Source organism: Rutidosis leptorrhynchoides, chromosome 2 (assembly GCF_046630445.1).
Source record: "Rutidosis leptorrhynchoides isolate AG116_Rl617_1_P2 chromosome 2, CSIRO_AGI_Rlap_v1, whole genome shotgun sequence".
In the NCBI taxonomy this organism is placed as follows: Eukaryota; Viridiplantae; Streptophyta; class Magnoliopsida; order Asterales; family Asteraceae; genus Rutidosis; species Rutidosis leptorrhynchoides.
The window spans coordinates 411,627,735-411,699,823 of NC_092334.1; the positions used below are offsets into that span (position 1 = coordinate 411,627,735).

The 72,089-nt window shown below is 34.5% G+C and overlaps 3 protein-coding genes across 4 annotated transcripts; all 3 read left to right on the forward strand.

Moving 5' to 3' along the window:
• Positions 1-34,282: 34,282 nt before the first annotated feature.
• LOC139889147 (uncharacterized) lies at positions 34,283-38,166 on the forward strand. The gene is made up of 7 exons (XM_071872113.1): positions 34,283-34,661; positions 34,722-35,110; positions 35,181-36,125; positions 36,529-36,822; positions 36,904-37,059; positions 37,162-37,237; positions 37,328-38,166. The coding sequence occupies exons 1-7, from the start codon at positions 34,283-34,285 to the stop codon at positions 38,164-38,166; spliced, it is 3,078 nt and encodes a 1,025-aa protein (XP_071728214.1).
• A 6-nt stretch (positions 38,167-38,172) lies between these two features.
• LOC139889148 (uncharacterized) lies at positions 38,173-38,682 on the forward strand. The gene has a single exon (XM_071872114.1). It carries the CDS (start codon positions 38,173-38,175, stop codon positions 38,680-38,682), a length of 510 nt encoding a protein of 169 aa, XP_071728215.1.
• A 21,492-nt stretch (positions 38,683-60,174) lies between these two features.
• Positions 60,175-64,526, forward strand: LOC139892296 (protein CHLORORESPIRATORY REDUCTION 42, chloroplastic). 2 transcript variants are annotated; one of them, XM_071875353.1, is made up of 3 exons: positions 60,175-60,377; positions 61,976-62,193; positions 64,252-64,526. In XM_071875353.1, exons 1-3 carry the CDS (start codon positions 60,261-60,263, stop codon positions 64,358-64,360), a joined length of 444 nt encoding a protein of 147 aa, XP_071731454.1. In that variant the 5' UTR covers positions 60,175-60,260; the 3' UTR covers positions 64,361-64,526. The 2 variants fall into 2 exon arrangements, with proteins under 2 accessions (XP_071731454.1, XP_071731455.1); XM_071875354.1 differs by having other exon boundaries at positions 60,176-60,377; positions 61,979-62,193.
• The last annotated feature ends 7,563 nt before the right edge of the window (positions 64,527-72,089 follow it).

Below are 72,089 nucleotides of genomic sequence, written 5' to 3' on the forward strand. Positions count from 1 at the left end.
TTGATGGACTTTTTTATGAGTCCAATTAGCACGGTTGTACGTTTTGGTTGACCTCCTTTTGGCGAGGTGTACACTTGTGTGTACGTTATCACATGTATTGTGATGTGGTTTTGGATAACCCCGATGTGGTGGACTTTATAATCCCGTGACCGTGGGTTTTGTTATTGAAGAAGTGAATCGCGTGTAGTTCGGATTCACGATGACTCGTGTAGTTCGGTCATCTTATTGAGGTAGTAATCTCGTGTGGTTTCGGATTACTAAGGCTCGTGTAGTTCGGCCAACCTCAATGTCGTGAAGGTAGTAATCTCGTGTGGTTTAGGATTACTAAGGCTCGTGTAGTTCGGCCCATCTTCGTTGTGGTGTTTGGTATTCGGTAATGGGTTAATGGGTTAACCTTATTTGTTTATATTGTTTTATATGTATTGTTGTACTGTCGTGATGTAGCTAACCCTCCGGGTGTAGCTTCTTGGCATTGTTCACATCGTCGTTGGTGAACTTATATTTGTTGATACATATTTAGCTTGTTGCTTAGTGATCGTACGGTATGCTTTGCTTAGCTTGCCTTTATGCTTGGATGCTCCGGTATGCGGTATTTGATTATTGTGCGGCGTGTCCATTTTATGCATATATATGTATGTAGTATATTTTCACTCACTAAGCGTTAGCTTACCCTCTCGTTGTTTACATTTTTATAGATTGCTTGGAGACGGTGGCTCGGGTAAGCGTGAGAACTAGTGACTCGCGTAGTTGCTTTAGAAGGCTTGCTTTTGGATTGATTAGGATTGGGTAGCGTATCCCCAATCGCCATGCTTGGCTTTATTTGTATTAAAAGTCTTGTGGTTGAAAACTTGTATTTTCGTACGAAAGTCGTAAAACGGCCGATGTGGGCTCAGTCTTCGTAAAACTAATTTTATTAATGGAACGTGTTAGTTTTACAAATATGAATGTGTGGTTAAAAGCGTTTTGTCTAATTAGGTCGGGAAGTGGCCAATCTTTTTCGCATTTCAAACTTTTTGGGACAGACCAGTTTGGCGCGCCGCGCCAGTTGCTGAACGAATTTTTTTTTTTTATTTTGGTATTTTAAGTGGATTGTTCGTGGTTTGGTTTGGGTTGTTACAAGTGGTATCAGAGCATGGTCTAAGGGATTTAGGTGACTTGAGATAGGTGCCTATACTTAGACTTTTGTGTGTGCTTAATTTGTTGCGGGACTTGTAGGATTACGGGTCGAAATGGGTTTAGTTAGTGCCTTGTATATAGGTCGACTAACGTTTATATTAGTAATGTGGATATTATTAATATATGATTGTGTTGTGATTATAATTCTCGCGTGTGTTTATATCGTGTAGGATTTTGTTTGTGTTTGTTTATATCATCGAGCGAGGCGGTTATTGTACTAACGAGTTGATACGGCGTGTATGCGTAATAAGGACTTGCAAACCTTATTACGGGTGCAAATCGGGTCTAGCAAGTGATGTACGATGAGTGTTTAGCAAGATGGGGGCGGTATTGTGTGTGTGCTTTATACGTTCGTGATCTAATCGCTTTGCATTCCTTAGAATGGCGATGAGAAATGGGATCGAGACAAACGACGTGGAGTTTAACGCTAGAGTTGCGGCCGCCGTTACGGAGCAAATGAGTGCGTTTCGAGAAGAAATGGATAGGAAGTATTCCGAACTTCAATGTAGTAGTGGAATGGAGCATTGTCTTAAGAGCTTCATGAGGACTAAACCCCCGATGTACGACGGAAAACCGGATCCTTTGATAAGCACAACTTGGATCTCGGATGTCGAAGGGTGTTTTCGTACTATTGAATGCCCTCCTGAGAAGAGGACAAGACTCGCTACGAGCTTGTTGCGGGGTAGGGCAAAGGATTGGTTGGATGGTAAGATTGATCTTGTCGGTGGTGAACCATTTATGGCGTTATCATGGGACGAGTTTAAGAAGGAATTCTTCGAGGAGTTCCGAACTTCAGCCGATTTGTCGGAGATGCGTAATGAGTTGCGAATTTTGCAACAGGGTTCTATGGATTTGAATACTCTCAAGACGACCTTTATGGCGAAGGCTCGTTTTTGCCCGGAGTATTTGGGGAATGATCATTTGTTGATGCAAGATTTCTATCGGACCTTGAATGATGACTTGAAGAGTAAAATTATCCGGGGTCAAGCGAAATCGTTTGCGGAATTATTTGACTTGGCTAGAGGTTTTGAGTCGTATTCACGATCGAAGAGGTGTGAACCTTTAAGTGAGAGAATAGTTGTTTCGTATGGTGCTCCAAGTAAGAGGACTAAGGGTCCGAGCGTGAGCACGGGTGGTACGCGGATGAGTATATTGGATTCTAGTGCTCCTAGATGTTACAATTGTGGCATGAGGGGTCACAAGTCTTGGGAATGTTTGGTACCAAAGAGTGATGGCATGGTGTGCTTCAATTGCCAAGAAGAAGGACATCGTAAGTCGGAATGTCCCAAGTTAGCGGGGACGGGTGTGGCAAGGAGACGTTTAGGTACGTTTCATTTTAATAAATATGTCCTTTGATTATTTATTATGCGCCGTTGAATTTGAGTTTGTAAAATGCCTTGTGTTGTGCATATTGTTGTTACGGGTGACGTTCCTAATAGAAGTACCCTATGGTGATGTTTTGATTAATGGGCGAAGGGCGTAAGACTTGGTGCAACCAAGCATTCCTTAGTATTTGGAAATGTTTCTACCAAGCCATGGAAATGGGTTTTGGTGTTCGATTGTTAAGCGCGTGTTCGCTTGTGTGTTGAAGTTGATGAACCATGAGGTTCGGCGGGTGGGATGAAGCCCGAGAAATCGAGTGTTTGATCTCGATGTATGATTGGTAAAGGAGTTTATATGACGCGACATTAAGTGCCTCTTTTATACCTACTAGCATGGTGTTCGACTCCGATTATGTTGTGGTTACATTGTACTTAGGGTACCGAAGTGAAACCCTTAGGTACATGAGTGACAAGGTGGAAGTTGACAAACTAAATCAATTGGATGATTGCGAGGGATTTGGGTTGTGTAATTGGTGGTACACTTTTTGTTCGAAGTGTTTAAGGATAGGTTAAGATCCTTGGTATGCTCAAGGTTGGAGTAAGAGATGGTGATGGGTCGTGTGAACCCAATTGTTGGTAAAGTTTACCTTTGGTAGCATGGTACGGTTGTACGAGATGCGGTTATGAGACGTAGTTCCAAGTGGGGGAGTTACACTCCCGCCCGAGGAAGTTATAGTGTGAGATTTCGGATGATGCTTTTGGTAGATCCTGAAAATGTTGTCGAGACCTAGTTTTGGTCGATTTGGGGTAGAGTACAATTTCGAATAAATTGTACTTATGGTTTGGATTGAATTATCACCGAGGTGGTAATGCGGAAAATCTCGAGTGAGGGATAATGGACGTGTTTGGCGAGCAAGGTGAAATCCTTCGGTTAAGGGAGGTGTGTGTCAGATTCTCTTCTAGAGAATTATTGTTTTGTGCCTATGTTTGATATAGGTGGTTCTTGCTCGATTGTGGGAATGGTTAGTGGTATCCGTTATGATTCACTATAGTGTAGCAGAGCGCAATGTTACGCTAGTCATTGTTCGAGGCCAAAAGGGCGTTGATTGGTGAAGCATGACCTTTAGGGTCCGCTGACTTCATCATGGTTGTTGATTGGTGGAGCATGACCTTTAGGGTCCGCTGACTTCATCATGGTTGTTGATTGGTGGAGCATGACCTTTAGGGTCCGCTGACTTCATCATGGGAATATGCGATTGGTGGAGTATGACCTTTGGGGTCCGCTGACTTCATAATGGGCGTAGTGTTATATCGGTGAAGCATGACTTTCGGGGTCCGCTGACTTCATCCGGTGTTGAGATTGGTGAAGCATGACCTTCAGGGTCCGCTGACTTCATCATGGTAGTGGATCGCGTGTTGAAAAGACCCGTTCATATACATTATAAACGATTCACAATAGTTGATTACATCGCTAGGTATTTGACCTCTATATGATACATTTTACAAACATTGCATTCGTTTTTAAAAGACAAACTTTCTTTACAACAAAAGTTGACGGCATGCACACCATTTCATAATACATCCAACTATAATTGGCTTAATAATAATCTTGATGAACTCAATGACTCGAATGCAACGTCTTTCAAAATATGCCATGAATGACTCCAAGTAATATCCTTAAAATGAGCTAATGCACAGCGGAAGATTTCTTTAATACCTGAGAATAAACATGCTTTAAAGTGTCAACCAAAAGGTTGGTGAGTTCATAGGTTTATCATAACAATCATTTTAATATATTAATAGACCACAAGATTTCCGTTTATAAATATATGTACACTCGCAAGTGTATAAAAGTATTCTATAAGTTGTAGGCACCCGGTAACAAGCCTTAACGTTCATGTTTTACCCTCTAAAGTACACCAGATCAGGTGTGTTTAAAATAACCTCGAAGTACTAAAGCATCCCATAGTCAGGATGGGGTTTGTCAGGCCCAATAGATCTATCTTTAGGATTCGCCCCTACCGTACATAGACAAGTAGTTTAATGTTACCAAGCTAAGGGTATATTTCTGGTTTAAACCCACGTAGAATTAGTTTTAGTACTTGTGCCTATTTCGTAAAGCATTTATAAAAACAGCGCATGTATTCTCAGTCCCAAAAATATATATATAAGGGAGCAAATGAAACTCACAATACTATATTTCGTAGTAAAAATACATATAACGTCATTTAATAAGTGCAAGGTTGGCCTCGGATTCACGAACGTATCAATATTGAGATTCAATATTGCAGGAAAGTACGTAGACGCAACGGAGATGATAAACACTAGATTGACCTCACGAGCATACCCATGAACCATACCCATCACCTCCATAGCTATAACCCATAATTTCCTTAGCTTCGACTCATTCAAAAAAAACTATTTTGAAATCACTCGGACAGCACTCCGTCGTAATATTTTATGTATACTAATAATATCTTGAAATAATACAGAGCAAATATATATATTTATATATATAAATCGAGTGAGAGAGTTTAGAGAAATATATTTTCAAGTTTCTATGAAATAATGTAACCTACTTAATTCTATTTATAATAGATTTTTGAATTATTAAAGTGAATTATTAAAGTATGAATTATTAAAGTGAATTATTAAAGTATGAATTATTAAAGTGAATTATTAAAGTATGAATTATTAAAGTGAATTATTAAAGTTAAAGTAAAGTAAAAGTAAAGTAAAGGTAAAGTTAAAGTATAGTAAAAGTATAAAAACTATGCATGTATAATACGCGTATAAATATATATAATATTAATTTAAATTGTTATATATATTTAATGAAATAAAATATAAATATCGTTATATTTATTATACTGGTTAAGTAATGAGTTGTCAAAAGTGATTCTAGATATTTATAAAAGTTATATACGTTTTAATAATAAAGTTCTTTTTAAACTGAAAACGTTTTTGTACGTTAGAAAATAGATTAATAGAATATTATGGAAACCAATTCTTCACTAGATTTTGTCTAACTTTCGTAAATGACACTTTTTATTTTTATTTATAAATAGCTTTACAAATTATTCCGAATATCGTTAAGAGGAATAGATTTCTCAAATCATAGTGGACCTCTCAACAGAGACTTGTAATCATAATTCAATGTTTCTGATAATTCAATCATTTAATATATTTTTTTTTAATTTCATCGATAATCATATTGAAACAAATACGTTCATATAAAGCATTATACTTTTAAATACTTTGTTGACATTTTCAATTTATAACATATACACATATACATACATATTCATATATGTTCATTTAATGGTTCGTGAATCATTGGAATTTGGTCGAGGTTTAAATGAATGTATAAACATATTTTAAAATCCTTGAGATTTAACTTAACAAACATTGCTTATCGTGTCAGAATAATATAAAGATAAAGTTTAAATTTAGTCGGAAATTTCCGGGTCGTCACAGTACCTACCCGTTAAAGAAATTTCGTCCCCGAAATTTGATAGAGGTCGTTATGGCTAACAATGAGAATGTTATTATGATGATTATGAAGTTTTATCATGTCTAAGAAGTATGGATAAAATAAGTCGATTACTCAAAGCGTATGAGGGAAGTTATCGTAAATGAAGGAAATAAGATTATAGTGATTCGTCATATCTTTTGACGTCATCACAATTGATCTCCGAATTTAAAGAAAATCTTTGTAATCTATGTTGGATTTGATGATTCGGTGATTAAGGAGATTATGATTCTCTTCGAATTAATACGATAATCCATCTTGATTTCTCTGTCGGGTATTTTAATATAAATCCACCTCCTTCGTTTCCTTACAACTCACACCTTCTATTCTTTCTCCCTCAACTCATATTTTAAAGTATTTGTCAATATGCTTCATCCAGTACTGATTCTCGATATACTCCTCACTTTCATATCTGTCGTTCTTCTTTTTCATCTGCCTCCGAAAGAATCTATTTACTTCTACTATACTCTCGGTTTTATAGTGTTTTTAGTTCTTCCGTGTCTTTATATTGCTATATGCATCGATATATACGGTTTATAATTTTTGGGTGGTTGTTGGGTTTTATATCTTCCCTTATATTTCAAAGCCCCTGCTTTTGTCTTCTATAATCATTGACATCCACAGTTAATGCTCCCTTCTATTTGCTGCGATTTATACTCCAATTTCTATTTTGGAGTTTTGTCCTTTCGTTTCTTCTTCTTGCGATTAAGCAACGTTTGTAATGGTCCAGTATTTGCAGATATGAATTTCAGAATGAACATAGTTAATGTTCTAAGAAGGAAATGGTAATGGCACGATCTTGATTTGTTAATTTACCAGAATACCCTGAAAAAACCGAATCATCAAGAAAATATATTCTTGATATTTTTAGGGATTAAATAGAATACAAGAGTCGTGTAACATGGAACATGATGACGTTATGATCTGTGAATCATCATGTTCCATTTAGAAACTCAGCATGAATTACTGTAATATAATCACGTTGATCAAGTGTCATTATATTATACTAACTCATGCTTCAGCTCCCAACACTTCTTCAAGAATATTCCTATTTGAAACTCGAATGTTTCAGAATTTAGAAACTAAAATAGTTTCTTTTATGATATAATACAGATAGCGCGAAGAGTAAATGATTTCAGATAAGAATAATTATAAAAATATCTTCAGAAGTATGGATGATATTTATAATGAAAGATACGATGATATCTTAGAATGTCTAATATCAGAGGATGATGAAGGATATTGTCCGCAGGGGTTTAGAGTCAGGAGCAAGGTATTCGTTAATGACTTCAACAAGTACTGAATCATTTGGATTCTTTGAAGGCAGGTTCAGCCTTTGTGATTTGTCCACAGCCTCCTTCATACTTTGCTCAATCCGTTTTCCAGTTCCAAAGCTTCTCTTTTTCTGAGCTTTGCCAATATACTATCCTTTATCATCCAACTTTTTACTGTTAAGGTCGTTTACAGTTTTTGCTGCTTCATCAGCATTTTTCAAAATTTCGAGAACTGGTTCGCAGTTTAGGGTGTTTTTTAGAAATTTCTCATTCAAAGAATGTAAGTCTTGGAGGTAGACGTTGTGTGTATATGTAATTGTTGATGTAGACATGCTGCGAGGTTTCAAAATACTGATTGCTGATTCTCAATAATTGGTATGGCAATTCTTGTTATAAGGTACGAATGAGTATATGATAGGGTTTCGATAAATATAATGATTTTTTTTTGGAAAGTCAAAGATCAATGAAGTTGTTGGTAAGTTTATTGCTAATGTGGTGAATATAAACGATTCCCCGGTAACGTTGGCGAAAGGGCAACGTATCTATCGAGGTTATAATAAGACTGTTTTGATTGAGAAGTCGAAGATGACTTGCTGGAGCTGTGACAAAACTGTCTATTTTGAAACGGAATTGAAAAGTTATTTTAGCTAGTAAATGCCAAAGGGTCTAACACGGATACGTGTCGAACTATGACTTGGGTTTTGAGAGTTTTTCAGGTGTATAACTGTGGGTAACATGTGGTTGGATCATCATCTCGATTGTTCCTTAGTTGAAGTGTCTTCAGGAATTTCGAAGGGTTTGAGCACATATTGTAATCGTTAATACACATGATGTTCTAACACAGTTTTGAAGTCAAAGTATAGCTTTGAAAGATATAGGAATCTAAGAGTGATGATACTGGTTATATTTCGAATTGAATTATGCGATTTCAAAATCAGAATATGTAATTGAATTTGAATGAGTATGATTGTTTTGATTTATATGAAAGAATGGATATTGTTGTGAAAGTAGGGAGTATAGTTGATGATTGCTGAATCAGTTTCGAAAAATGTAATATATTAATTGTGAATTTATATATCTCTCGGGTATTACCTACCCGTTAAAAAAAATTTCACAATTAATATTTTGTACAAAAGAAGTTTATTACAGTCTTTATGAAAATATATGTGTATATTTTCTTTAGATGTAACATAGATTTAATGAGTTAATATTAAATTAAACTCATTTGTTTTATGGTTTGAACTAGAATTGAGTAATCCCTAAAGGCTTTAGAAATTACATAACTTTTACGGAGTATTTATTCAATAAAATTGAAATTATGAATTAATACTTCGTTATTTGTTGGTGTTTGTAACCCTTGCACCATATTCTCTAAAGCCACTACTCGAGCGCGAAGCTCGTTAACTTCTTCTATTACACCGAGGTGATTGTCAGTTCGGACGAACGGATAAATAAAATCTAGAATTTGATGTAGTATATAATCGTGACGAGATACTCTGAAAATGAGAGAGAAAATGGTGTTTCGGACCGGTTCGCCGGTAAGTGCTTCAGGTTCATCGCCAAGAGGGCAATGTGGTGGATGGAAGGGATCACCTTCTTCTTGTCTCCAATTATTGAGGAGGCTACGAACCTATCCCCAATTCATCCAGAATAGATGATGGCTAATTGGTTGATCCATTCCGGTCACACTGCTTTCGGAGCTTGAGTGGGATTCCATATCGGAATTCGAGGGACTTGAACTAATGACGAATTCCATTTCGTTCGATTGAATAAAGAATTTTTCGATATGAAATGATTTTTCGGCTATCGAGTGGTATTCTAATTACATATAATATCTATATATATAGTGCAAAAGATTTCGTAGATTACGGAGGAAATTACGGGATATGTCAGGCAAAGTTTACAGTAACAGATACGCTAAGATATGAATTAGCAGATACGCTAAGATATGAATTTTGTCTATACACTATTCATGCAATCAATGCAATAAGATGTGTCTAGACTAAGAATGATAAGCAGGTAATTTCCGACAAAAATGATGAGTAAAACTTTTGACATGCAGACACGGTCGAAGTCCAGACTCACTAATGCATCCTAACGACTATCAGTTAGACACACTAATGCAGACCTGGTTCGCTAAGACCACCGCTCTGATACCAACTGAAAAGACACGTTCATATACATTATAAACGATTCACAATAGTTGATTACATCGCGAGGTATTTGACCTCTATATGATACATTTTACAAACATTGCATTCGTTTTTAAAAGACAAACTTTCTTTACAACAAAAGTTGACGGCATGCACACCATTTCATAATACATCCAACTATAATTGGCTTAATAATAATCTTGATGAACTCAATGACTCGAATGCAACGTCTTTCAAAATATGCCATGAATGACTCCAAGTAATATCCTTAAAATGAGCTAATGCACAGCGGAAGATTTCTTTAATACCTGAGAATAAACATGCTTTAAAGTGTCAACCAAAAGGTTGGTGAGTTCATAGGTTTATCATAACAATCATTTCAATATATTAATAGACCACAAGATTTCCGTTTATAAATATATGTACACTCGCAAGTGTATAAAAGTATTCTATAAGTTGTAGGCACCCGGTAACAAGCCTTAACGTTCATGTTTTACCCTCTAAAGTACACCAGATCAGGTGTGTTTAAAATAACCTCGAAGTACTAAAGCATCCCATAGTCAGGATGGGGTTTGTCAGGCCCAATAGATCTATCTTTAGGATTCGCGCCTACCGTACATAGACAAGTAGTTTAATGTTACCAAGCTAAGGGTATATTTCTGGTTTAAACCCACGTAGAATTAGTTTTAGTACTTGTGCCTATTTCGTAAAGCATTTATAAAAACAGCGCATGTATTCTCAGTCCCAAAAATATATATAAAAGGGAGCAAATGAAACTCACAATACTGTATTTCGTAGTAAAAATACATATAACGTCATTTAATAAGTGCAAGGTTGGCCTCGGATTCACGAACGTATCAATATTGAGATTCAATATTGCAGGAAAGTACGTAGACGCAACGGAGATGATAAACACTAGATTGACCTCACGAGCATACCCATGAACCATACCCATCACCTCCATAGCTATAACCCATAATTTCCTTAGCTTCGACTCATTCAAAAAAAAACTATTTTGAAATCACTCGGACAGCACTCCGTCGTAATATTTTATGTATACTAATAATATCTTGAAATAATACAGAGCAAATATATATATTTATATATATAAATCGAGTGAGAGAGTTTAGAGAAATATATTTTCAAGTTTCTATGAAATAATGAAACCTACTTAATTCTATTTATAATAGATTTTTGAATTATTAAAGTGAATTATTAAAGTATGAATTATTAAAGTGAATTATTAAAGTATGAATTATTAAAGTGAATTATTAAAGTATGAATTATTAAAGTGAATTATTAAAGTTAAAGTAAAGTAAAAGTAAAGTAAAGGTAAAGTTAAAGTATAGTAAAAGTATAAAAACTATGTATGTATAATACCCGTATAAATATATATAATATTAATTTAAATTGTTATATATATTTAATGAAATAAAATATAAATATCGTTATATTTATTATACTGGTTAAGTAATGAGTTGTCAAAAGTGATTCTAGATATTTATAAAAGTTATATACGTTTTAATAATAAAGTTCTTTTTAAACTGAAAACGTTTTTGTACGTTAGAAAATAGATTAATAGAATATTATGGAAACCAATTCTCCACTAGCTTTTGCCTAACTTTCGTAAATGACACTTTTTATTTTTATTTATAAATAGCTTTACAAATTATTCCGAATATCGTTAAGAGGAATAGATTTCTCAAATCATAGTGGACCTCTCAACAGAGACTTGTAATCATAATTCAATGTTTCTGATAATTCAATCATTTAATATATTTTTTTTTAATTTCATCGATAATCATATTGAAACAAATACGTTCATATAAAGCATTATACTTTTAAATACTTTGTTGACATTTTCAATTTATAACATATACACATATACATACATATTCATATATGTTCATTTAATGGTTCGTGAATCATTGGAATTTGGTCGAGGTTTAAATGAATGTATAAACATAGTTTAAAATCCTTGAGATTTAACTTAACAAACATTGCTTATCGTGTCAGAATAATATAAAGATAAAGTTTAAATTTAGTCGGAAATTTCCGGGTCGTCACACGTGTGGTTTCGGATTCACGATGACACATGTGGTTTCGGTCATCTTATTGAGGAGTGAGTCTCGTGTAGTTCGGATTCACAAATGACTCGTGTAGTTCGGTCATTCCTCTGGGATAGTGACTCTCGTGTAGTTCGGATTCACTATGGCGCGTGTAGTTCGGCCAATCCCGTTTGTTATTGTGGTGAAGGTAGTGAGTCACGTGTAGTTCGGATTCACTAAGGCGCGTGTGTTTTCGGCTAGCCTTCGTGTTGTGTGATCGATCGGTTGTTTTATACACCAATGGTGGGGTCGTAAGGACCATGACGTTTGATCTATTGGTTATTTTATACGTCAATGGTGGGGTCGTGAGGACCATGTTGTATGATTAGTGATCCGATAGCCGTGTTTCGCTCACATGATGTTACGGGTGTGACGATAGTCGATTTTGTACACCTTGAGATTCGCGTTTCCATAGTCGTTTTGGGCGATATCGGTTCTAGCCGTTAGATTATGATATTACGGTAGTTGCGTATGGGTCGTATTGCGCACTACAAGGGATGTTTAGTGGTAAGTGTTATCCGTAAGGATTTACTTCTTTTCAGTCTTCGGCGGTTTAGATGGTTGACCTCAAGTTGGTATGTGGTTACTTTAGCATTGTACTTGGTAATGGTACGCTAGAGGGTTGATATCTCGGTTTGAGATTGGATGAGTTTTCCCGATGTTAGGGAATGACCATGGTTTTAGTGCTCGGATTGTAGATTTGATAAATCGCAGGTGACGATTTAGTTGTTAAAGGTGATTCACTGGGAAGAATTGTCTAGGAAAGTTCGGATTGGGACTTATTATTGAGGACCGTTTAGTGGGTCCGGAGTGGTTAAGTGGTGAAGATCACGAGGACGTGATCGATTTTAAGTGGGGGAGAGTTGTAAGACCTGGATCCTGATTCTGGCAAGCCGCGCGCCGCGCCACCTGGTCGCGCGCCGCACCATATGTCGCTGGCAGACTCCTTTTGTTATTTTAGAGCTTTTAAAAGGGCATTTTGTTCTTTTCGCGTTTGAGCCAGATTTAAGGACTTAACCTCATCCACCCATTTCATTTCCTTATTTCTTTTTCCTTTTCTTTCCATTTTCTCTCAAAAACTCAAACACCCCATTTGATTCAAAGGGATTTTTGGAAAGGAAGAAGCGGGTTTTGATCTTTGGCGTAGTAGACAAGTTTGTTCCCCTCGCTCTTAGCTACGCGGTGATACTAGTGGTAAGCTCTAACTCCGAATTTCGTTTTCGTGTTCATCATTCAATTTTGGGGCTTTTGATTGTATGATTCATAGATGGAACCCATTTAGTTGTTAATTGGAGATTAACACCAAGATTCGGGTTTATAAGTGTTAAAGGCGGGTTTTGGGTTGGTTAATGATTTAACCATGTTTAAGACTTGAGAATGGTGTATAATCACTAGTATTAGTGATTATTGATGTATTGGAGACCTTTAGGGTTCTTGTGGTTGACTAATTTTGACTAGAGTCAAAGTTAGGGTTTGTTGATGATTATGACCCGAATGTCGATTCGATGAGGTTTATAAACTTAAGATGGATTAAGTTGAAGTATAAAACTGAGTTAAATACGTTTTGGTGTCAAAACTTGTAAATGGTGAGATTTTGACTTTATGGGTCAAAATTAAGGTTTATGGGCGATTTTGAGAACGATAAGTGTTTAACACTTGTGTTCGGGTTTAATTGGCATATTAGGACCATTATCACTTGTGTTAGTGATTGTTGGTTAGTTTGGGCACGGTTTGTGCTTGGAAGTGCAATTGGGTCGAAATTGCACTAAGTGTCGAATTGGGTTGGTTTGTAAATCCATCCTAATTGTGTTGTGGTATTTATGATAATGGAATAGGTACTTTCCATAAACGAGTTGCGGATTATTCGGAAGCGTTCATCAAGGCGACAAGGTGAGTGTTAATATCCTATGTACATATGTATGTGTAGGATGGGTGCGGGTCGGGTGAAGTGGTTCTCGGTTATAGAGCTCACTTCACATATAGGTGGATTTGATGGACTTTTGTATGAGTCCAATTGGCACGGTTGTGCGTTTTGGTTGACCTCCTTTTGGCAAGGTGTACACTTGTATGTACGTTATCACATGTATTGTGATGTGGTTTTGGATAACCCTGATGTGGTGGACTTTATAATCCCGTGACCGTGGGTTTTGTTATTGAAGAAGTGAATCGCGTGTAGTTCGGATTCACGATGACTCGTGTAGTTCGGTCATCTTATTGAGGTAGTAATCTCGTGTGGTTTCGGATTACTAAGGCTCGTGTAGTTCGGCCAACCTCGATGTCGTGAAGGTAGTAATCTCGTGTGGTTTCGGATTACTAAGGCTCGTGTAGTTCGGCCAATCTTCGTTGTGGTGTTTGGTATTCGGTAATGGGTTAATGGGTTAACCTTATTTGTTTATATTGTTATATATGTATTGTTGTACTGTCGTGATGTAGCTAACCCTCCGGGTGTAGCTTCTTGGCGTTGTTCACATCGTCGTTGGTGAACTTATGTTTGTTGATACATATTTAGCTTGTTGCTTAGTGATCGTACGGTATGCTTAGCTTAGCTTGCCTTTATGCTTGGATGCTCCGGTATGCGGTATTTGATTATTGTGGGGCGTGTCCATTTTATGCATATATATGTATGTAGTATATTTTCACTCACTAAGCGTTAGCTTACCCTCTCGTTGTTTACATTTTTATAGATTGCTTGGAGACGGTGGCTCGGGTAAGCGTGGGAACTAGTGACTCGCGTAGTTTCTTTAGAAGGCTTGCTTTTGGATTGATTAGGATTGGGTAGCGTATCCCCAATCACCATGCTTGGCTTTATTTGTATTAAAAGTCTTGTGGTTGAAAACTTGTATTTTCGTACGAAAGTCGTAAAACGGCCGATGTGGGCCCGGTCTTCGTAAAACTAATTTTATTAATGGAACGTGTTAGTTTTACAAATATGAATGTGTGGTTAAAAGCATTTTGTCTAATTAGGTCGGGAAGTGGCCAATCTTTTTCGCATTTCAAACTTTTTGGGACAGACCAGTTTGGCGCGCCGCGCCAGTTGCTGAACGAATAATTTTTTTTTATTTTGGTATTTTAAGTGGATTGTTCGTGGTTTGGTTTGGATTGTTACATCTCTATAACCGAGAACCATTTCACCCGACCCGCATCCATCCTACACATACATATGCACATAGGATATTAATACTCATTTTGTCGTCTTGAAGAGTGCTACCGAATAATCCGCAACTCGTCAATGGAAAGTACCTATTCCATTATCACAATACAAACAACACGCTTAGAGTGGATTTACAAACCAACTCAAAATGACACTTAGTGCAATTTTAACCAATTGCACTTCCAAGCACAAAACGCCCCCAAACTAACCAATAATCACTAACACTAGTGACAATGGTCCTAATATGCCAATTTAACCCAATTATAAGTGTTAAACACTTATCATTCTCAAAATCACCCATAAACCCTAATTTTGACTCATTTTAAATTTAGTCTCTCAAATACACTAAAATGGGTTCCAACACTTCCATAATCACCAAATCTAGTGATTAAACCAAATTTCAAGTCCTAAATCATGGCCAAGTCGGTTTTCAACCCAAAACCAACCAACAACAACAATAAACCCGATTACTAGCATCAAAGAACTCACTTCAAGAGTTTAAATGGGTTTCTCTACAAATCAAGTTCAAACCCTAACATGGAATACCAAATCAAACAATGAAATTCGGAGTAAGAACTTACCACAATAACCAAAACGTAGCTAGGAATGAGGTGAACAACTTTAACACTCGAGCTTTTGATCAATTCGAGCTTCTTCTTCTCCAAAACCCCAATTCTCTCTCTAGAACTCTCTCTCTCTCTCTCTCTCTCTCTCTCTAAAAGATAGTTGAGAGTGTTTGTGGATGTGAAAGTGATCCAAAGTTGGATCCAAACCAGCTGATATGGCTTCAGATCCGGCCTCAACTGAAATGACCAAAATGCCTTTCATTTAACTCAAATTAGGAAAAAGCAGAATTATGTCCCTAACAAGGTGCGCGGCGCGCTCCCCTAAGTGTGCGCAGCGCGCACAAGTGTCTGAGCAGATTCTGAGCTTTTTAATTTACGCCAGGCTTCATACACTTTATGTGCGCCATTTATACTCTATGTACAATAAATATTAGGGTCTTGCAAGAAGGTCACGATGAGTTGAATTCCGTGATGCAATATGTGATGGTGGCTTTGATTCTGAACTTGCCATTTAATTTTTCTGGAGTTATATTCGACTACATGATCGAGAACAACAAGTTTAAGTCCGATCTTTATCTACTATATCCACGTTTTCTTCAGCGCGTTATCAATTCTTAACATTCTGAGCTTGTCAAGGAGGATTCTGACCTTATTAAGCTGAATGTCATGACCAATGAGGTTGTGAGACATATGATCTTTTACAAGGGTAAGCCTGCTCCACCGAATCTTCCGTTGTTTGGTCATCTATTAAAGGCTGATTATGTGGCTCGGAACCCTAAAATGTGGAGAAATGACGATAGTGATTTTGGAAAGGAAGATATTGCTCCGGTTCTTACTGAGTCGGATGATGAAGAGGAAGTTCAAGAAGTTGGTTCATAGTCTGGTCGGATTGGTGATGACTTGGAGAATTACAGTTTGGAGGAAGAGGTTGATGTGATAGAAGGTGGTGATATTTTGATGTCTTTGAAAAGGAGGGAGGTTCCAGAGAATGAACCATTGAGAAGGCCGAATAGGAAGAGGGCTCATGTGAGAAGGGTTGTGGATTCTTCAAGTGGTGCTACTGCTTCTCAAATTGCAACTCCTCAAACTGAGGTTCCTAGAACTCAACAATCTCAAGCACCTCCAGTGCCACCAACTCAAGCTACCCAACAAGTTCCACCACCACCGGTTGTTTCAACATAGGCAGGTAGTTCGTTGGCTCTTGCGACTACTGATCCTGTCTTTGTAAATCTTCAAGCCACTGTGCTTGGCCTGGTTAATAAGGTTGATGATATTACTGCTAAAAACAAGGAGAAGAAAAAGGAGGTTAATGAATTGAAAGCTAAAGTTAACTCCTTGACCTCTGAACTTGAGAAATCGAAGAAGGAGGTGGCTGATCTTAAAAAGCTAACGGAGAAATAGGCTAAGAGGATCAGACATTTGGATCGTCGTGATCGAAGGTTTAAAGGAAAGTTGGAGGCTGATGCCCAAGATGGGACCATTCGTTTAAAAATGTAGCATATTGATGATGATCTCCTGTCTACCAAAAGCGAATTTTCTTCGGACTCTTCATCTGAGGGGACAGAGAACGTAAGTCAGATCCAGGAGGTACATTTTCCTAAACCCCTATCCGTTGATATTCATAAGTTAACATATTTCTTGGATAATCAAGGTATAGCAATTAGCTCGCTGAACTACGATGTGGAGGAGGGGAAAATTGTACATACAATGACAGATGAGGAGGTATCTAGGATGTTTGGTATTGAGGTTGATCAGTTAATTATTGCAGAGAAAACACCGAATACAGCTGGTACATGTGGAAACAAACATACCGATGATGATAGTGCTGATAGTGTTGAGGAAGACTTACCAGAGTTTGCGGATCTGTTTAGGCAACAAAATGATGAGGTTTTGAATCCAAAAGTGGATGAAAAGCGAACTGCTGAGGAGGGTGAGTCTTTCGGGGTGAATAAATATGGTGAGAATATCGAAACTGTTAACAAACAGAAGAATCAGGAATGGAGGGAATATCAGAATTCCTATACAAACACGTGGTTCAAGAAGATACCGTTGGAGCCGAAATACAAGTTATATTATGATCGAACAGGAAAGGTTACCGGTGGAAAGATTCTGAGTTGGGCATATTTGAAAGATTTAAATTGCTTTGTTGTGTGAAGAGAGAATGGAGTGGATTATTTCAAACATGTCGTCGATCTCTAAACGCTACTGTACTTCGAGATGATGGAACTTGCCCGCTTACCGTTATTGTACTGGGAGACAGATGGTTGGGGTGAGTGGATGCAGTTCAAGATCAAGAAAGAGTTCAAGTATGGTTGGTCTGTGTTAGAACCTCAGTTTTCGAAAACATCATATCGTGTTGATCAAGCTACGGGAAACAGGGTTCGGGTTGTTAAGTACAAGCGTGCAAGGACAATGAGGTATGCACCGGTTCACAAAATGCCTTAGAACTTTGGTAAGAGGTTCAGATGGTGGTATTATGATGGGCGAACTGAGGAAGCGGTTATATTGTTGGAATCTGGTGGAAGCTTGGACCAGATTAGGATTATCGATCCAAGGTGGATTCAAAATCTGTGCAAGGAAGATATCAAGGTGTTGCGGAGACACCCGATCTTTCATGAACTGCAAAACATGGAACATGCCATTCAGTTCAACAGGGCTGTTCACACATGTTATGCGTTTGATATTCATGTTTAATGTTTATTTGTAGAATCAAAAAACTATCGAACTGTGGACTTGAACGTTTATTTTCATATGGTTGTAATAACGTGACGTGAATGTTTTATCTTTTCGTTATTAGATTTGTTTGATTACGTGGTTATTTGTCTATTTGCAGGTGAAAGTAATTTTATTGATTTATTTTAATGAACTGGGTCCTAGGGGGAATTTGTTGGTGCATTATAGTCCCTGAGTTCATTGCGATCAAGTTAAAATGCTTTAACGTTTAACTTTCACTGTTGGAATGCAATCGCAGGGTTGCAGGTATTCAACCGCACAGGTACACAGGGCAACCGCACGGTTGCAGGATGCAACCGCACGGTTGCACATGTTGTGTGTATATAATGGGAATTACGGGTTCATTGTTAGGGTTACGTATCCTAATAATCCCTAAGTGTCCAATCCGATTCCCTGGTGCTCTAGCATTCGTTTTGGTCGATCTTTATCACCTAAAAGTCGATTATCATACTAAGATCAAAGTAATATAGTGTGTTTTGAGTATAAAGCCCAATATCGAGTTTTTCCGCACTCGATATTAAAGATTAGATCGTTTAATCATGTTTACACGATCCTACAAAATTAATTAAAACATGAAAAAAAAAAGAATAAGATGATAAAACTACATTTTGCGACCAAATAATAACAATCACAGTGTTGATTTTCTTATTAGTGGTCTCACATCCGAAGTTGTCAGATAAAGATTTGGATAATTGCCAATTGTCAAAATAATCAGGAATACTCTGGTTAACAAATACACATTAAGTCATCTGAATGAATAATGTTGGGTAGTTATCCCATATAAGCCATAAAACTAAGTATTATAGTCAGGGCTGTTCTGGTGTAATCATGGCCCTGGGCGAGTATGGAAAAATGCTCTCTCATAAACAAATTACACATTATAATTAGGGTTTGGAGCCTAGCCAAGCTAGACGGAATCCTCACGCCAATGTTATTATCGATTTAAAGTTTTACAATATGTGGAGAACAACTACGAGTTACAAGTTAATACATCATCTAAAACGATGTCTTTGTGTTTTTTTAAAGAAAAATCAACCATTAATTTGTCACAGTCAAAGATTTGCTAAAAACTTGTTTCTATTTTGCCCCTTAATTTGAGCACTTGATGTCGTGAACACAGCAAGATAATAGTTTTATACTAACTCAAAAATGTTTAAACTGTTATAATTCAGTAGGCTTATAACTACCTTTAATGGTTATAAGAACAAAGAGAGAAAAAGAGAGAAGAAGGAGAGAAGAAATATTGATATTGATATTTCAAGAAAAAATGGTGCACCTTAAATGGTTACCATACATGTCTATTTATAGTATAAAATATTACTATGCAAGAAATATAATAATAATAAAATTAACATCCAATCTAGATATTTTATAACACAATCTAGATATTTTATAACACTCCCCCTTGGATGACAATTTTATTAGAGAATAACTAGTACTGCCTCGTTAAAAACCTTGCTAAAGAAAACCCATTGGGATAAAACTTTAGCTAAGGGAAAAAGAGTGCAGCATAGAGTTGACTCCCCCTCAAGTAGGCAACGTCTGAGTTGTTACATCTTCTGAACATGTCTCATGCCAATATTATGAACGTGTGTTCTGAAAATAGCAGTTGGCAGTGCTTTGGTATAAAGATCAGCAGAGTTGTTGATTGAACGTATCTCATTTTAATCTGGTTGTCTTTTACGAGATCTTGAGTATATGAGAAGAATCTGAGGTTTTCATCTGAAACTGTATCATCTAAATCTTTTATGTACAAGTTTAGCCCCTGTGATTTGTCTACAATCTCCTTCATGGTTTGCTCAAACCCTTGTTTCAATTCCTATTCCCTTGTAGTCTTTTCTGAGCCTTACCAACATACCATTCTTTTTCATCAAACTTATGACCGTTAAGACCGTCTATGGCTTTGGCGCCTCATCAGTATTTATATTTTGTTCAGTCACTTTTGATACTCTTCTTTCATTTGTATTATGCAAGCTGCATTATCTTCATATATAGTTATTGGTGAAGATAGTTGTTGGTCTTTTATAGCGTTCTAGTCCACAAGAATCATTAATGATTTGTGTCATTGATCTCAACCAAAACACATTTTCGAGTAATTTCATATAATGCAATCACTTCGTCATGATTTGATGATGTTGCAACAAGTGTTTGTTTTAAGAATGCCATGATTTTGTGGTACCTCCATTTAGGAATACATATCAAGTTTGAGATTTATCTTTATGAGGATTTGATGAATGACCTGCATATACATAATCAACCAAATCTTGTTTTGAAACGTTAGAATAAAATAATTTTAAATCAGCGGTTTCTCAAGGGTATCAAAATATGTGTTTGATCCCGCTCCATTGTCATTTGAGCTGAATCTTGCCAACAAATTAACTGCAAGAGAAATGTCAGGTCTTGTACAATCTATAAGATACATAAGAATCTCAATTGCACTAAAATATGGAACTTTCGATCTGTTAAGATTTTCATGATCTTCGCAGGGATGAAATAGATCAGTGTCAATATTGAGTGATCTAACAACAATGAGTTTGTCTTTACAAAAAATGTTTTGAAATCTTTTCGGTATAAGTTGTTTGATGTACAAGTAAACCATTAGGCATATGCTCAATTTGCAATCCAAGGTAATACTTGGTTTTTTCAAGATCTTTCATTTCAAAATAATTCTTTAGAAGTTGAATGATTTCATAGATCTCTTTATTTGTTCATATGATGTTAAGAACATTGACATAAACAACTACGATCTCATATCCGAACATTGTTTTTATAAAACATACGTGCAAAATAAGTTTATATTTATACCCTTTTTTTTATCAAGTAGTCATTTAATCGGTTATACCACATACGTCCCGTTTGTATAAACCCATTTAGAAATCTTTCTGATTTAATGGAATATATTCTCTTGGGTTTTACATTAGATGCTTATGATACCTTAACCCTTTAGGTATATTCATATATATCACTATTAAGTGATCCATACAGATAAGTAGTAACAACATTCATGAGATGCATTTAAATAACTACCAGGTTGATTAAGTATCTAATAAGTAATTGTATTCATTACAGGAGGATAAGTTTTCCTCCTAATTCATTTTTGGTCTTTGTGGGAAATATTGAGTTACAAGTCTAGTTTTGCCTCGTAACTTCATTTGCACATTTCTTTTCGGATAAAAATTCATTTGTATCCCATACGTTTCACATTTTTAAAAGTGATAACGATTGATCCGAAAACTTTTCTTTTATCGAGCGATTCTAATTCAGCTCGTATTGCTCCTTTCCATTGAGCTCAATCATGTCCATTTTGTATATTCAATGACATATTTTAGTTCCAGATCATCATCTTTATTCATGATGTCATTGTAACATTATATGAAAATATCTCATAGAGATTTTAATTTCATTTCGGTTCCATAATATTGCATAATTTATCGCAATTTTAGTATTTACATTTATCAATATCCTCTGCAGAAGGAATATTGATTTGTGGTTCTTCTTGAACACTTTCTTTTATCTCATTATCAGCTGATTTTCTTTTTCGAGGATTTTTATCTTCGGAAACAATTGATCTTCCACGTTTGATGCGTGGCAAAGACTCAACAGTGACATTATTGCCAGCTTTTGGAATTTCAGTTCGAGCTGGAGCATTTATCGCTGGTATATATGATTTAGTCACTTTTTTTATATCTGTAAATGCATAAAGTAATTAATTTGCAAGTTCTTGCATATGCATTATTTTTTAATTTTCGTTTCACATTCTTTTGTGCGAGTTCAATATACCTTAATTGATGTTCACATCATGAAGCATCATTTTATTTTTTTTATTTTTATTTCTCCCCCTAATCTAGGGAACAATGTTTTATTAAAATGACAATCAGCAAAACGTGCTGTAAAAATATCACCCATCATGGGTTTAATCTATCTTATGATTGAAGATGTTTTATATTCAAAATATATTATCGTCTTTCTTTGAAGAACCATTTTATTGTGTTGTGGTGATACAATTGGAACATACACTGTACAACCAATGTTCTAACGTGGAAAATATTTGGCTCTTGGCCAAAATCAAGTATTAAGTGAAAATATTTATGACTTCCACATGGTATAATGCGAATTAATGTCGCGGCATGTAAATTTATATGTCCACATATAAATATTGAGAGATTTGTACTCATTATCAATTGTCTAGTTATTAGCTGCAAGCGTTTATCTATTGATTCAGCTAAACCAATTTTGTGTATGCACATGAGCAACTGGATGTTCAACAACAATCCCTGTAGATATATAATGATCATTAAATACTTGAGATGTTAACTCACCAGCATTATCAAGTCTCATCCTTTTAATGGTGTAATCAGAATAATGTGTTCTCAATTTAATAATTTGCGCAAGAAACTTTGCAAATGCCATATTACGGCTTGATAACATACAAATATGAGACCATCCGCTAGATGTGTCTATTAGAACCATGAAATATCAAAATGGTTCAAATGATGGATGAATTGGTCTATATATATAACCTTGAATTCTTTCAAGAAACATTGGTGATTCTTTCTCAATATTCTTTTCATTAATCACCATATGTGTTTTTCATTAATCACCATATGTGCTTTTTCATTAATCACCATATGAGATTTTCATCATATATCCTTTTTACCATATGCGCTTTTAATCATATGTGTTGTACTTTTCATTATATGCACTTTTCATTATATGCACTTTTTATCATATGCGCTGCGCTTTTCATCATATGCGTTTTTTAAATGTATTTGTTGTAATTTATACTTGTAATTGTATAAATAAATAAAATTGAAAACGGAGTGCAAAAATGAAGAATTAATCAAGAAAATGTCAAAACACGAAAAAGTACAAAACAACCATAGCATAGAGTACAAATTCATGAAGCATGAGTTCAGTGTCGGTATGCCAGAATTATTATTATTATTATTATTATTTTATTTTTTTCAAACCAACTCCAGCCACCTTACATTAAACTATATTATAAAAGTTGATCTTTGACATATGAACATGGGATTGCTTCTTTTGCTTATTTTAAATCTCACTTTTGACACAGATAAAATGTAAACAATTAAAAAAAATAGCCGAAAGAAGTGTTAGATGAGCGTATGCTCTAATTTTTAACACACATGGATTCACATATTTAAATCAGAGATTTATCCACATTCTTACTAGTATAATGATGATGTTCTAATATTTTAAAGCAAAGGGGGTTCACCACTACACTACAATGATGGTGTTTCTAGATCACGGGTTCACCAAAGAAGAATATTATAATCAATAATATTTTAATCTCAATTATTTTGGTGTGTGTGTGAGTAGTAGTCATTTTATTGTCTATATAATGAATAATTGTCAAAGATGAAGAGATATATAATTGGGTAGTCAGAACCTAGGGGATGGATACCAAGTCACTTTCACCAATTCTTATTTCAATAAAAAGTCATAGTTAAAATTTTTCCATCCATGTGTTCATATTTTAGTTTGTATTAGTTTCAAGTGTATATTACTATAACTAATATTATAAGGGTGTAATACCCGTAATCTTATAAAAAAAAATAATAAAAGCAGGTTTCAGATTTCCATTTAGAAAACAAATAGGTGGTGTAGTTTTGTTGACACAAGTCTTTATTTTATGATATGGGAGTAAGTTGACAGCTCATAACTCCATTAATATCGTTAAACAAATTATTTGTTAACCTTTTATATATACACTTTATTTATCCTTATATATAAATAAATGTACTCCGTAAACCATAAATCATGACAAATAACTAAGACACAATATATCACTAATAATTAGTTAAAAAAATGAGAGGATGATTAGGATTCCATAAAAAAAAAAAAAAAAAACTAGTGGGTTAGTTTCAACTACCAAAAGTAATTAATTATTAAAAAAATGTCATGATCATTTGGTTGAAAGCAAGTCGGTGGATTTTAAATAATCAAAGGAAAAGAAATTATTCTATTTTAAAGTGTATATATATATGTGTGTGGATAGACATGCATTATAAGTTATAGCTCACCATTGTAATTCTTAGCCTTAATTTTCATCAATTATAATTACTCCGTGAACTTTTAGACTTATCTCAAACCATGGCAATTGATTAAAACCCTACGAGAATTATATATACGATAGCTTTTCGTTCGTTCCTTTGTTTCCTGAGTTCGTCTCGTCAAGGTTCAAGAAAGATAAAATTATTTTCTTATACTATGTTCGTTATTTTATATCCGTTCACTAGGCAATTGGCTCAGCCGTAGTTTTTCCTTTCTTCTACGGCAGGTAATCAGGATTGATTCGGGGACTGAGAGTGTGACTTAGAAGACCTTGAAGATTGTGCTTTAGATTATTTTTGTAATGACAAATTATAGTTGTTTTTCGACTCATTCAATTATTTGTATTTTTAGACTAATTAGTATTAGTGTTGAATTATTAAGAAATAACACCGTTCAATTCCATGCCGAGTTGGGGTGTTTCAAAGGGTGTTTTAATTCAAGTTTCAACTCTAAAGATAATAAGTGAAGGAGTGAAAAGTACAAGACTTTAAAGCTACCAAGAATACCAAGCAAAAAGGTACAAGCAACAGAGCTTGGAGTACAAGTCTACAAAGCATAAGAAAGTTGTCGGCAGAAAACAACACCAGGACATACTCATTCAAAGTCTCAGTTTCGTTTTAAGCAAGCAGACATATATTAATTAATATTTATAAGGAAAAAAGAGGATAGTTTTGAGGTAAAGATTCCTTGTTAATTCACATGATATTAATGTGTATTCAAGTTTTGTTTACTAAAACTATTTATTATTTTTGTACGGATTTCCCTTTTATCTTACAAAAATTATTTTTCTTCATGTTCATTGTAGTATTGATATTTGATTCTATGTTCGTAAAATGTCTTGATTTTCTTGTTAACTAATTAAGTGAAAGGAATGTAAATTAAATAACATCAACAACGTTTTGGAATACCTTGATGAGTATAACTCAGTGGTGGAAGAACCCAAGCTGATAAATTCTTGATCAGAAGACACATCAGAGGTTTCAAGATCTTTCGAAGATCGTCCGGCGATTTCAGCGTGGAGGATGGTGGCCGGCGGGAATCTTGAGAGGTGGAAATGGTGGTTGGGCAACTGGAAGAATCATCTTAAATATATGGAGCTATTCGTGCTGATAACGTGTTATAATTCAGTAGGCTTATAACTACCTTTAATGGTTATAAGAACAAAGAGAGAAAAAGAGAGAAGAATGAGAGAAGAAATATTGATATTGATATTTCAAGAAAAAATGGTGCACCTTAAATGGTTACCATACATGTCTATTTATAGTATAAAATATTACTATGCAAGAAATATAATAATAATAAAATTAACATCCAATCTAGATATTTTATAACATAATCTAGATATTTTATAACATAAACAAAAATATAATTAAACTATAGAAAAATAGAACATGAATAAATAGACAAAAAGACCATCTATTAAAAAGGTTAGCGGTGTTGGTTGCTAGCGGCTCGGCTAATATATTTGTTGATTATAAAACAATAGTAGTTTAACATTGTAGTTGGGCTAATATTCTAGATTGTACAAGATAATTTTGTAAAAGGCCAATTTTTCTATCCTGAAATAATATTGCGTTTGAACTAAAATGAAGCTAGTGTTATAATTTAAGAGTTTATAACTACCTTTAGTGATCTGACTCTTGGTTATGAACTACTGATATTAAAGAGAAAGGAGAGAGTAATAAATCATATTGAAGTGAATGGTGCAAAAACTCATTACATTCGATCCTATATTTGTACTATAAATTTTACTGTGCCGTTAGGTAAAATAATAATACACCCGTGATCATGAACATAATTTGTCATCCACTTTATGTCTTTATCATAACACTCCCCCTTGGATGACAAATTATTAAAGAGCAACTTAGTACTGCCTCGTTAAAAACCTTGCTAAAGAAAAACCCAGTGGGATAAAAACTTTAGCCAAGGGAAAAAGAGTGCAGCATAGAGTTGAATCCCCCTCAAGTAGATATCGTTGAGTCGTCACATGTTTTGAACATGCCTCATGCCAATATTGTGAACATGTGTTCTGAAAATAGCAGTTGGAAGTGCTTTGGTGAAAAGATGAGCAGAGTTTTTGCTAGATTGAACATGTCTCATTTCAATCTGGTTGTCTTTGATGAGATCTTGAGTGTAAGAGAAGAATCTAGGAGGTATGTGTTTCGTTCGGTCACTTTTGATATACCCTTCTTTCATCTGTGCTATGGAAGCTGCATTATCTTCATAGATAGTTGTTGGACTTTTATCGCGTTCTAGTCCACAAGAATCAGTAATGAGTTGTGTCATTGATCTCAACCAAAAACATTCCCGAGTAGCTTCATGTAATGCAATCACTTCAGCATGATTTGATGATGTTGCAACAAGTGTTTGTTTTTGAGAACGCCATGATATTGCGGTACCGCCATTTAGGAATACATATCCAGTTTGAGATTTGGCTTTATGTGGATCAGATAAATAACCTGCATCTGCATAACCAACTAAATTTTGTTTTGAATTGTTAGAATAAAATAATCCTAAATCAGTAGTTCCTCGAAGGTATCGAAATATGTGTTTGATCCCATTTCAGTGTCTTTTGGTAGGAGCTGAGCTGAATCTTGCCAGTAAATTAACTGCAAAAGAGATGTCAGGTCTTGTACAATTTGTAAGATACATAAGAGCTTCAATTGCACTATGATATGGTACTTCTAGTCCCAGGATATCTTCATGATCTTCACAGGGACGAAATGGATCAGTGTCAACATTAAGTGATCTAACAACCATAGGAGTACTTAATGGTTTTGCCTTGTCCATATTAAAACGTTTTAAAATCTTTTCAGTATATGTTGTTTGATGTACAAGTAAACCATTAGGCATATGTTCAATTTGTAAACCAAGGCAATACTTGGTTTTTCCGAGATCTTTCATTTCAAATTCTTTCTTTAGAAGTTGAATGGCTTCATGGATCTCTTTATTTGTACCTATGATATTAAGATCATCAACATAAATAGCTATGATCACATATCCGGATGTTGTTTTCTTAATGAAAACACATGGGCAAATAAGATTATTAGTATACCCTTTGCTTATCAAGTAATCACTTAATCGTTTATACCACATGCGACTCGATTGTTTCAACCCATATAAAGACCTTTGTAACTTGATTGAGTACATTTCTTTGGGTTTTGCATTGGTTGCTTCTGATACCTTAAATCCTTCAGGTATCTTCATATATATATCACTATCAAGTGATCCATAAAGATAAGCAGTCACAACATCCATGAGATGCATTTCTAAATTTTTAGAAACTGTCAGGCTGATTAAGTATCTAAAAGTAATTGCATCCATAACAGGAGAATAAGTTTCCTCATAATCAATTCCTGGTCTTTGAGAAAAACCTTGAGCTACAAGTCTAGCTTTATACCTTGTAACTTCATTTTTCTCATTTCTTTTTCGCACAAAAACCCATCTATATCCCACAGGTTTCACATCTTTAGGTGTGAGAATGATAGATCCGAAAACTTTTCTTTTATTTAGCGATTCAAATTCAGCTCGTATTTCTCCTTTCCAATGATCCCAATCATGTCTATTTTGACATTCCATGACAGATTTTGGTTCTGGATCATCATCATCATTCATGATGTCATATGCAACATTATATGAAAATATCTCATCAAGATTTTTCATTTCATTTCGGTTCCATAATATTTTTGAATGTGCATAATTGATTGAAAATTCCGTATTGACATCATCAATCTCCTCTACAGAAGGAGTATTGATTTGTAGTTCTTCTTGAACACTTTCTTTTACCTCATTATCAGCTGATTTTCTTTTTCGAGGATTTTTGTCTTTGGAACCAATTGGTCTCCCACGTTTCTGGCGTGACAAAGACTCAAGAATGACATTATTGCCAGTTTTTGGAATTTCAATTCGAGCTGGAGCATTTGCTGCTGGTATATATGATTTAGTCACCCATTTTGTATCTGTAAATGCATCGGGCAATTTATTCGCAAGTTCTTGCATATGCATTATTTTTTGAACTTCGGTCTCACATTCTTTTGTGCGAGGATCAAGATACATTAATTGAGGTTCACACCATGAAACATCATTTTCTTTATTTTTTATTTCTCCCCCTAATCTAGGGAATAATGTTTCATTAAAGTGACAATCAGCAAAACGTGCTGTAAAAACATCACCCGTCATGGGTTCAATATATCTTATTATTGAAGATGTTTCATATCCAACATATATTCCCATCCTTCTTTGAGGACCCATTTTAGTACGTTGTGGTGGTGTGATAGGAACATAAACCGCACAACCAAATGTTCTAAGGTGAGAAATATTTGGCTGATGGCCAAAAGCAAGTTGCAAGGGAGAATATGTATGACTTGTACTTGGTCTAATGCGAATCAATGATGCAGCATGCAAAATTGCATGGCCCCATACAGATATTGGGAGTTTTGTTCGCATTATCAATGGTCTAGCTATTAGCTGCAATCGTTTAATTAATGATTCAGCTAAACCATTTTGTGTATGCACATGGGCAACGGGATGTTCAACAATAATCCCAATAGACATGCAAAAATTATTAAATGCTTGAGACGTAAACTCACCGGCATTATCTAGTCTCACCCTTTTAATAGTATAATCAGGGAAATGTGCTCTCAATTTAATAATTTGAGCAAGAAATTTTGCAAATGCCATATTTCGACTTGATAATAGACAAATATGAGACCATCTACTAGATGCGTCTATTAGAACCATAAAATATCTAAATGGTCCACATGGTGGATGAATTGGTCCACATATATCACCTTGAATTCTTTCAAGAAACATTGGTGATTCTTTTTCAACCTTAAGAGGTGATGGTCTTATTATCAACTTTCCAAGTGAGCATGATGTACATGGGATAAGTGCATCATGAGGGATCCTTTGATCCGCCAATGGATGTCCATGTGTATTTTGTATTATTCTTTTCATCATTGTTGATCCTGGGTGGCCTAATCTCTCATGCCACAAACTGATCATTACAGGATCACATGATTTTTCTTTAACTACCACATTTACTTCAGGTACATTTATATGTGTATAATGTAAACCAGAATGAAGTCTTGGTAGTTTTTCAATTACACGATTCTTATCAGTGATACTTAAATATTTTTCATTTTCTGTTGTCACTGACTGATAATCATATCCATTTTGGTATATGTCAGAGAAACTTAATAAATTTCTCTTTGACATGGGAGAAAATAAGGCATTATTTATCATAAAATTCGTACCATTTGGTAACATGAATTTTGCCTTTCCCATTCCTTTTATTAAGTCCACAGGACCTGATATAGTATGTATAGTTCCTTCCGTTGCTTTCAATTCTGTGAAATATTTTTTAGATTTGAGTATGGTGTGAGTAGCACCACTGTCTGCAATACAAATATCTCCACCATTTGACTGATTTCTTACTTCAGCAGTATACATCGTGAACTTCAAAAAAAAAAAAATATGAGAAACAAATAATGAGTACATAATTCATCAATATATTACATTCAAAACATGTTACAAACGATAGCACATAATAAGGAAATATGTAGTAAACTAGATATGGTGTAGATTGAAAATCTACAACCATTTATTTAACGAGAACATATAATAGGATATCTATATATATAGATATTAGAAATTTATTCATTAAAGTAGTCACAAGTTGGTTCAGTGATTTTTGTATCAAGGTCATCCACAAGATTTGCTTCTTTTCCTTTTCCCTTTAGGGATTCTTGATACCGATTAACAGAATGTTGATTTGTTCGGCAGTTTTTAGACCAGTGGCCAATTTTACCACATCGGTAACAAGAATCTTCAACATTCTTTGAAGAGCCTTCTTCAACATTGTGATTTGTGGGATTGTATGGTGTTTGGATTTTATAATTTTATGGATTATTATTTCTTTGTCCACGACCACGACCACCACGACCACGACCATTACCATAAGGGTGATTTCAAACATAGTTATGATTTTTATTATTGTTATGGTAATTTCCATGATGATGGTTTTGGCCAATATGGCTACGACCTTGTCCACGCCCTCGTCCATGTGCATTTCTTCTTTTATTATTATTATTATTGTTAATAGCATTAGCTTCAGGAAATGCTAGTGCACCGGTAGGACGAGATTCTTGATTTTTCATCAGTAATTCTTTATTAACTTCTGCAACTAAGAGATAAGTTTGAAGTTTGGAAAAAGTTTTATAATTCTGCAATCTTAAATTTTCTTGCACAGTTATGTTTGCAGAATGCATTGTGGAGAAAGTTTTCTCCATCATATCAGCATCACTTATTTCTTGACCACAGAATTGAAGCTTTGAACGGATCTTGAACATGACCGAGCTATATTCACTTACCTTTTTGAAATCTTGGAACCTTAGATTTCTCCATTCTTCCCTCGCAGCTGGGAGTAATATTTCCTTTTGATTATCGAATCTACTCTTGATACTTTCCCATAAAACATGTGGATCTTTGATAGTGAGAGACATATGTTTTAAGGTGGTATCAATATGTTTGCGAATAAAAGCAATTGATTTTAATTTATCTTGATCGGAACAAGTATTGTTTTCTTTTAAAGTTTCTAGAATACCCAATGATCCAAGATTTATTTCTACGTCCATAACCCATGATGTGTAGTTTGTTCCCGATACGTCTAAGGCATCAAACTCAAGCTTTGATAAGTTTGACATTTTCTATTTTCAGAAAGATGAACAACATAAATCATAATCATAATCAATTTTTTTCATAGACAAATAACAACATGAAATTAGAATTAGTTTAGATTCATAAGTAGCAAACAAAGGAATAATGGTATGATTACAAATAATAAAATCATAAGGGAAGGATAAAATATAGGTTCATCTAGTGGTGTACAAGCAACAAGGGTGATAGCTATTATGACCAATACAGTAGGAAAAATCATCCTTGAGTTAATCATCTTTTTAAAAAAAAAATTTTGAGAGTAGTAATTTGAGAAAATGAAGATTGATTTGTGAAAATGTGAAAACGGGGATGTTTAATTTATATTTGAAAAATATAGTTGTTGTAACGTCGTCAGTTGACGTTAACAATCGTTATGTATATATGACCGTTGTAACATCGTTAGTTGACGTTAACGAATAAAGTCACTATATCAAAACGCGTATGAGTAATATAAAGGACAAGATTTTTTTTTATATATCATACGTAAAGAAAAAAAAAAAGACAAAATCTTTCAAAAAGATACGGAGTATATATATGAGATCAATTTATCAACTTGTTGATTTTGAAAATCTTATGTATTTAAAAAGTCGTATTTTTCAAATACTTTAGGGGTATGTTATGTAACTTATAATTAATAATTTCTATCATATCACTTTCATGTGAATAGTAAATTAATTAATTTCGTTTCATTTACTATTCATATGAATAGTAAATGAATTAATTTTGATTTACTATTTTGTTACTTGAGTAATATATATACATCATATATATATATATTTTATTTGACGTCTCGGTGTATATGTGTGTGACCCCGAAGGCTCAAATAAAAATAATCATTAGTATGCATGAAATAAATAATGATTAATTGCATAAGTAATCATAAATGTTAGATAACATAAATATAAATGTTAGTGAAGTTAATAAGAGTTAGATTACAGAAATATAATTCAGGCGGTATAACCGACCATATATAACATAAATATAAATGTTAGTGAACATAACTGTAAATGTTAGTATACATAAATAAATGTTAGATAACATAAATGTAAATGTTAGTATACATAAATAAATGTTAGATAACATAAATGTAAATTAGGCGACAGTGTCGACCATATATCATTTAGGTGGTATAACCGACCATATATTAGTTAGGTGGCAGGGCCAACCATATTTAGTATAAATGTTGAGATAATCGTGCTGATAACGTGTTATAATTTAAGAGTTTATAACTACCTTTAGTGATCTGACTCTTGGTTATGGACTGCTGATATTAAAGAGAAAGGAGAGAGTAATAAATCATATTGAAGTGAATGGTGCAAAAACTCATTACATTTGATCCTATATTTATACTATAAATTTTACTGTGCAGTTAGGTAAAATAATAATACACCCGTGATCATGAACATAGTTTGTCATCCACTTTATGTCTTTATCATAACAGCTAGTATTTTAAAAGAGATACAGAAAAATGGTGCCCCTTATTTTTATGGTGCGCTGGGCCATTGTCCATGCTGCCCATAGGCAAGCACGGCCCTAATTACAATGCTTATAATAGCTTGAGTTCCTCACCCCCGTGAGTTCACTTTTGGAGTTGAATTGAGCTCAAGTTTATTAAAAACTCTATGATATCAGAGCTAAATGTGTGATGTTGGGAGTCTAGTTATCTGCGACTCGATGGGTTGAATTGGGCATAAGTCTATTAAAAACTCTTTGTCATATCAGAGCTAAATGTGTGATGTTGGGAGCCCAGTGTCTGTGCCTCGATGTGAGGGAGCGTGTTGGGTTTATCTTCAATTAAGTCAATATTAGATCTAGTCCTTAAAACTACGTTTATACTTGCTAGAGATAAGTGAATAAACTAAACGAAATTAATTACAGTACAAATTAATATTAATAGTTTAATAGGAGTAATGACTTTCATTATTATTTATGTTTGATATCAATATTTATATATTTCACTAAATTTATGTGAAAACTAGTCCGGATCGGCCCGCGCTTTGCGGCGGGGGCTTTCGGACTGCGTATTCATATTTAACGTAGCGTTGTCTATTTACAGAGGGGAACACGGCCCATGTATTAAGCGCCGTTTTAGATGTCGTTGTGTTAAGCGTTTTTTAAAATGTATATGTTTCGAACGTAGTTAGTTTTGTTTTGTTCAATAAATTTTTTCGAGTGTAACGGTGTTGTCGGAAAAATTTAACTCGCGACGAGCAGAAATATACGGGCTGTCGTTGTGTTAAGCATTTTTTAAAAAGTGTCCGTTTTGAACGTGGTTAGTTTCGTTTTGTTCATAAAATTATTTCGAATCTGACGCTGCCATCGAAAAAGTTAACTCGTGGCGAGCGGGAAGATACGGGTTGTCGTTGTGTTTAGCGTTTTTTTTTTAAAATTGTCCGTTTCGCGTATAGTTAGTCCTGTTGGGTTCGTAAGATTTTTTGTAATTGAACGGTGGTCTCGAAAAAATTCAACTCGCACCGAGCTAGAAGATAGGGCCCGTTATATATTCGGGTGGAATTAGTTTCTTTTATTTTAATAAAATTATATATTTGCACTTTTAACTCCTGAGAAAGTGTAAACTTAAGGGGTCGTTGTGTAAATATAACCGAAGTTAAGGGGCCGTTTGTAATGTGAACGCAAACTCATAACTACAATCCCATATAACTAACACTACAAACATTCCCACCAATTTTTTGTAATTGAACGGTGGTCTCGAAAGAATTTAACTCGCACCGAGCGAGAAGATAGGGCTCGTTATAAATTCGGGTGGAATTAGTTTCTTTTATTTTAATAAAATTATATATTTACACTTTTAACCCCTGAGAAAGTGTAAACTTAAGGGGTCGTTGTGTAAATATAACCGAAGTTGAGGCGCCGTTTGTAATGTGAACGCAAACTCAAAACTACAATCCGATATAACTAAAACTACAAATATTCCCACCAAATTTAGAAACTTAAAACTACAATCCGATATAACTAAAGCTACAAATATTCCCACCAAATTTAGTATGTAAGGGTTAATTTTCAGTCGTCGTTATGATCAAGAGGCGTCCATGTCGCATATGAATTATGATTGAATTGAAGCATATGGTTGTTATGGATAATTGGAAGTCAACAAAAGTCTTGTTAATTCAAAAGTCTTGTGAGCAACACGTGGGTTCCAGCTAGTTTGGCACGCTTTCTGTACGTGACCTTAACAACTCTGTTAGTTGTTAGGTTTAGTTAAATAGCTCGATTAACCGTCTGTTAGTCAGTTTTTGGATTTGTGTTGTTATCAACATTTCCCTCGCATATTTTCTGTAATTGAATCTCAGTTTGTATTGATATTGTAATCAATTTCATCGCTTCCAATCTATTGAAGCTTTCAGGTTGATTATCGATTGAATTCAGTTTAAATACTTAGTTTAATCATAACAGTGGTATCAGAGCTCACGACTCGATTCCTGTGACCAATTGATCAATTGATTCAGGTATGGTTATGGCAACACGGAACACCGCCGGCGGCAGCGACGACAATAAATTAGACGCCATTAGAACTTCAATTGTGGAATTGACTCAATCGATTCATCAATTGAATGGACGCATTGATGGCGTAGTTACACAACAACAGTATCTCTCTAATGATATGCAACGATTGCGTAATGGTGAAGTGATTCACAATCGTCCGATGCAGCTATCAAGAGTCACTAAACTCGATTTTCCCAAATTCGACGGTGATGACGTCAGAGGATGGATATATCGCTGTAATCAGTTTTTTACAGTAGATAGGGTTGAAGATGATGATAAGGTTCGAATTGCTTCTATTCACATGTATAAGAAGGCTCTCAATTGGCATCAACAATACACAAGGATACATGGTGAAGTGATCGATTGAAATGTTTATGTTGAAGCTGTTTCAAAACGTTTTGGTACTACAGTGGAAGATCCATTGGCTGAACTTAAACATTTGAGGCAAACTGGAACAGTTGAGGCTTATTATGATGAATTTGAGCAACTTCTGAATAAGGTGGACATTAGTGTTCAACAGGCTATTAGTTTATTTTTGGCAGGTCTGCAGAAGGAAATTGAGCTCAATGTTAGGATGTTTAGGCCTACTAGCTTGGAAGATGCTTATTCTTTGGCCAAATTACAAGAAGATACTATAGCAGTGGCCAAGAAAAGGTATACTCCCTTATTACCTGCTCCTAGAACTGTTTACAACATTAGAGCTAATGTGTACACCCCTGCTGCAACTCAAACTGTTAGTCTGCCACCTTCAAGTACACAATTAGCCTTACCTGCAGTGCCTTACAATGCTAGTTCTAGGGTGAATAAGAAGTTAAAAAGAAATTGAGGAAAAAAGGGCAAAACACCTGTGTTTTTATTGTGATGAAAAGTACTCACCAAACCACAAATGTAATGGTCAATTGTACTCATTAGAAGTTTTGGCCAATGAAGATGTAGAAGAGGTGGTGGTACCTACTGATGATAGTAATGAAGCAGTTGTTACTGAAGTGACAGAATATGAGTCATTTGCACAGCCACACTTGTCCTTAAATGCACTCACAGGAACCAATAACTATCAAACCATGCGGGTTAGTGGCAAGGTGAATAAGTATAAGGTCCACATAGTTATAGATTCTGGCAGTATACATAATTTCCTTGATTATGAAACTGCAAAGAAGTTAGGGTGTAGGTTGAGCAAGATGGCACCCATGCAGGTTAATGTGCCAGGAGGTAATAAGCTTTTAACCTCAACCAGTTGGGATAAGGTGGTTTGGACTATTAATAGTGCAACCTTCTCTAGTGACATGGCACTTATTCCACTAGGAGGGAGTGAAATGGTATTGGGAGTTCAGTGGTTACAGACATTAGGTGATATTCAGTGGAATTTTGAGGAGCTCAAAATGTCTTTCAAGTATAGGGGTAGTAGAGTGCAGTTAAGAGGTACAAGGAAATCTGAATTACAATGGTTGGAAGCAAAAAGAATGCCACAAGCTCACTTGTCCTCTATGATGCTATGTGTATACCCTACTAGTGATTGTGAGTTTAGTAACATTTCACTAACCTCAAATTCACAAGTACCAGCTGAAATCACAACCTTATTGAATGAGTTTGCAGATGTGTTTGCTGTACCTAAACAGCTACCACCTCAAAGATTAAAGGATCACAAAATTCCTTTAAAAGAAGGTACACAACCAATCAACATCCGACCTTACAGACATCCACCAAACCAGAAGGATGCCATTGAAGCAATGGTGAATGAGTTGCTAGAATTTGGAGTCATAAGGTCAAGTCAAAGTCCATATGCAGCACCCATTGTTATGGTGAAGAAAAAGGATGTGTGTGGATTACAGGGCTTTAAATAAGCAAACAATCAAAGATAAATTTCCCATTCCTATAATAGAGGAACTGATAGATGAATTGGTGGGATCTAAAGTATTTTCAAAACTGGACTTGAGGTCAGGATACCATCAAATCAGGATGTATGAGGATGATATTGCCAAGACTGCATTCAAGACACATGAGGGTCATTATGAATTTTTGGTCATGCCCTTTGGTCTCACTAATGCACCCTCCACATTTCAAGCCCTAATGAATGAGGTATTCAAGCCCTTTTTAAGGAAATTTACACTTGTATTTTTTGATGACATATTGGTGTATAGTAATAGCTTGTCTGAGCATATACAACACTTAAGGGTGATTTTACAAACCATGAGGGAACATGTGTTGTTTGCTTAGCAGAGTAAGTGTGTTTTTGCAACCCAAAGTGTGGAGTATTTAGGGCATGTGATCACTGAACAGGGGGTCAGTACCGCACCTTCAAAAATAAAGGCAATAACCACTTGGCCAATCCCTAAGAATTTGAAACAATTAAGGGGTTTCTTAGGGCTCACAGGGTATTATAGAAGGTTTGTTAAGGATTATGCCTCAATTGCTCAACCATTGACTAGGTTACTTAAGAAAAATGCTTTTCTGTGGGATGAAGAGGCAACACTTGCCTTTGAAAAGTTAAAGTTAGCATTGCAAACCTCACCTGTGCTACAGTTGCCAGACTTTACAAAATAGTTCACTATTGAGACTGATGCATCAGGGGTGGGAATTGGTGCCATTTTACAGCAAGATGGCCACCCTATAGCTTATTTGAGTAAAACCCTAGCTCCTAGGCACCAATCCTTGTCCACTTATGAGAAGGAATTTCTGGCAGTCATTATAGCTTTAGATAAATGGAGAGGGTATTTGTTAGACAATCACTTTAAGATAAAAACTGATCATGTGAGTCTAAAGTACCTCTTGGACCAAAGGATTACAACACCTACACAGATGAAGTGGTTGCCCAAGCTTATGGGTTTTGATTATGAAATTTGTTACAAAAAGGGGAATGAAAATATGGGAGCAGATGCATTGTCTAGAAGAATGTATGGTGGTCAACTATTTCAGATTCATATTTTAAGTATTTCTAGCAATATGGAAGCTAGGGTGATAGACAGTGTTACTCAAGATATGGATATGTAACAATTCATATCTAAATTGCAAAATAAAGAAATTCAATCCAAACATTATTTGTGGAAAGATGGCAAGTTATGGAGGAAGAACAAGTTGGTGGTAGGAGCTGATAGTGCTTTAAGGACTGAGCTGATACACCATTTCCATGATGATTCAGTTGGTGGCCATTTTTGGGTACATGGCACTATCCACAGGTTAACAACAAGTTTTTATTGGAAAGGTTTAAGGCATGATGTCAGACAATATGTGAGGGCTTGTCAAATCTGCCAACAATGTAAGCCTGATTTAGCTATGTCACCAGGGTTGTTGCAGCCTTTACCTATTCCAAAAAGGGTTTGGGCAGAAATATCCATGGACTTCATAGAGGGATTACCATCTTCTAATGGGAAAACAGTTATTTTGGTAGAGGTTGATAGGCTGAGCAAATATAGTCACTTTATTGCTTTAAAACATCCATTTACAGCTCATCAAATTGCAACTGTTTTCATTGACAATGTGTATAAGCTTCATGGGTTGCCAGAAACAATAGTGAGTGACAAGGATAAGGTATTTTTGAGCTTGTTTTGGCAGGAGCTATTCAGGCAACTAAAGGCCGAGCTTCATTTATCCACAGCCTACCATCCTCAAACTGATGGTCAGACTGAAATAGTCAACAAGAGTGTGGAGTGTTACTTAAGATGTATGACTGGGGAGAAACCAAAAGATTGGGCCAATTGGTTGTCACATGCTGAGTATTGGTATAACACCCATTTCCATACAGCTATTGGCACTACTCCTTTTGAAGTTTTGTATGGCCAAAGTCCTAAAGATGTGGTCAATTATAACAAAGGAGCTAGTAAGGTTGACTTGGTTGAAAGATCTCTGTTGGCAAGATAAGAGGCAATGAGTATGCTCAAATACCATTTGACAAGAGCACAAGATAGAATGAAGTGTTATGCAGACAAGAAGAGGACTGAGAGATCATTTGTGGTAGGTAATTGGGTTTATGTTAAGTTGCAACCATATAGGCAGCTCACCTTAAGGGGTAACACTTTCAACAAGTTATCTCAGAAGTATTATGGGCCATTTGAAGTGGTTAAACAAGTGGGCCAGGTGGCTTATCAGTTGCAGCTACCACACAATTCAAGAATCCACCCAGTTTTTCATGTTTCACAGTTAAAGTTACACAACGGCAGTCCACCTGTGGAAATGAGCAAGATTCCAACAGTTAACCAGGATGATTTGCTTATAGTTGAACCTGCTAAAATTTTAGATCGACGTCTTACAAAGAAAGGCAATGGAGCTACGGTCTCATTATTGGTGCCATGGCAGAATTGTAGTGCAGATGATGCAACTTGGGAGGTGATTGAAGACTTCCAGCAACGATTCCCAGATTTTAATTTGGATTCTTGAGGTCAAGAATCATTTGAAGAGGGAGCAATTGTTATGGATAATTGGAAGTCAACAAAAGTCTTGTTAATTCAAAAGTCTTGTGAGCAGCACGTGGGTTCTAGCTGGTTTGGCACGCATTCTGCACGTGACCTTAACAACTCTGTTAGTTGTTAGGTTTAGTTAAATAGCTCGATTCACCGTCTGTTAGTTAGTTTTTGGATTTGTGTTGTGATCAACATTTCCCTCTCATATTTTCTGTAATTGAATCTCAGTTTGTATTGATATTGTAATCGATTTCATCGCTTCCAATCTATTGAAGCTTTCAGGTTGATTATCGATTGAATTCAGTTTAAATACTTAGTTTAATCATAACAATGGTCAACATAATAATTGAAATAATAAATTAATTCTATATATCTAGTATCTTCCCGATCACTTATCACACATTCAGTATTTCACCCTTCTTGTTCTCCGTATTAAATTTTCACATGTTAAAATAATTTTTTCCCGGTAATATATGTACATGCTCACAAATGAAAATACGTAAACACCGAATAATTTGAATATCTTAACGAATAACGAATAAACACGATCATGATTTTTTTTAAGATACTTATTCACGAACCATTTATTATTTAATACGGAGTATATGATATATATATTCAATGGCCGCATTTAGACGATATTGACGACCTGTTTGAGTGGCTGGATACCTTCACAGCTCCCTCCGCATCGAAATCTCGCTTGTAGTGTATCTTTGCTTCAACATTGTGGTGGATTTGGAGATTTAAAAACGATAACCTCTTCAGCTTCAAGACTATAAAGAGATGATATATTTTTGATAACATAAAAATATTTCCGTATACTTGGTTAATGGTTAATAGCTAGAAGTAAGTTAGCGCCCGCATGGAACACTTGCCCTTTGTAATTTCTTTTTGTCGTTTTGTAATGCTGTAGCATTTTAATAGTCTTTAATAAAAATCTTGCCGGTCTAAAAAAAATTTATTATATGATTGTTATAATTCAGTAGGCTTATAACTATCTTTAATGGTTATAAGAACAAAGAGAGAAAAAAAGAGAAGAAAGAGAGAAGAAATATTGATATTGATATTTCAAGAGAAATGGTACACCTTAAATGGTTACCATACATGTCTATTTATAGTATAAAATATTACTATGCAAGAAATATAATAATAATAAAATTAACATCCAATCTAGATATTTTATAACACAATCTAGATATTTTATAACACTCCCCCTTGGATGACAATTTTATTAGAGAATAACTATTACTGCCTCGTTAAAAACCTTGCTAAAGAAAACCCATTGGGATAAAACTTTAGCTAAGGGAAAAAGAGTGCAGCATAGAGTTGACTCCCCCTCAAATAGGCAACGCCTGAGTTGTTACATCTTCTGAACATGTCTCATGCCAATATTATGAACGTGTGTTCTGAAAATAGCAGTTGGCAGTGCTTTGGTATAAAGATCAGCAGAGTTGTTGATTGAACGTATCTCATTTTAATCTGGTTGTCTTTTACGAGATCTTGAGTATATGAGAAGAATCTGAGGTTTTCATCTGAAACTGTATCATCTAAATCTTTTATGTACAAGTTTAGCCTTTGTGATTTGTCTACAGTCTCCTTCATGGTTTGCTCAAACCCTTGTTTCAATTCCTATTCCTTTGTAGTCTTTTCTGAGCCTTACCAACATACCATTCTTTTCCATCAAACTTATGACCGTTAAGACTGTCTATGGCTTTGGCGCCTCGTCAGTATTTATATTTTGTTCAGTCACTTTTGATACTCTTCTTTCATTTGTATTATGCAAGCTGCATTATCTTTATATATAGTTGTTGGTGAAGATAGTTGTTAGTCTTTTATAGCGTTCTAGTCCACAAGAATCAATAATGATTTATGTCATTGATCTCAACCAAACACATTTTCGAGTAGTTTCATATAATGCAATCACTTCGTCATGATCTGATTATGTTGCAACAAGTGTTTGTTTTAAGAACGCCATGATTTTTGTGGTACCTCCATTTAGGAATACATATCGAGTTTGAGATTTATCTTTATGAGTATTTGATGAATGACCTGCATATACATAATCAACCAAATCTTGTTTTGAAACGTTAGAATAAAATAATTTTAAATTAGCAGTTTCTCAAGGGTATCAAAATATGTGTTTATCCCATTCCAATGTCTTTTTGTAAGGGCTGAGTTGAACCTTGTCAACAAATTAACTGCAAAAAAATGTCAGGTCTTGTACAATTTGTAAGATACATAACAGTCCCAATTGCACTAATATATGGAACTTCTGATCCGTTAATATCTTCATGATCTTCACGGGGATGAAATGGATCAGTGTCAATATTGAGTGATCTAACAACCAATTGGCTTTATCTTTAAAAAAAAATGTTTTAAAATCTTTTCAGTATAAGTTGTTTGATGTACAAGTAGACCATTAGGCATATGCTCAATTTGCAATCCAAGGCAATACTTGGTTTTTTCAAGATTTTTTATTTCAAAATAATTCTTTAGAAGTTGAATGATTTCATAGATCTCTTTATTTGTTCATATGATGTTAAGAACATTGACATAAACAACTACGATCACATATCCGAACATTGTTTTTATAAAACATACGTGCAAAATAAGTTTATATGTATACCCTTTTTCTTATCAAGTAGTCATTTAATCGGTTATACCACATACGTCCCGTTTGTATAAACCCACTTAGAAATCTTTGTGATTTAATGGAATATATTCCCTTGGGTTTTACATTAGATGCTTATGATACCTTAACCCTTTAGGTATATTCATATATATCACTATTAAGTGATCCATACAGATAAGTAGTAACAACATTCATGAGATGCATTTAAATAACTACCAGGTTGATTAAGTATCTAATAAGTAATTGTATCCATTACAGGAGGATAATTTTTCCTCCTAATTCATTTATGGTCTTTGTGGGAAATATTGAGTTACAAGTCTAGTTTTGCCTTGTAACTTCATTTGCACATTTCTTTTCGGATAAAAATTCATTTGTATCCCATACGTTTCACATCTTTAAAAGTGATAACGATTGATCCGAAAACTTTTCTTTTATCGAGCGATTCTAATTCAGCTCTTATTGCTCCTTTCCATTGAGCTCAATCATGTCCATTTTGTATATTCAATGACAGATTTTAGTTCCAGATCATCATCTTTATTCATGATGTCATTGTAACATTATATGAAAATATCTCATAGAGATTTTAGTTTCATTTCGGTTCCATAATATTGCATAATTTATCGCAATTTTAGTATTTACATTTATCAATATCCTCTGCAGAAGGAATATTGATTTGTGGTTCTTCTTGAACACTTTCTCTTACCTCATTATCAGCTGATTTTCTTTTTCGAGGATTTTTATCTTCGGAACCAATTGATCTTCCACGTTTGATGCGTGGCAAAGACTCAATAGTGACATTATTGCCAGCTTTTGGAATTTCAGTTCGAGCTGGAGCATTTATCGCTGGTATATATGATTTAGTCACTTTTTTATATCTGTAAATGCATAAAGTAATTAATTTGCAAGTTCTTGCATATGCATTATTTTTGAACTTTCGTTTCACATTCTTTTGTGCGAGTTCAATATACCTTAATTGATGTTCACATCATGAAGCATCATTTTATTTTTTATTTTTATTTCTCCCCCTAATCTAGGGAACAATGTTTTATTAAAATGACAATCAGCAAAACGTGCTGTAAAAACATCACCCATCATGGGTTCAATATATCTTATGATTGAAGATGTTTTATATCCAAAATATATTATCATCTTTCTTTGAAGAACCATTTTATTGTGTTGTGGTGATACAATTGGAACATACACTGCACAACCAATGTTTTAAGGTAGAAAATATTTGGCTCTTGGCCAAAATCAAGTATTAAGTGAAAATATTTACGACTTCCACATGGTATAATGCGAATTAATGTCGCAGCATGTAAATTTACATGTCCACATATAAATATTGAGAGATTTGTACTCATTATCAATTGTCTAGTTATTAGCTGTAAGCGTTTATCTATTGATTCAGCTAAACCAATTTTGTGTATGCACATGAGCAACTGGATGTTCAACAACAATCCCTGTAGATATATAATGATCATTAAATGCTTGAGATGTTAACTCACCAGCATTATCAAGTCTCATCCTTTTAATGGTGTAATCAGAATAATGTGTTCTCAATTTAATAATCTGTGCAAGAAACTTTGCAAATGCCATATTACGGCTTGATAACATACAAATATGAGACCATCCGCTAGATGCGTCTATTAGAACCATGAAATATCAAAATGGTTCACATGATGGATGAATTGGTTCATATATCTTACCTTGAATTCTTTCAAGAAACATTTGTGATTCTTTTTCACAATATACTTTTCATTAATCACCATATGTGCTTTCCATTAATCACCATATGTGTTTTTTTTTTTTTTTTTATAAATCACCATATGTGTTTTTTTTTTATCATATATCCTTTTCACCATATACGCTTTTAATCATATGCGCTGTGTTTTTCACCATATGCGCTTTTAATCATATGCGATTTTCATCATATGCGTTGTGCTTTTCATCATATTCGCTTTTTATCATATGCGCTTATCATATGCGATGCGCTTTTTATCATATGCGCTTTTTTATGTGAATAGTAAATTAATTAATTTCGTTTTACTATTCATATGAATTAATTTAGATTTACTATTTTGTTAATTGAGTAATATATATATACATCATATACTTGTGACTCCGAAGGCTCAAATGAATTTGACCATATAGTTATACGTTGTACCTTGCACATTAATTTTCAGTAGAAGCTTTAGATGCATATTATTTTCAGTAGAAGCTTTAGATGCACTTTTTTTTAATCACCAAATACCACAAACACTTTGTTTGCGTTTGTTCATAGTCATCAATGAAAACCATTTTCTTTAATTTTATTTTATACAATAAAATTAACGCATCATTATTCTTTTCAAAAACAATAATCTATTGTTATTGTTCACTTGTGCCATGTTTAACAACAAAAGTCAACAATCTCTGTCTTGTTTGTTGTGGCAACCAAAAACAACCTTTGCTTTTGTTACCGAGAATCCAAGACCAAAAAACAATTAATTTTTAATTAATCTTTTATCAAAACCATAAATGATTTTATTGATCTACGTTGATATGGCCATAAAGAATTGACGGCTGACCTACTTTTGTAAGTGTATTTCGGCTATCATCCCGAAAACGCACAACGACCTTTTTTTTTTATGAACTATTTGTTTCATATCTAGCTTAGGCAATTATTGTGAACATTTGGTCCCTATAAGAGCATTTATTTTTTAGACTTTTAGTTGATTTGTACTTGTCACAATTAGGGATAGCACCCGCGGGTCGTGGATGCGGATCCATTGGATCCATCACCCGTACCCGCGGATTTTTTTTAAGAGACATCCGATTGAACCCTTGTTCGTTGAAACAATTTGACTATATTTTTACTCCCCATTATTAAACGGGCCATTTTGATGCACACTCTTAAAAAAATAATTTGTTTTTTAAGTTTTATTATTCAACCGCCTTTTTTCAACGGTCACGTTTTTAACAAAACATTTGACAAGTTTGGAAAAAAGTTTTTTATTGATTATCATCAAAAGTTTTCTATTGTCACTCTACTGGATGGAATTATGGCATACAACCAAAATTGCAACCCAACACTACATAAGAACAAAAAGGTTGTTTTTAATTAACATATGTATATGTGTTAAACTCGGAATAATAATAACTTATTTTAGAAAATTAACATAAGACATGTTGAAACATTTTTGTCACATTTAGCTCATCAAGTCTAATACTTATCATTGATAGATTTTATTACGTCTAGGAGATGTTTACTTTTTTCTTGTATTAAGTCCTACTTTCATTTACCTTTGTTTGGAAAAAAAGTTTTTTTTTTACTTTGCTTTCCCCCTTTCTGTAAAACTCATTTAAACACTTTCTTTCTTTGTTTTTTTTTTTTTTAAAAACTTCCTTTTTTTTACGTTACCCGTAAATTATAAATATATAAAAAAAACTTTTTGTTTAAATTTTTTTTCTAGTTTTTAAAAGGCCACTTGACCAATTTTTTAATTCTTTCACAACACCTGATATCGTGATCGTGACCTTTCACCAAAGCAAGAGATATTCTTGATAAACTAAACACGGACTCGTGTTTGAAATTGTCGGCCACAAAAAAATTCATTTGATAAAAGTATATATATATTTTTTTAGTTATAGAAAGAGACCACTTCATTTTCAATACTTCATTTTTGACAAAAAACTATTCCATTTTACCATCCCCTTTTTTTTTTCTTACTTTAACTTTTAAGATATACTTTTAATAAAAATACAAACTACTTTTTCTTATTTTAACTTTTAAGATTTACTTTTAATAAAAATACAAACTACTTTTTGTATTTTAACTTTTAAGATTTACTTTTAATAAAAGTACAAACTAATTTTTCTTATTTTAACTTTTAAGATTTACTTTTAATAAAAATACAAACTATTTTTTATTTTAACTTTTAAAATTATAAATTTAAGAATAAACATTAGTATGCATGAAATAAATAATGATTAATTGCATAAGTAATCATAAATGTTAGATAACATATAAAGACCCCGTCGTATTCGTATTGATCGGAATTAATCTCGACCCATGGTACAATGTTGTCAAATGACGTGTTGCGTACATAAAGTACCGTGTTGTCAAATGACGTGTTGCGTACAATCATGAGGTCTTATTAACATAAATATAAATGTTAGTGAAGTTAATAAGAGTTAGATTACAGAAAATATAATTCAGGCGGTATAACCGACCATATATAACTTAAATAACATTAATATAAATGTTAGTGAAGTTAATAGGAGTTAGATTACAGAAAATATAATTCAGGCGGTATAACCGACCATATATAACTTAAATAACATAAATATAAATGTTAGTGAAGTTAATAAAAGTTAGATTACATAAATATAATTCAGGTGGTATAACCGACCATATATAACTTAAATAACATAAATATAAATGTTAGTGAAGTTAATAAAAGTTAGTAAACATAAATGATAGTTAGGCGACAGTGTCGACCATATATAATTTAGGTGGCAGAGCCAACCATATAATAAGAACAATACAAATGCACTAAGAACTTAATAAAAAATTAGTAGTTCAAAATGTTAGTAGTCCAAAATTTGATATGTCCGAGTCTGAAAATTATTAATAATTTCATACCTTGATTAGTGACTCGTGATCGTTTGAGATATCCTTTGATTACACTAAGCTCTTCGTGCTGATAACGTGTTATAATTCAGTAGGCTTATAACTATCTTTAATGGTTATAAGAACAAAGAGAGAAAAAAAGAGAAGAAAGAGAGAAGAAATATTGATATTGATATTTCAAGAGAAATGGTGAAATGTCCCGTTCTTATTGATTAAAAACGTTCCATATTAATTGATTTCGTTGCGAGGTTTTGACCTCTATATGAGACGTTTTTCAAAGACTGCATTCATTTTAAAACAAACCATAACCTTTATTTCATCAATAAAGGTTTAAAAAGCTTTACGTAGATTATCAAATAATGATAATCTAAAATATCCTGTTTACACACGACCATTACATAATGGTTTACAATACAAATATGTTACAACAAAATAAGTTTCTTGAATGCAGTTTTTACATAATATCATACAAGCATGGACTCCAAATCTCGTCCTTATTTAAGTATGCGACAGCGGAAGCTCTTAATATTCACCTGAGAATAAACATGCTTTAAACGTCAACAAAAATGTTGGTGAGTTATAGGTTTAACCTATATATATCAAATCGTAACAATAGACCACAAGATTTCATATTTCAATACACATCCCATACATAGAGATAAAAATCATTCATATGGTGAACACCTGGTAACCGACAATAACAAGATGCATATATAAGAATATCCCCATCATTCCGGGACACCCTTCGGATATGATATAAATTTCGAAGTACTAAAGCATCACGTACTTTGGATGGGGTTTGTTAGGCCCAATAGATCTATCTTTAGGATTCGCGTCAATTAGGGTGTCTGTTCCCTAATTCTTAGATTACCAGACTTAATAAAAAGGGGCATATTCGATTTCGATAATTCAACCATAGAATGTAGTTTCACGTACTTGTGTCTATTTTGTAAATCATTTATAAAACCTGCATGTATTCTCATCCCAAAAATATTAGATTTTAAAAGTGGGACTATAACTCACTTTCACAGATTTTTACTTCGTCGGAAAGTAAGACTTGGCCACTGTTGATTCACGAACCTATAACAATATATACATATATATTAAAGTATGTTCAAAATATATTTACAACATTTTTAATATATTTTGATGTTTTAAGTTTATTAAGTCAGCTGTCCTCGTTAGTAACCTATAACTAGTTGTCCACAGTTAGATGTACAGAAATAAATCGATAAATATTATCTTGAATCAATCCACGACCCAGTGTATACGTATCTCAGTATTGATCACAACTCAAACTATATATATTTTGGAATCAACCTCAACCCTGTATAGCTAACTCCAACATTCACATATAGAGTGTCTATGGTTGTTCCGAAATATATATAGATGTGTCGACATGATAGGTCGAAACATTGTATACGTGTCTATGGTATCTCAAGATTACATAATATACAATACAAGTTGATTAAGTTATGGTTGGAATAGATTTGTTACCAATTTTCACGTAGCTAAAATGAGAAAAATTATCCAATCTTGTTTTACCCATAACTTCTTCATTTTAAATCCGTTTTGAGTGAATAAAATTGCTATGGTTTCATATTGAACTCTATTTTATGAATCTAAACAGAAAAAGTATAGGTTTATAGTCGGAAAAATAAGTTACAAGTCATTTTTGTAAAGATAGTCATTTCAGTCGAAAGAACGACGTCTAGATGACCATTTTAGAAAACATACTTCCACTTTGAGTTTAACCATAATTTTTGGATATAGTTTCATGTTCATAATAAAAATCATTTTCTCAGAATAACAACTTTTAAATCAAAGTTTATCATAGTTTTTAATTAACTAACCCAAAACAGCCCGCGGTGTTACTACGACGGCGTAAATTCGGTTTTACGGTGTTTTTCGTGTTTCCAGGTTTTAAATCATTAAGTTAGCATATCATATAGATATAGAACATGTGTTTAGTTGATTTTAAAAGTCAAGTTAGAAGGATTAACTTTTGTTTGCGAACAAGTTTAGAATTAACTAAACTATGTTCTAGTGATTACAAGTTTAAACCTTCGAATAAGATAGCTTTATATGTATGAATCGAATGATGTTATGAACATCATTACTACCTTAATTTCCTTGGATAAACCTACTGGAAAAGAGAAAAATGGATCTAGCTTCAATGGATCCTTGGATGGCTCGAAGTTCTTGAAGCAGAATCATGACACGAAAACAAGTTCAAGTAAGATCATCACTTGAAATAAGATTGTTATAGTTATAGAAATTGAACCAAAGTTTGAATATGATTATTACCTTGTATTAGAATGATAACCTACTGTAAGAAACAAAGATTTCTTGAGGTTGGATGATCACCTTACAAGATTGGAAGTGAGCTAGCAAACTTGAAAGTATTCTTGATTTTATGAAACTAGAACTTTTGAAATTTATAAAGAACACTTAGAACTTGAAGATAGAACTTGAGAGAGATCAATTAGATGAAGAAAATTGAAGAATGAAAGTGTTTGTAGGTGTTTTTGGTCGTTGGTGTATGGATTAGATATAAAGGATATGTAATTTTGTTTTCATGTAAATAAGTCATGAATGATTACTCATATTTTTGTAATTTTATGAGATATTTCATGCTAGTTGCCAAATGATGGTTCCCACATGTGTTAGGTGACTCACATGGGCTGCTAAGAGCTGATCATTGGAGTATATATACCAATAGTACATACATCTAAAAGCTGTGTATTGTACGAGTACGAATACGGGTGCATACGAGTAGAATTGTTGATGAAACTGAACGAGGATGTAATTGTAAGCATTTTTGTTAAGTAGAAGTATTTTGATAAGTGTATTGAAGTCTTTCAAAAGTGTATAAATACATATTAAAACACTACATGTATATACATTTTAACTGAGTCGTTAAGTCATCGTTAGTCGTTACATGTAAGTGTTGTTTTGAAACCTTTAGGTTAACGATCTTGTTAAATGTTGTTAACCCAATGTTTATAATATCAAATGAGATTTTAAATTATTATATTATCATGATATTATCATGTATGAATATCTCTTAATATGATATATATACATTAAATGTCTTTACAACGATAATCGTTACATATATGTCTCGTTTAAAAATCATTAAGTTAGTAGTCTTGTTTTTACTTATGTAGTTCATTGTTAATATACTTTATGATATGTTTTCTTATCATAGTATCATGTTAACTATATATATATATATATCCATATATATGTCATCATATAGTTTTTACAAGTTTTAACGTTCGTGAATCACCGATCAACTTGGGTGGTCAATTGTCTATATGAAACATATTTCAATTAATCAAGTCTTAACAAGTTTGATTGGTTAACATGTTGGAAACATTTAATCATGTAAATATCAATCTCAATTAATATATATAAACATGGAAAAGTTCGGGTCACTACAGTACCTACCCGTTAAATAAATTTCGTCCCGAAATTTTAAGCTGTTGAAGGTGTTGACGAACCTTCTGGTAATAGATGCGGGTATTTCTTTTTCATCTGATCTTCACGCTCCCAGGTGAACTCGGGTCCTCTACGAGCATTCCATCGAACCTTAACAATTGGTATCTTGTTTTGCTTAAGTCTTTTAACCTCACGATCCATTATTTCGACGGGTTCTTCGATGAATTGAAGTTTTTCGTTGATTTGGATTTCATCTAACGGAATAGTGAGATCTTCTTTAGCAAAACATTTCTTTAAATTCGAGACGTGGAAAGTGTTATGTACAGCCGCGAGTTGTTGAGGTAACTCTAGTCGGTAAGCTACTGATCCGACACGATCAATAATCTTGAATGGTCCAATATACCTTGGATTTAATTTCCCTCGTTTACCAAATCGAACAACGCCTTTCCAAGGTGCAACTTTAAGCATGACCATCTCTCCAATTTCAAATTCTATATCTTTTCTTTTAATGTCAGCGTAGCTCTTTTGTCGACTTTGGGCGGTTTTCAACCGTTGTTGAATTTGGATGATCTTCTCGGTAGTTTCTTGTATAATCTCCGGACCCGTAATCTGTCTATCCCCCACTTCACTCCAACAAATCGGAGACCTGTACTTTCTACCATAAAGTGCTTCAAACGGCGCCATCTCAATGCTTGAATGGTAGCTGTTGTTGTAGGAAAATTCTGCTAACGGTAGATGTCGATCCCAACTGTTTCTGAAATCAATAACACATGCTCGTAGCATGTCTTCAAGCGTTTGTATCGTCCTTTCGCTCTGCCCATCAGTTTGTGGATGATAGGCAGTACTCATGTCTAGACGAGTTCCTAATGCTTGCTGTAATATCTGCCAGAATCTTGAAATAAATCTACCATCTCTATCAGAGATAATAGAGATTGGTATTCCATGTCTGGAGACGACTTCCTTCAAATACAGTCGTGCTAACTTCTCCATCTTGTCATCTTCTCTTATTGGTAGGAAGTGTGCTGATTTAGTGAGACGATCAACTATTACCCAAATAGTATCAAAACCACTTGCAGTCCTTGGCAATTTAGTGATGAAATCCATGGTAATGTTTTCCCATTTCCATTCCGGGATTTCGGGTTGTTGAAGTAGACCTGATGGTTTCTGATGCTCAGCTTTGACCTTAGAACACGTCAAACATTCTCCTACGTATTTAGCAACATCGGCTTTCATACCCGGCCACCAAAAATGTTTCTTGAGATCCTTGTACATCTTCCCCGTTCCAGGATGTATTGAGTATCTGGTTTTATGAGCTTCTCTAAGTACCATTTCTCTCATATCTCCAAATTTTGGTACCCAAATCCTTTCAGCCCTATACCGGGTTCCGTCTTCCCGAATATTAAGATGCTTCTCCGATCCTTTGGGTATTTCATCCTTTAAATTTCCCTCTTTTAAAACTCCTTGTTGCGCCTCCTTTATTTGAGTAGTAATGTTATTATGAATCATTATATTCATAGATTTTACTCGAATGGGTTCTCTGTCCTTCCTGCTCAAGGCATCGGCTACCACATTTGCCTTCCCCGGGTGGTAACGAATCTCAAAGTCGTAATCATTCAATAATTCAATCCACCTACGCTGCCTCATATTCAGTTGTTTCTGATTAAATATGTGTTGAAGACTTTTGTGGTCGGTATATATAATACTTTTGACCCCATATAAGTAGTGCCTCCAAGTCTTTAATGCAAAAACAACCGCGCCTAATTCCAAGTCATGCGTCGTATAATTTTGTTCGTGAATCTTCAATTGTCTAGACGCATAAGCAATCACCTTCGTTCGTTGCATTAATACACAACCGAGACCTTGCTTTGATGCATCACAATAAATCACAAAATCATCATTCCCTTCAGGCAATGACAATATAGGTGCCGTAGTTAACTTTTTCTTCAATAACTGAAACGCTTTCTCTTGTTCATCATTCCATTCAAATTTCTTCCCTTTATGCGTTAATGCAGTCAAGGGTTTTGCTATTCTGGAAAAGTCTTGGATGAACCTTCTGTAGTAACCAGCTAGTCCTAAAAACTGGCGTATGTGTTTCGGAGTTTTCGGGGTTTCCCACTTTTCAACAGTTTCTATCTTTGCCGGATCCACCTTAATACCTTCTTTGTTCACTATGTGACCGAGGAATTGAACTTCTTCCAACCAAAATGCACACTTTGAAAACTTAGCGTACAATTCTTCCTTCCTCAATACTTCTAACACCTTTCTCAAATGTTCACCGTGTTCTTGGTCATTCTTTGAGTAAATAAGTATGTCATCAATGAAAACAATGACAAACTTGTCAAGGTATGGTCCACACACTCGGTTCATAAGGTCCATGAACACAGCTGGTGCATTAGTTAAACCAAACGGCATGACCATAAACTCGTAATGACCGTAACGTGTTCTGAAAGCAGTCTTTGGAATATCATCTTCTTTCACCCGCATTTGATGATACCCGGAACGTAAGTCAATCTTTGAATAAACAGACGAGCCTTGTAGTTGATCAAATAAGTCGTCGATTCTCAGTAGTGGGTAGCGGTTCTTGATGGTAAGTTTGTTCAACTCTCGATAGTCGATACACAACCTGAATGTACCATCTTTCTTCTTGACAAACAAAACAGGAGCTCCCCACGGTGATGTGCTTGGTCGAATGAAACCACGCTCTAAAAGTTCTTGTAATTGGCTTTGCAGTTCTTTCATCTTGCTGGGTGCGAGTCTGTAAGGTGCACGAGCTATTGGTGCAGCTCCTGGTACAAGATCTATTTGAAATTCAACGGGTCGATGTGGGGGTAATCCCGGTAATTCTTTCGGAAATACATCGGGAAATTCTTTTGCAATGGGAACATCATTGATGCTCTTTTCTTCAGTTTGTACTTTCTCGACGTGTGCTAGAACAGCATAGCAACCTTTTCTTATTAGTTTTTGTGCCTTCAAATTACTAATAAGATGTAGCTTCGTGTTGCCCTTTTCTCCGTACACCATTAAGGGTTTTCCTTTTTCTCGTATAATGCGAATTGCATTTTTGTAACAAACGATCTCCGCTTTCACTTCTTTCAACCAGTCCATACCGATTATCACATCAAAACTCCCTAACTCTACTGGTATCAAATCAATCTTAAATGTTTCGCTAACCAGTTTAATTTCTCGATTCCGACATATATTATCTGCTGAAATTAATTTACCATTTGCTAATTCGAGTAAAAATTTACTATCCAAAGGCGTCAATGGACAACTTAATTTAGCACAAAAATCTCTACTCATATAGCTTCTATCCGCACCCGAATCAAATAAAACGTAAGCAGATTTATTGTCAATAAGAAACGTACCCGTAACAAGCTCCGGGTCTTCCTGTGCCTCTACCGCATTAATATTGAAAACTCTTCCACGGCCTTGTCCATTCGTGTTCTCCTGGTTCGGGCAATTTCTAATAATGTGGCCTGGTTTTCCACATTTATAACAAACTACATTGGCATAACTTGCTCCGACACTACTTGCTCCGCCATTACTCGTTCCGACACCATTTGTTCCTTTCGTTCTATTAACCCCTGGTCCGTAGACCTCACACTTCGCCGCGCTATGACCATTTCTTTTACACTTGTTGCAAAATTTAGTGCAGAACCCCGAGTGATTCTTTTCACACCTTTGGCATAGCTGCTTCTGATTGTTGTTGTTGTTGCGGTTATTATTGTTGTTGGGATGATTGTTGTAGTTGCTGTTGTTGTTGTTGTTGTTGTTGTTGTGCCGTTTGTTGTAGTTGCGATTGATGTTGCGATTGTTGGGATAATTGTTGCGATTATTGTTGTAATTGCTGTTGTTGTTGTATTGGTGATTCTTATCACCGTTTTCCTCCCACTTTCTTTTGACTTGCTTCACATTGGCCTCTTCAGCAGTCTGTTCTTTAATTCTTTCTTCAATCTGGTTCACTAGTTTGTGAGCCATTCTACATGCCTGTTGTATGGAGGCGGGCTCGTGTGAACTTATATCTTCTTGGATTCTTTCTGGTAATCCGTTCACAAACGCGTCGATCTTCTCTTCCTCATCTTCGAATGCTCCCGGACACAATAGGCACAATTCTGTGAATCATCTTTCGTACGTGGTAATATCAAATCCTTGGGTTCGTAACCCTCTAAGTTCTGTCTTGAGCTTATTGACCTCGGTTCTGGGACGGTACTTCTCGTTCATCAAGTGCTTGAATGCTGACCACGGTAGTGCGTACGCATCATCTTGTCCCACTTGCTCTAGATAGGTATTCCACCATGTTAACGCAGAACCTGTGAAGGTATGCGTAGCGTACTTCACTTTGTCCTCTTCAGTACACTTACTTATGGCAAACACCGATTCAACCTTCTCGGTCCACCGTTTTAATCCGATCGGTCCTTCGGTTCCATCAAATTCCAAAGGTTTGCAGGCAGTGAATTCTTTGTAGGTGCATCCTACACGATTTCCTGTACTGCTAGATCCAAGGTTATTATTGGTATGTAGCGCAGCCTGTACTGCGGCTATGTTTGAAGCTAGAAAAGTACGGAATTCCTCTTCATTCATATTCACGGTGTGTCGAGTAGTCGGTGCCATTTCCTTCAAAATAGTTAAATGGAACAAGTTAATCATACAGAATATTAAGAGTAGTTAATAGTATTTCGTAGCATAATATGAACTCATTTATAAAAGCTTTTTCTTCATATTAGCGTTTTATAAGTTTAAATTCGGGTAGTACCTACCCGTTAAGTTCATACTTAGTAGCTAATATACAATTCAACTACTACAATTCTATATGAAAAACTGATTATAATAATATTTCACGTTCAAACTTTTATACAATATTTTACAAACTTACAATACCGCTTATTTTACATAAAGCATGAAATATAGCACACAATAACTTTGATACAAGATAGTTGTGAAGACAATTCTAGCTAGTACACAAGTCGTTCAGCAAAGGCAATAAAGACACGTAATTCATACGTCCAGAAACAAGTCATGCATTCTGGTTTTACTAGGACTACTTCCCATCCTTGGTCTTGTGCAACATAACCGTTATGGCCGTTGATAAGACAGCGTGTTGTAACGTCATCAAAGGGACGAGGGTTACGTAATGTCCAACAGTCCCGTAATAATCTAAAAACCTCATTTCTTACCCCAATTACCGACTCCGTCACTTGTGGAAACGTTTTGTTTAATAGTTGTAGCCCGATGTTCTTGTTCTCACTTTGGTGAGAAGCGAACATTACTAATCCGTAAGCATAACATGCTTCTTTATGTTGCATGTTAGCCGCTTTTTCTAAATCACGAAGTCCAATATTCGGATATATTGAGTCAAAATAATTTCTTAACCCGTTGCGTAAAATAGCATTTGGGTTCCCCGCAATATATGCGTCAAAGTAAACACATCGTAACTTATGGGTTTCCCAATGTGATATCCCCCATCTTTCAAACGAAAGTCTCTTATAAACCAAGACATTCTTGGAACGTTCTTCGAATGTCTTACAAACTGATCTCGCCTTAAATAGTTGTGCCGAAGAATTCTGGCCGACTCTAGACAAGATTTCATCAATCATGTCTCCGGGTAGGTCTCTTAAAATATTGGGTTGTCTATCCATTTTGTGTTTTTAAACTGTAAAATAGACAAGAGTTAGATTCATAAAAAAATACTTATTAATACAAGCAATTTTTACATATATCATAAAGCATAAGAACACTATATTACATATATTACACCATACGAATACAACTATCTTATTCCGACTCGCTCGTTTCTTCTTCTTCGGTTTTGGTTCGTTTTGCCAAGTTTCTAGGGATATATGATGTTCCCCTAATACGAGCCGTCGTTGTCCACATTGGTTTAGAAAAACCTGGTGGTTTAGAGGTTCCCGGGTCATTGTTACAACTTAAGGACTTCGGGGGTTGACGATACATATAAAGTTCATCGGGGTTGGAATTAGATTTCTCTATTTTTATGCCCTTTCCCTTATTATTTTCTTTTGCCTTTTTAAATTCAGTTGGGGTAATTTCTATAACATCATCGGAATTCTCGTCGGAATCCGATTCATCGGAGAATTGGTAATCCTCCCAATATTTTGCTTCCTTGGCGGAAACACCATTGACCATAATTAACTTTGGTCGGTTGGTTGAGGATTTTCTTTTACTTAACCGTTTTATTATTTCCCCCACCAGTTCTATTTCTTCATCCGGTTCCGATTCTTCTTCCGGTTCCGATTCTTCTTCCGGTTCCGACTCTTCTTCCGGTTCCTCTTCGGGAACTTGTGAATCAGTCCACAAATCATTCCAATTTACATTTGACTCTTCATTATTATTAGGTGAGTCAATGGGACTTGTTCTAGAGGTAGACATCTATCACATAATATCAAACACGTTAAGAGATTAATATATCACATAATATTCATATGTTAAAAATATATAGTTTCCAACAAAAATGTTAAGCAATCATTTTTAAAGAAAACACGGTCGAAGTCCAGACTCACTAATGCATCCTAACAAACTCGATAAGACACACTAATGCAAATTTTCTGGTTCTCTAAGACCAACGCTCGGATACCAACTGAAATGTCCCGTTCTTATTGATTAAAAACGTTCCATATTAATTGATTTCGTTGCGAGGTTTTGACCTCTATATGAGACGTTTTTCAAAGACTGCATTCATTTTAAAACAAACCATAACCTTTATTTCATCAATAAAGGTTTAAAAAGATTTACGTAGATTATCAAATAACGATAATCTAAAATATCCTGTTTACACACGACCATTACATAATGGTTTACAATACAAATATGTTACAACAAAATAAGTTTCTTGAATGCAGTTTTTACATAATATCATACAAGCATGGACTCCAAATCTCGTCCTTATTTAAGTATGCGACAGCGGAAGCTCTTAATATTCACCTGAGAATAAACATGCTTTAAACGTCAACAAAAATGTTGGTGAGTTATAGGTTTAACCTATATATATCAAATCGTAACAATAGACCACAAGATTTCATATTTCAATACACATCCCATACATAGAGATAAAAATCATTCATATGGTGAACACCTGGTAACCGACAATAACAAGATGCATATATAAGAATATCCCCATCATTCCGGGACACCCTTCGGATATGATATAAATTTCGAAGTACTAAAGCATCCGGTACTTTGGATGGGGTTTGTTAGGCCCAATAGATCTATCTTTAGGATTCGCGTCAATTAGGGTGTCTGTTCCCTAATTCTTAGATTACCAGACTTAATAAAAAGGGGCATATTCGATTTCGATAATTCAACCATAGAATGTAGTTTCACGTACTTGTGTCTATTTTGTAAATCATTTATAAAACCTGCATGTATTCTCATCCCAAAAATATTAGATTTTAAAAGTGGGACTATAACTCACTTTCACAGATTTTTACTTCGTCGGAAAGTAAGACTTGGCCACTGTTGATTCACGAACCTATAACAATATATACATATATATTAAAGTATGTTCAAAATATATTTACAACACTTTTAATATATTTTGATGTTTTAAGTTTATTAAGTCAGCTGTCCTCGTTAGTAACCTATAACTAGTTGTCCACAGTTAGATGTACAGAAATAAATCGATAAATATTATCTTGAATCAATCCACGACCCAGTGTATACGTATCTCAGTATTGATCATAACTCAAACTATATATATTTTGGAATCAACCTCAACCCTGTATAGCTAACTCCAACATTCACATATAGAGTGTCTATGGTTGTTCCGAAATATATATAGATGTGTCGACATGATAGGTCGAAACATTGTATACGTGTCTATGGTATCTCAAGATTACATAATATACAATACAAGTTGATTAAGTTATGGTTGGAAAAGATTTGTTACCAATTTTCACGTAGCTAAAATGAGAAAAATTATCCAATCTTGTTTTACCCATAACTTCTTCATTTTAAATCCGTTTTGAGTGAATCAAATTGCTATGGTTTCATATTGAACTCCATTTTATGAATCTAAACAGAAAAAGTATAGGTTTATAGTCGGAAAAATAAGTTACAAGTCATTTTTGTAAAGATAGTCATTTCAGTCGAAAGAACGACGTCTAGATGACCATTTTAGAAAACATACTTCCACTTTGAGTTTAACCATAATTTTTGGATATAGTTTCATGTTCATAATAAAAATCATTTTCTCAGAATAACAACTTTTAAATCAAAGTTTATCATAGTTTTTAATTAACTAACCCAAAACAGCCCGCGGTGTTACTACGACGGCGTAAATCCGGTTTTACGGTGTTTTTCGTGTTTCCAGGTTTTAAATCATTAAGTTAGCATATCATATAGATATAGAACATGTGTTTAGTTGATTTTAAAAGTCAAGTTAGAAGGATTAACTTTTGTTTGCGAACAAGTTTAGAATTAACTAAACTATGTTCTAGTGATTACAAGTTTAAACCTTCGAATAAGATAGCTTTATATGTATGAATCGAATGATGTTATGAACATCATTACTACCTTAATTTCCTTGGATAAACCTACTGGAAAAGAGAAAAATGGATCTAGCTTCAATGGATCCTTGGATGGCTCGAAGTTCTTGAAGCAGAATCATGACACGAAAACAAGTTCAAGTAAGATCATCACTTGAAATAAGATTGTTATAGTTATAGAAATTGAACCAAAGTTTGAATATGATTATTACCTTGTATTAGAATGATAACCTACTGTAAGAAACAAAGATTTCTTGAGGTTGGATGATCACCTTACAAGATTGGAAGTGAGCTAGCAAACTTGAAAGTATTCTTGATTTTATGAAACTAGAACTTTTGGAATTTATGAAGAACACTTAGAACTTGAAGATAGAACTTGAGAGAGATCAATTAGATGAAGAAAATTGAAGAATGAAAGTGTTTGTAGGTGTTTTTGGTCGTTGGTGTATGGATTAGATATAAAGGATATGTAATTTTGTTTTCATGTAAATAAGTCATGAATGATTACTCATATTTTTGTAATTTTATGAGATATTTCATGCTAGTTGCCAAATGATGGTTCCCACATGTGTTAGGTGACTCACATGGGCTGCTAAGAGCTGATCATTGGAGTGTATATACCAATAGTACATACATCTAAAAGCTGTGTATTGTACGAGTACGAATACGGGTGCATACGAGTAGAATTGTTGATGAAACTGAACGAGGATGTAATTGTAAGCATTTTTGTTAAGTAGAAGTATTTTGATAAGTGTATTGAAGTCTTTCAAAAGTGTATAAATACATATTAAAACACTACATGTATATACATTTTAACTGAGTCGTTAAGTCATCGTTAGTCGTTACATGTAAGTGTTGTTTTGAAACCTTTAGGTTAACGATCTTGTTAAATGTTGTTAACCCAATGTTTATAATATCAAATGAGATTTTAAATTATTATATTATCATGATATTATCATGTATGAATATCTCTTAATATGATATATATACATTAAATGTCTTTACAACGATAATCGTTACATATATGTCTCGTTTAAAAATCATTAAGTTAGTAGTCTTGTTTTTACATATGTAGTTCATTGTTAATATACTTTATGATATGTTTTCTTATCATAGTATCATGTTAACTATATATATATATCCATATATATGTCATCATATAGTTTTTACAAGTTTTAACGTTCGTGAATCACCGATCAACTTGGGTGGTCAATTGTCTATATGAAACATATTTCAATTAATCAAGTCTTAACAAGTTTGATTGCTTAACATGTTGGAAACATTTAATCATGTAAATATCAATCTCAATTAATATATATAAACATGGAAAAGTTCGGGTCACTACAAATGGTACACCTTAAATGGTTACCATACATGTCTATTTATAGTATAAAATATTACTATGCAAGAAATATAATAATAATAAAATTAACATCCAATCTAGATATTTTATAACACAATCTAGATATTTTATAACAATGATATAAATGTGAATAAGTCTTTATTTTTATGTCATGGGCTAGTTAAATAAGTGGGCTTATGTTCAACTGTTTGTTTTGTATTTCTGCAGTCAGTTTATTATTAAGATTGAATCGTAGGGTTTGTTATATAGTCTTCATCTGTTTTAGGAAAACATTGGTGAATGTGGTAGTTTGATACTGTCGTGTACTTGGCTATTTATGTGGCCTATTCTGTTAATGAATGAAGAAACATCTAGTGCAATTTTGCCAATATTGCTATATTACCTTGTGAATCTAACAAGCATGACAAATTCTTGATCTTTAGGTTCATTTACAGGGATAAAACTATTAAAAGTGGACGTTTATTGGAAGTATGATTTTTCTTTAAGCATATATTTTATTAACTAAATAACCATTGTATACATGATTAGGTCCAAAAAGAGGCCATATTTTTTAGAAGAAAGTAGAAATAATTAAGATAAAACTAGTTAGGATCAAACTTCTCTGGTTGACAAATTATTATTGGAAGTGTGTAAGGCTAAGGAGTCAATAATGTACATCCAAAGTATTCCATAATCTAGTTGGACTGGAAGGCCCGCTTATAAATAAGTCAAAAAGTTTGTTTTATCGTAATTTGGTTGGGCCAAAAAGCCTAGTAATAACATGAGGATACAATCAGGCATCTTACGTTAATACCATGTAGTGTAGATTTTTCTTCTTAAGCCCAACAAAGTAATTCTTTAAGTGTTAGATATAGAATTTAGCAAAAGACGAAGGACTCAAAAGCAAAATATAACCCGAAGTTCAGCTAACCGCTCAAGTTCCTCCATTATGCCCCAAAAATCATATCCCCAACAGAAATAGCGAAAAACCTTGTAACACAATAAATCAATTTTAGTAAAATAAATGGCATCTCCTCTTCACAATTCACTTACAAATACTCTATTTTCACCTTACTCTACTGCCCAAAAACGTCTTCCTTTCAACAACATCTCCTCAATTTCATTTTCCAACATCAAAAAGGTGATCATTATTGAATTACTCTGTTAAATTTTGTTTGCTTAATATTATATTCATAATTGATTGTGTTGAATTGATTGCAATTGATGAAATGTTTGTCCCTCTACCTGCAATCACACTTTACAACAAGGCTCTTTTTTTCCATAATTATTAGATTTTTATTTTATTTTATTTTGAGTTATGATTATGATATGGTATAGTTTATAGTTATTTGTTGCCAAGCATATCCAAAATATGTCTGTAAATTTAACCAATTAGTTTGATGATAATTTACTTATTATTGATGTTTAAAGTGTTGAAGTTGGAGATTGTGGTGTAAACATTTTGAAGTTGCATGCTGTTAGTAATAATTAGTAATAACTTCATTATTTGGTCTTGGAAAAAATTGCCTAATAGTTAAAGATTTGTGTATTTCTATTTTAATAACTAACATAATTACATAAATATATACAATATAACTGTAGATAGAAGAGATGCTGAAAACGTAGGGCCCGAGCAACGTATAATTTTGGTGTAAGCAGGGGCAGAGTTTAGAGTAACCTAAAGGGTATCCACCCCACCTGGATTTAACGGATAAAATTTTTATACTAAAAAATAAGGTTTTTATTAGTGTTTACCCCCGCTGAAAATGAAAAATTTATTAAATTTTCGCATCCGCCCCATCCGTCTTTGAGTTCAAGTTCCGCAACTGGGTGTAAGCTCTATTGGTATGGTGTCTGGGGAGTACGGGTATGCTAAAAAGTATAGTGGTACATTTTCTGGGTCATATTCATTTGGATTCAGCCATATACATTTACTATAGGTTTTCTATGTTAAAGAATCAAAGATGATATTAATGGAAGAATCTTTTGTATAATGTGGTTGCATTCTTGAACTCGATCAGGAGTCAGGACGTGTTTGATACTTAGTATATTTTGGTAGAATTCGAATTAATGATGTTTTAGCATGGCATTTGGATAGTTTTTGAGACTTTATGAGCTTTTTTTTCTTAATTATCAACGATCAGCTATTGGTTTATAACAAATCGTCGCATTTGACTCATTTGACCCAAAACTGACCTGATAACCCAAATTGACAAGGCAATATGTTGACATAAACGGGTTACTTGGGCCGTGTCCAGTTTAGCAGGTTACACGATGGATTGAGTTACTCAACCAACTTACTAATCATGCTGTTTTCGGGTTTACTAATTTACCGACCAAACCGAACCCACCAACCTGGCCCAACCCAAATTGCCACACGTAGTATAGCCATTGCCGACTAACAGATGGGGCTAATTATGCTTAAGGTTAGTGAACATTCATGTCCTAAGTTATTCGTTTTCTTGTCATTCTAGTATTCTGCATCAGTGTCTACATTTTCATTTTAACACTTGTACAATGATAAAATTTTGTTTCTTTAACTTGAAGATCTTAATCAATGTTGTGTAAGATTCATGCTATCTTGTCATAAGAATCTAGAAGGAAATATTTGGTACTGTAGTAAACTCTTTTTATGTTAAAGAAGTTTTGATATATAGCTGAGTGCATAACTTAACTTGAGCAAGTACCTGATAGTTTTATTTTTAATATGTTCTATATATATATATTTTTTTTAATTAGCAGACGGGCATCCGATATAATAAGAGTTTTGTTAGTAGAGTTGTGTCTGAATCAAAAGAGCCACCAGTTGACACCGGGCTCACACCAAAAACATCTATTTCACTGCAAATAGGGTCACCGGTTATCATAGTCGAAGCTCCTCAGATGTTGAAAACTGCAGCTTCTGTTCCTTGTCTCAGAGTTAATTCTGGTTTAGTCAAAGCCGGTGATGTTGGCAGGTACAATCTCTTTTTATTCGAAAAAGGATTTTACCAAATAAAAATTTACCAAATAAGTACAATCTCCTCAGATTTTACCAAATAAGTATATAGATCGCTTTTAGCAATTTGTCATAGTTTAATTGTTACATATAGTATGATTTCTTGGATGTGTTTGGATAGTTTAGGACTTTAGGTTAAATTGAGTACTTTTTTGATGGTTTAGTTGTAAGGTTCTCACTATTCGGGTTACCCGGGAGGGCGAGTAATCCAACCTCATACTCTACTGTACGCAGCTGCAACCCATCAGGAATACTCCATGGCTGTTTCTATTAGGAGATAATAGGGGTATAAATATTACAGAATGGTCCTATATTTGGTTATCAGATCATATGGGATCATATGGCTGTAATACATCCTTAATCTATGCTATACAATAGTTTCTAAAATTAAAATATTCTGTCATAATCGTGTTAGTGTTTGCATGGTCCCGTACGAGGTACTTTAAACGACAACCTACACTCTCCTGCCATGGAACATGTTTGCATCATTGCATGGTACGTTGGGGAGCTGAGTTTGAGAAGGAGTACAATGGGTATTAGACTGTTGGGCCGTGGGGGATGAAAGACCCGTTTGGGTAGAAAAGAGTCCATTGGATGTTGGGCCGAAGGGGATGTAGTATTAGATGGGGGGTGTTGTTGTGTTGGAATGGATTGGGCCGTAGAGGGAGAGTGATGTTGGGCCGGAGATGGTGTCTGATGGGCCGAGGGTTGGTATTGTTAGTTTGGACTAGTAGGTGTTGGTGTGGACAATGAATCTGAGTGAGGTGAATTGTGAGATAAATGATTTTGTAAGTAGTTTTATTATGTAGAAATGAATAAGAGGATCAGTAGTCATGGTAGATGCAAATGGAAATTTGGTTTCATCAAATATTACATGACGAGAGGTGATTATTTTTTGTTTTTTTTTGTTTTCAGATCATAACATGTGTAACCACTGTGAAAGGATAAGTATCCTAAGAAAACGCGAGTTGTTGATCTAGGTTGTAGTTTGTTTATGGTGGTGTATGGGAGTAGGGGATAGCATAAGCACCCTAAGGTGCGGAGATGGCTATATTTGGGTTGGCGTTGGTAGAGAATATGTGGTGATTTATTGTTGAAAAGTTTACTTGGTAAAATATTATGTAAGTAGCGATTGCTAAAGCATGATGCCAAAAATGGGACGGGACGGATGAGTAATCTAGAAGAGTACGGACGATGTTATTAATGCACGTATTTTTCGTTCGGCTCGGCCGTTTTGTGAAAATGTATGAGGGCATGAAAAGCGAAAGCCATCCCGTGTTGTTGACAAAAAGAAAGAAAAGATGAGTTGTTATACTCTCGTCCATTGTCTGAAAAGATTTGATATTAGTAGAGAATTGAGTTAGTATAAAATTATTAAGAGGAAGGAAGGTATTAAAGACTTGAGATTTTTGACCTAATGGAAAGGTCCATAAAAAATTCGAGAAATCATCCAAGAATAAAACATAGTATCGGTGACCTGCAAAAGATGTTATTGGTATGGTCCACACATCGCTATGCATAATATGAAAAGGGGAAACCGTAAGTGAGGTAATATTAGGAGACAATTCTTCGCCTTTTCTCATTGATACATACGGGTATAAATATTACAGAATGGTCCTATGTTTGATTAGCAGATCATATGGCTGTACATTTGACTTGCCACAAATACATCCTTAATCTATGCCTATACAATTCTATAATTAAAATATTCTGTCATCATTTCAGTTAGTGTCTAATAGTTTCCAACCCTCCCTTGACCACCGCAAGATTCGAACCTGAGACCTCATGCAATGATGTTAGGCCCCCAACCACTTGGCTACCTTGGGATGGTTAAATAATAAAAAGGAAAAAAAATGTTACGACTGCATGATGTACAATGTTAAAATAATACGATTGCACCACACTGCTGTTACACGTGCATTGTAATCCTTATGTTACAAACGAAAGATGTACCAATATAAAAAGAAAAATACATTCAGCGAACATTTTATTTTGATTTAGACCGCTGTATGTGCAGGATTATGTCAAGAAAGCCCAAGGATGTGTGGGCAGTTCGTTTGATGGTTGGTACTTATCTCATAGATGGAAAGTACTTCAAGCCTTTACAGTTGGATGAAGATAACTAATTTTGTACAAATACATACCCCCTTTATACTTTATATTATTAACTATTATATTAATTAATATTACTGTTCTATTATACGGAGTAGGATTCTTAATCCGTCATTAACTTGCCAAAAGTGTTGTACATCGCGATTATATATTAACTTTAAAGTGACAATTATTAAATTGTATTACACTTTTATGCTTGTTAATGACAACCCTGATAGTTGTCATTAGAAAAAATCATATATTTTATAATAAACATTTGCCTTTTATATATTTTTTTAACGGTGGCCAGGAGTCACTGACGGAGGGTCGAACGTGATGTCAACACCCATCCAGGGGTGCATTTGTATTTTATATGACAATCATACAGCTTGCAGTATTATGACTGATACTGCATGTAATATAAAAGCAGATTATCTTTATGTATCATAATCCTTACAAGTGTCTTTATGTAATTATTAAAACCAATAGCACTAGACTTGTTTAAAGTATGTGATGTCCAAATCCTCAAAAGCAAGCACATGGAGTTGGACCCATCCTAGATTATCTTGTTCCATTTCCATTTCCATTTCCATTTCCATCTAATCTTATAAGAGAAACAAAATACTTTCTTTGATTCTGATTTATATAATAAAAGGATTTACATAAATCAGATTCACATTTGGGTTAAGTACACAATTGTACCATACTACATGCGGAATTCTAGTGTGTGTATCAAACTTTCTAATCTTGTTACTTGTATGTAATTTTTTGGCATTCCTTGTATGGACGCCGTGTGGTAGTTTATATAGATGACATCCAAGTCAAATTACATATAAATAACAACAATCGAAAGTTTGAAGGAGTTGGCGTGGTGGTAGTGACCTTACTTCTCACGTGGGAGGTCAGGGGCTAGACTTTCACTCGCTTCCTTCTTGTTACCTGTTCATTTCATGAGCCTTTATGACGACCCTCATTTTTCCATTTATGTTTCTACTATTTTACTGTTTAGAATTTTTGTGCTCGTAAACTATATTTGACAACGTCGATTAAATAGTAATTTTTGATCAACATTCTCTGTCAAATTAAAGTTTATGCATTATGTGATATTTTATATATAAACAATATGTAATACCTTATATGTGACATTTATAAATCAAACTAATTATCATATTAAATATTAGACAACACTTATGAATAGTATCAGAGGCATTTTCGTCCTTTCACCTTTTTTTTTACCTCTTTTCCCATCTTTTTAAAATTTTCTAAAAAAATCCCACACTATTTCCAAAAATTAAAATCGACCCCCCACACAGGGGTAAAGTGCCAAACACCTATTTTCATAAAAAAATCTTAAATAAACTCCACCCAAATATTTAACGGGTTGTATCTTCTCGCTCGCAACGAGTTAAATTTTTCCGGCACCATCGTTAAACTCGAAATAATTTTAGGAACACAATGTCACTAATTATACGCAAAACGAACACTTTTTAAAAAATGCTAAATATTTGAGGTACCTTTCATACACGTTGATTTTGCGTTAAATTTTTAAAAGCCGACAATTTTATAGCGAAACACGGAGATGAACATATATTGTTAATTTAAAATAACATTTAAATCTTTCACGGATTATACATTTTAGTTCGACTCGAGTTGCGCTTCAACGACATCATCGTTAACCACGAAATAATTTTTAAAACTAAACGCAATAAAATAAATTGAAAACCGAACCCCCGCCGCGAAGCGAGGGTTCGTAAGCTAGTTAGAACTAAATGAAATTTAATAAAAGACATGGACAAATAAGGTCAAATGATTAAATGAAAATGTATTTTAATTAAAAGCAACTTTAATAAAAAAAAATACATAAAGTAGATAATAAATAAATAAAGCCGAATAAAAAAAATAATAATCATGTATATAAATTATAAAAAAATCGGCTAGGTGTTAAAAAAAAAAAAACTTGATCCCTAAGTAATTACTAATCCTAATCTAATCCTAACACTAATCCTTGATCACCAAGTAATCCCTTAGAATTTTAATGTGATTAGGATTCTAATCCCCACTCTATAAAAGGATCCATTAGCTCTTGATGTACCTCATTCACAACTTGCAACAAAATTCACTTGAAAGAACTCTCCCCTCTTGTGCTAGAATTCGGCAGTTTAAACCTCCCCAAACCCCACCTTAGTCGACCACCTCAGCCCTTCCAAACCACACCTGCAAACCACAATCATCACCATCCTTTTAATCGACCAAAACAACCCATCAACCACCATCTCCTGCTGCGTTTTTGCAGCCTAAACCGCCACTGTTTTTGCTGCTGTTACAGCCTCCTGTTCACCACCATCTACAGCAATCGTTGCAGCCCAACACCACCCATTCAGCCCTTCAATCGCCTAATTTTTGTTGCTGTAGCAGCCCACTCCTGTCGCCACCTCCGGCTGTGTTTTTGCAGCTCTTTCGCCACCTGTTACAGCCCAAAACAGTCGCTACTTCTTGCTACTTTCTTGCTGCAAATCGTGATCCAAACAGCCCTTGTTTCCTGCTGCAATTCGCCATCAAAACAGCCTCGAAGTCAATTTCTCTTGCTGCGTTGTTGCTGCATTTTTTTCTTCTGTTTCTGCGTGACAAAACAGCACAAAAGCTTGCCCGTTTGATCGAGTGTAGCTGCTGTAAATCAGTTTCTGTTTTGGGTCTTCATCGCCACCTTTTTCTTGGTCATAAACTCTTAAGGTATCCCTAAATCCTAACTAGATGTTACTTATTAATTAATTTACTTTAAGTATTATGTAATTTAATATGAACTTGTATATATGAATATAAAGATGATAATGAATATGATTAAATGATTATAAGAATATGATTATGATTAAGTATGGATGTTGATCATGAAAATAGGTTATGAATATTATTAGGTAATGACGAATAAAAGTATATGGATTAAAGAATATGGATGAAGTTGTATGATTAAGATTGTTAAAATTGATTAAGTATTATGATTTATAAACTAGAATATATTTAGTAAATAAAAGTTATGATTTTATGTACATAATAATGATAAAGACACACATGCATGCATGCATGCATGCATACGTACGTATGTACATGTATATTATGTAGGTATATGCGTGTATATATATGTAAATATATATATATATATATATATGCGTATATATATATGCGTATATATGTATGTGTATGCATGTATGTATATGTACGTGTGTGTTTATGTATGAGTGTGTGTATGTGTAAGTATATGAAGATAGTAAAACATAAAAACAAAGTAATATAGTATGTATCTGTATGAGCATGTGTATATGTATCATGTATATATTATAAGAAATTGCAAAAAGTTGATAAGTAGTTATATGTATATATGTATGTATATATATATATATATATATATATATATATATATATATATATATATATATATATATATATATATACCATCTTTACACTTATGTATATGTAACACTGTGATGCCCCGTACAAAATTAACGTGTACGGATCATCAACAACAGGTCCATTAAACGGTTACAATACTATATGCTGTTTTAAAACAAGTTTGCATTCATGGAAAGATAACGTTTTACAAAGATAGTGTGCTTCTACGAATAGAAAGCATTAACATAAGTACGTGACAATCTTCACACTATATTAATGGCTCATCATTCTCGCGAGGTATACGAACAATCTTCGCACTATAAATAACTTTCGCTTTCATCCTTGAAAGTCGGTCCATTGCAACTATTACATCAAAGCTTCCTAACTTGATGAGTATTAGGTTAATCCTAAAGTCCATTCCAACTATTACATCAAGCTTCCCAAATTGATGGGTGTTAGGTTATCTTAAGGTTCATTCCAACCAAATCTTATTATACTACCGTGAAAAATTCTATCAATCTTCTCAAATAACATCAGTTTGTGCATAGGTAACTAATCCTTTCCAACTACTACTTTAAAACTTCCAAGTTTTGTTGACGTGAGGTCATCTCCAAATGACCCACCTATTAATTTTAAGGTACTACCTTAAATTATTCCTCTATTTCTGCCAGCTTACCATTAGCTTGTCCTATAGAATACTTAACTCTCATGGTTGTTAATGGCTTATTAGTCATAACACTAAGGTTCTTAGATATAAGATTTCTATTACTCTAGTATTAAACAACTTCGAGACAGTAAAACGTTGTGATGAATCGTACCCTAACTATAATCAGGATCCATTGCTGAGATAACGATTGCACTACCGCAAGTAAGTCCAAAGTTTTTCCTATTTGAGAACTATTTCCTTAAGTATCCAGGGTGTCTATATCCATAACAAATTTTCGGGTTATCAATTCTGCAATCAAGGCCCTTCTTGTACAGTATCTGGGCTAAATGGTTATTATTTCCCTACCTCTAACAGATCATAATGCGTAAACTCAAGTGGTTCCTACCAAAGTTTTCTTTGAATCACTTCATATTCCTTATATAGTAACATTGGGACTTCTGCATGATTCACTTCAATATAATCACGCTGGCCTGGTGTCATTATATTGTACTAAATCGTACGTTCATTCCAATGTCACTCCATATGGTCAATGTAACGTGATCACTTCCAGTTCTACTCAATTTCATCTGACGGTGCTTTATCTATGCTATCTCAAAACAAAATCTACATAAATAAATCTCACGGTTTCTCGGTGTGGGAGCGTAGGTTCCGTAGGTCATGCATCAATGCCTAAATGTGCCGAAATTTCTTCAAAATGTTCGGGTTCAGGTAATGTCGTTAAGTTCCTTTCTAGAAATTAAATCTGGGTCTCGTATCGAGTTGTACGTGTAGCAAGTAGTAATACGATAGGTCTTGAGGCGACTCCCAAGTTCTTGGGTATGGCTGAGCATCAGTGGAAAAGACTCTGACCTTGTGAAAGGAGATGCCTTCTCGACTTCTCCAATGCCTAAGAGTGTTAGGGACCTAAGTCCAGAAGTGTCGTTAGATCGTCGAGTAATGGTGAAGATTGAAAGAGATAAGTGTCGGTCATGAAATCGTACGGGATACGGGTCACCTCGCGGAAACTGAACATCCTTCTACTGTTCATACGTTGTACGTGGCTAATTAGGGTGAGCTCGCGGTGCGGTTACTCCGACAAGTCCTCACATATCTTCTCCTCCGAGGATCAACTTTAGTGGGCGTGTAATCCGAGGGGTACTCCTCCTAGTTTTTAATTGCGTGAAGTAATGTTTCGATCTCTGGAACGTTGGAACGGTAGTAACAGGTGGATTACAATACTGGTCCTCAAGGTTAGACGAGTGGGAAAAGGGTTCAGAAAAATATCTGAATGAGGAAAGATAAATTTTCCAAGTCGGTATAGCGAATAGCAGACATGAAGCAAGCACGTAATCAGGCATAATAACTACAGCAGCCTAGATCGTCTACAACAGTACATAGCATGGCAATTATAACAGTATTAAATAGAAGTATCATGCAAAAGCAGATAGTAGCATGCGGTAGCGAGAATAAGCAATAGCGTACAGCAAGTTCACCTAGCAGTAAAAGTAAGCAGTAGCATGCAGCAGTTTCGCAGAAATACGTAAACGAGCAAGTTGTACATTAGTCCTATTAGTGAATCCTACTTGACTCGGTCAAGACGCACTAATGCAACCTAATTTCCTACAACCAATTCTCTGATACCAAATGTGACGCCCCGTACAAAATCAACGTGTACGGATCATCAACAAAAGGTCCATTACACGGTACAATACTACATGCTGTTTTAAAACAAGTTTTGCATTCATGAAAAGGTGACGTCTTTGCCAACATCAAATGTTTTACAAAGATAACGTACTTCTACGAATAGAAAGCATTAACATAAGTACGTGACACAAAGGTCATTACAAAGTCATTGTTAAAATGTAACATAAGTTGTGAATGCAAAGTAAAAGTTCCATGATTGAGATATCTCTAAGTAATGCAGCGGATGTCTAACACAGCGAGTCTGTAACAGCAAGTCTAACAGCGGAAGCAACAACGTCTAAGCACCTGAGAAATACATGCTTAAAAAGTCAACACGAATGTTGGTGAGCTATAGTTTATTTGTAATTAGTAATGTAATGTAGACCACGAGATTTCGTATTCAAAACAGTATCTCAAATCCGTATGATAAAGTATATGCTTATCCGTGAACTAACTTAACGTAAAGTAAATATCACCTCCTAAAAGTACACTTGGCGAGTGCGTATGTTCTCGAAGTATCAAACACCCGTTAAATGCTAGCGCGACTAGCCCGAGTGGGGATGTCAAACCCTATGGATCCATATCTAATATTCGCGTTCACCGGTTCAAAAACCAATGATTAAACGTTACCGTGCTAAGGGGAATCTTTGTGCCGTTATATCACCCACACATATATAAAGTTTAAGTACTCATGTCTAGTATGTAAAACATAAAAAGAGCATGTATTCTCAGTCCCAAAAATAGTTAAAGTAAAAAGGGAAGCTATAACTCACAGTGAATGTGCGGAAAAGTCGATATGAAAAGTATGCAAGTAGTAAGTCGGTCCGAAAGGTCGTCAACCTAAGTCAAAGATCACTAAGTCAGTATATTGTCCCCAAAAGTTTATGAGTGAATAAATTAAGTCTTAAGTATCGTCATCATCATCATCATTATCATCATACGTAAAAGAATAAGTAAGTTTTCAACAAGAATAGAGATCAAAATAAAAGGCTGACTTCGAACAGATGCTATGACTCTATACAAAACAAAAAGACACATGGTCAGTGGCCAAGGCTCCGTATGTGAGTCCTCTAACCGCTGTCCAATTTTTAGAACCTAACTCGATGTCGTTTGACCGTGGTGACGGTTCAAGCGCGAGTAGGTCAGAATTTTCAACGCGTCGTTATAACGGCGTAGTGACTTTCGGAAGGCTATAAATCCTAAACCGTATATCGGATTTAGGCGAGGCCTAAACGAAAAGTCATCTACTCGAAACGAACTATCTGAAAATCAATTTTCCAGAAGTCTTAGGAACCTGATCAGATCCCGAAAAACAGCAAACAAGTGCTCCGGTGGGTTTCTTGGTGCTTGATGCTCATCACGGTTCTCATCCTTGATGCGTGTAAGCTTCAAGTGTACAACTTTTTGATGTTTTAGCATCACTTTGACCAAGTTTCAACCATTAACACACAACTAAGAGTAAAAGCTAACATTCTACAAGTTTTGAACATCAAGGTTGCCTCTTTATTGCATAAACCCAATAAAGCTTCAACCTTTGTCCTTTTTACACAAGTTTATGCATCTTCATCATATGAGATGATGAAGACTTGATCTTTATCATCACAAAAAACACAAAAAGGTTCCAAGTAAGTGAGATCTATAATGATAACTTAGATCTCAAGTATTAAGAAAACCCTAAGCTAGAAAGCTTGGATCTTTACAAGATTAATGAGACCATAAGCTAAAGAGCTAAGATCTAATGAAAGTAATGAGACCATAAGCTAAAAAGCTAAGATATTTAACAAAATAATGAAACCCTAAGCTGAAAAGCTTGGATCTTTAATGTTCTTGAAGATCCTTAAAGCAAAAGGCTAGATCTTCAAGCTACATGAAGATCATAAACACAAGTTTTGATCTTTTTAATAAAATTAAAGAATCATAAGCTAGAAAACCTAGATCCAACAAAGTAATGGAAATTCAAAGCTAGAAAGCTTGAATCTTTCATGTTCTTGAAGGATTCAAACCAAAGTTTGAATCTACAAGATATAACAAGATCAAAAAGCTAAAAAGCT

What these genes read in the sequence shown, in the direction of transcription:
- LOC139889147 (XM_071872113.1), top strand. Translation starts at nt 34,283, where the DNA reads ATGGCAACACGGAACACCGCCGGCGGCAGCGACGACAATAAATTAGAC. An exon ending in ACAATACACAAGGATACATG is followed by an intron (nt 34,662 to 34,721) that starts GTGAAGTGATCG and finishes TTGGTACTACAG; the next exon opens with TGGAAGATCCATTGGCTGAA. An exon ending in CTTACAATGCTAGTTCTAGG is followed by an intron (nt 35,111 to 35,180) that starts GTGAATAAGAAG and finishes TGTGATGAAAAG; the next exon opens with TACTCACCAAACCACAAATG.
- LOC139889148 (XM_071872114.1), top strand. Translation starts at nt 38,173, where the DNA reads ATGAGTATGCTCAAATACCATTTGACAAGAGCACAAGATAGAATGAAG.
- LOC139892296 (XM_071875353.1), top strand. Translation starts at nt 60,261, where the DNA reads ATGGCATCTCCTCTTCACAATTCACTTACAAATACTCTATTTTCACCT. An exon ending in CATTTTCCAACATCAAAAAG is followed by an intron (nt 60,378 to 61,975) that starts GTGATCATTATT and finishes TTTTTTAATTAG; the next exon opens with CAGACGGGCATCCGATATAA. An exon ending in AAAGCCGGTGATGTTGGCAG is followed by an intron (nt 62,194 to 64,251) that starts GTACAATCTCTT and finishes CTGTATGTGCAG; the next exon opens with GATTATGTCAAGAAAGCCCA.